The sequence below is a fragment of the Rhinopithecus roxellana genome, chromosome 6 (assembly GCF_007565055.1).
Source record: "Rhinopithecus roxellana isolate Shanxi Qingling chromosome 6, ASM756505v1, whole genome shotgun sequence".
NCBI classification, from domain to species: Eukaryota; Metazoa; Chordata; class Mammalia; order Primates; family Cercopithecidae; genus Rhinopithecus; species Rhinopithecus roxellana.
In genome coordinates this window covers 37,175,873-37,247,961 of record NC_044554.1, presented here as the reverse complement: position 1 = coordinate 37,247,961, position 72,089 = coordinate 37,175,873, and the positions used below count along the sequence as shown (strand labels likewise).

The window sequence follows — 72,089 nt, the reverse complement described above, 5'->3', positions numbered from 1 at the left end:
ATAGCTCTTATTATTTTGAGGTACGTTCCATCAATACCGAAATTATTGAGAGATTTTAGCATGAAGGGCTGTTGAATTTTGTCAAAGGCCTTTTCTGCACCTATTGAGATAATCGTGTGGTTTTTGTCTTTGGTTCTGTTTATATGCTGGATTACATTTATTGATTTGCATATGTTGAACCAGCCTTGCATTCCAGGGATGAAGCCCACTTGATCAAGGTGGATAAGTGTTTTCACGTGCTGCTGGATTTGGTTTGCCAGTATTTTATTAAGGATTTTTGCATCAATGTTCATCAGGGATATTGGTCTAAAATTCTCTTTTTTTGTTGTGTCTCTGTCAGGCTTTGGTATCAGGATGATGTTGGCCTCGTAAAAAGAGTTATGGAGGATTCCCTCTTTTTCTATTGATTGGAATAGTTTCAGAAGGAATGGTACCAACTCGTCCTTGTACCTCTGGTAGAATTCAGCTGTGAATCCATCTGGTCCTGGACTTTTTTTGGTTGGTAAGCTATTAATTATTGCCTCAATTTCAGAGTCAGCTATTGGTCTATTCAGGGATTCAACTTCTTCCTGGTTTAGTCTTGGGAGAGTGTAAGTGTCCAGTAAATTATGCATTTCTTCTAAGTTTTCTAGTTTATTTATGTGGAGGTGTTTATAGTATTCTCTGATGGTAGTTTGTATTTCTGAGGGATCGGTGGTGATATCTCCTTTATCATTTTTTATTGCATCTATTTCATTTTTCTCTCTTTTCTTCTTTATTAGTCTTGCTAGTGGTCAATCAATTTTGTTTAACTTTTCAAAAAACCAGCTCCTGCATTCATTGATTTTGTGAAAGTTTTTTTGTGTCTCTATCTCCTTCAGTTCTGCTCTGATCTTAGTTATTTCTTTCCTTCTGCTTGCTTTTGAACGTGTTTACTCTTGTTTCTCTAGTTCTTTTAATTGTGATGTTAGGGTGTCAATTTTAGATCTTTCCTGCTTTAGCTTGTGGGTATTTAGTGCTATAAATTTCCCTCTACACACTGCTTTAAATGTGTCCCAGAGATTCTGGTATGTTGTATCTTTGTTCTCATTGGTTTCAAAGATAAATCATCTTTATTTCTGCCTTCATTTCGTTATGTACCCAGTAGTCATTCAGGATCAGGTTGTTCAGTTTCCATGTAGTTGAGCGGTTTTGATTGAGTTTCTTAGTCCTGAGTTCTAATTTGATTGCACTGTGTTCTGAGAGACACTTTGTCATAATTTCTGTTCTTTTACATTTGCTGAGGTGTGCTTTACTTCCCACTATGTGGTCAATTTTGAAATAAGTGCGATGTGGTGCTGAGAAGAATGTATATTCTGTTGATTTGGGGTGGAGAGTTCTGTAGATGTCCATTAGGTCCACTTGGTGCAGAGCTGAGTTCAACTCCTGGATATGCTTGTTAACTTTCTGTCTTGTTGATCTGTCTAATGTTGACAGTGGGGTGTTAAAGTCTCCCAATATTATTGTGTGGGAGTCTAAGTCTCTTTGTAAGTCTCTAAGGACTTGCTTCATGAATCTGGGTGCTCCTGTATTGGGTGCATGCATATATATTTAGGATAGTTAGCTCTTCCTGATGAATTGATCCCTTTACCGTTATGTAATGGCCTTCTTTGTCTCATTTGATCTTCGATGGTTTAAAGTCTGTTTTATCAGAGACTAGGATTGCAACCCCTGCTTTTTTTTTGTTTTCCATTTGCTTGGTAGATCTTCCTCCATCCATTTATTTTGAGCCTATGTGTGTCTCTGCATGTGAGATGGGTCTCCTGAATACAGCAAACTGATGGGTCTTGACTCTTTATCCAGTTTGCCAGTCTGTGTCTTTTAATTGGACCCTTTAGTCCATTTACATTTAAGGTTAATATTGTTATGTGTGAACTTGATCCTGTCATTATGTTATTAGATGGTTATTTTGCTCATTAGTTGATGCAGTTTCTTCCTAGCATCGATGGACCTTACATTTTGACATGTTTTTGCAAAGGCTGGTATTGGTTTTTCCTTTCCATGTTTAGTGCTTCCTTCAGGATCTCTTGTAGGGCAGGCATGGTGGTGACAACATCTCTAAGCATTTGCTTGTCTTTAAAGGATTTTATTTCTCCTTCACTTATGAAACTTAGTTTGGCTGGATATGAAATTCTGGGTTGAAAATTCTTTTCTTTAAGAATGTTGACTATTGGCCGCCACTCTGTCCTGGCTTGTAGAGTTTCTGCTGAGAGATCTGCCGTTAGTCTGATGGGCTTCCCTTTGTGGGTAACCCAATCTTTCTCTCTGGCTGCCCTTAACATTTTTCCTTCATTTCAACTTTGGTGAATCTGACAATTATGTGTCTTGGAGTTGCTCTTCTCAAGGAGTGTCTTTGTGGCATTCTCTGTATTTCCTGAATTTGAATACTGGCCTGCCTTACTAGATTGGAGAAGTTCTCCTGGATGATATTCTGCAGAGTTTTTTCCAACTTGGTTCCATTTTCCCCGTCACTTTTAGGCACACCAATCATAGATTTGGTCTTTGCACATAATCCCATATTTCTTGGAGGCTTTGTTCATTTCTTTTTACTCTTTTTTCTCTACACTTCTTGCTTCATTTAATTCATTTGATCTTCAATCGCTGATACTCTTTCTCCCAGTTGATCGAGTTGGTTACTGAAGTTTGTGCATTTGTCACGTAGTTCTCATGTTATGGTTTTCATCTCTATCAGTTCTTTTAAGGACTTCTCTACATTGGTTATTCTAGTTAGCCATTTGTCAAATCTTTTTTCAAGGTTTTTAGTTTCTTTGCACTGGTTACATAGTTCCTCCTTTAGCTCTGAGAAGTTTGATCAACTGAAGCCTTCTTCTCTTGACTTGTCAAAGTCCTTCTCCTCCAGCTTTGTTCATTGCTGGCAATGAGCTGCATTCCTTTGGAAGGGGAGATGTGCTCTGATTTTTTGAATTTCTAGCTTTTCTGCACTGCTTTTCCCCCATCTTTGTGGTTTGTTTTTTTTTTTTTTTTTTTCCGAGACAGAGTCTCACTCTGTCGCCCAGGCTGGAGTGCAGTGGCAGATCGTGGCTCACGGCAAGCTCCGTCTCTTGGGTTCACGCCATTCTCTTGTCTCAGCCTCCCAAGTAACTGGGACTACAGGTGCCTGCCACCACGTCCGGCTAATTTTTTGTTTGTTTTCAGTAGAGACGGGGTTTCACCGTGTTAGCCAGGATGGTCTCGATCTCCTGACCTCGTGATCCACCCACCTCGGCCTCCCAAAGTGCTGGGATTACAGGCTTGAGCCACCGCGCCCGGCCCCATCTTTGTGGTTTTATCTGCTTTTGGTCTTTGATGATGGTGACATAGTGATGGTGTTTTGGTGTGGGTGTCCTTTCTGTTTGTTAGTTTTCCTTCTAACAGTCAGGACCGTCAGCTGTAGGTCTGTTGGAGTTTGCCTGAGGTCCACTCCAGACCCAGCAGCAGAGGCTGCTGAAGATTGAATATTGCTGAATGGTGAGTGTTGCTGTCTGATTCTTGTTCTGGAAGCTTTGTCTCAGGAATGTACCCCACTGTGTGAGGTGTTGGTCTGCACCTAGTGGGGGATGTCTCCCAGTTAGGCTACTCAGGGGTCAGGGATCCACTTGAGCAGGCAGTCTCCCCATTCTCAGATCTCAACCTCTGTGCTGGGAGATCCACTGCTCTCTTTGAAGCTGTCAGACAGGGGCATTTACCTCTGCCCAGGTTTCTGCTCCTTTTTGTTTAGTTACGCCCTGTCCCCAGAGCAGGAGTCTACAGAGGCAGGCCAGCCTCCTTGAGCTGTGGTGGGCTCCACCCAATTGGAGTTCTGGGACGCTTTGTTTACCTGCTTAAGCCTCAGCAATTGTGGGCGCCCCTCCCCCAGCATGGCTGCCTTGCAGTTAGATCTCAGACTGCTGTGCTAGCAATGAGGGAGGCTCCCTGTGTGTGGGACCCTCTGGGCCAGGTGTGGGATATAATCTCCTGGTGTGCAGTTTGCTAAGACCCTTAGTAAAGCACACTATTAGGGTGGGAGTTACCTGATTTTCCAGGTGTTGTGTGTCTCAATTTCCTTTGGGTAGGAAAAGGAATTCCCTTCCCCCTTGCGCTTCCCAGGTGAGGCATGCCTCACCCTGCTTGAGCTCTGGCTGGTTGGGCTGCGCCTGTGGACCAGGACCAGCACCAACTGTCCCACACGCCCCAGTGAGATGAACCCAGTATCTCAGTTGAAAATGCAGAAATCACCCATCTTCTGTGTCCCTCACACTGAGAGCTGGAGGCTGGAGCTGTTCCTATTCTGCCATGTTGAGCGGGCCCTCAGGACACACTTCTTTAGTACGCATTTAGTTTTCACTTTTTGCATTCCTTCATTTAGTTTTCACTACCCAGAACTGTGACACATGTATAAAAATGAATCATGGGAGCGCACAGCTGAAGACCAACAGGGGAAGTAGCGGGAGCCGGTGCAGACGCGAACGACTCTGTCTGACAGCTTTGGGGAGAGCCGCGGATCTCCCAACGCGGAGGTTGAGATCTGAGAACGGACAGACTGCCTGCTCAGGTGTATCCCTGACCCATGAGTAGCCTAGCTGGGAGAAATCCCCCACTAGGGGCAGTCTGACACCCCACACCTCACAGGGTGGAGTACACCCCTGAGAGGACACTTCCAAAGGAAGAATCAGACAGGTACACTCGCTGTTCAGCAATATTCTATCTTCGGCAACCTCTGCTGCTGATACCCAGGCAAACAGGGTCTGGAGTGGACCTCAAGCAATCTCCAACAGACCAACAGACAGTCCTTCTGACTGTCAGAAGGAAAACTATCAAACAGGAAGGACACCTATACCAAAACCCCATCAGTTCGTCACCACCATCAAAGACCAGAGACAGATAAAACCACAAAGATGGGGAAGAAGCAGGGCAGAAAAGCTGGAAATTCAAAAAATAAGAGCGCATCTCCCCCTGCAAAGGAGCGCAGCCCATCACCAGCAACGGATCAAAGCTGGTCAGAGAATGACTTGGACGAGAGGAGAGAAGAAGGCTTCAGTCCATCAAACTTATCAGAGCTAAAGGAGGAATTACGTACCCAGCGCAAAGAAACTAAAAATCTTGAAAAAAGAGTGGAAGAATTGACAGCTAGACTCATTAATGCAGAGAAGATCATAAACGAAATGACAGAGATGAAAACCATGACACGAGAAATACGTGACAAATGCACAAGCTTCAGTAACCGACTCGATCAACTGGAAGAAAGAGTATCAGCGATTGAAGATCAAATGAATGAAATGAAGCGAGAAGAGAAACCAAAAGAAAAAAGAAGAAAAAGAAATGAGCAAAGCCTGCAAGAAGTATGGGATTATGTAAAAAGACCAAATCTACGTCTGATTGGGGTGCCTGAAAGTGAGGGGGAAAATGGAACCAAGTTGGAAAACACTCTTCAGGATATCATCCAGGAGAACTTCCCCAACCTAGTAGGGCAGGCCAACATTCAAATTCAGGAAATACAGAGAACGCCACAAAGATACTCCTCCAGAAGAGCAACTCCAAGACACATAATTGCCAGATTCACCAAAGTTGAAATGAAGGAAAAAATCTTAAGGGCAGCCAGAGAGAAAGGTCGGGTCACCCACAAAGGGAAACCCATCAGACTAACAGCAGATCTCTCGGCAGAAACTCTACAAGCCAGAAGAGAGTGGGGGCCAATATTCAACGTTCTTAAAGAAAAGAATTTTAAACCCAGAATTTCATATCCAGCCAAACTAAGTTTCATAAGTGAAGGAGAAATAAAATCCTTTACAGATAAGCAAATGCTTAGAGATTTTGTCACCACCAGGCCTGCCTTACAAGAGACCCTGAAGGAAGCCCTAAACATGGAAAGGAACAACCGGTACCAGCCATCGCAAAAACTTGGCAAAATGTAAAGACCATCGAGGCTAGGAAGAAACTGCATCAACTAACGAGCAAAATAACCAGTTAATATCATAATGGCAGGATCAAGTTCACACATAACAATATTAACCTTAAATGTTAATGGACTAAATGCTCCAATTAAAAGACACAGACTGGCAAACTGGATAAAGAGTCAAGACCCATCAGTCTGCTGTATTCAGGAGACCCATCTCACATGCAGAGACATACATAGGCTCAAAATAAAGGGATGGAGGAAGATCTACCAAGCAAATGGAGAACAAAAAAAAGCAGGGGTTGCAATCCTAGTCTCTGATAAAACAGACTTTAAACCATCAAAGATCAAAAGAGACAAAGAAGGCCATTACATAATGGTAAAGGGATCAATTCAACAGGAAGAGCTAACTCTCCTAAATATATATGCACCCAATACAGGAGCACCCAGATTCATAAAGCAAGTCCTTAGAGACTTACAAAGAGACTTAGACTCCCATACAATAATAATGGGGGACTTCAACACTCCGCTGTCAACATTAGACAGATCAACGAGACAGAAAGTTAACAAGGATATCCAGGAATTGAACTCATCTCTGCACCAAGCGGACCTAATAGACATCTATAGAACTCTCCACCCCAAATCAACAGAATATACATTCTTCTCAGCACCACATCGCACTTATTCCAAAATTGACCACATAATTGGAAGTAAAGTACTCCTCAGCAAATGTAAAAGAACAGAAATTATAACAAACTGTCTCTCAGACCACAGTGCAATCAAACTAGAACTCAGGACTAAGAAACTCAATCAAAACCGCTCAACTACATGGAAACTGAACAACCTGCTCCTGAATGACTACTGGGTACATAACGAAATGAAAGCGGAAATAAAGATGTTCTTTGAAACCAATGAGAACAAAGATACAACATACCAGAATCTCTGGGACACATTTAAAGCAGTGTGTAGAGGGAAATTTATAGCACTAAATGCCCACAAGAGAAAGCAGGAAAGATCTAAAATTGACACTCTAACATCACAATTAAAAGAACTAGAGAGGCAAGAGCAATCACATTCAAAAGCTAGCAGAAGGCAAGAAATAACTAAGATCAGAGCAGAACTGAAGGAGATAGAGACACAAAAAACCCTCCAAAAAATCAATGAATCCAGGAGTTGGTTTTTTGAAAAGATCAACAAAATTGACAGACCGCTAGCAAGGCTAATAAAGAAAAAAAGAGAGAGGAATCAAATAGATGCAATAAAAAATGATAAAGGGGATATCACCACTGACCCCACAGAAATACAAACTACCATCAGAGAATACTATAAACGCCTCTACGCAAATCAACTAGAAAATCTAGAAGAAATGGATAATTTCCTGGACACTTACACTCTCCCAAGGCTAAACCAGGAAGAAGTTGAATCCCTGAATAGACCAATAGCAGGCTCTGAAATTGAGGCAACAATTAATAGCCTACCCACCAAAAAAAGTCCAGGACCAGATGGATTCACAGCTGAATTCTACCAGAGGTACAAGGAGGAGCTGGTACCATTCCTTCTGAAACTATTCCAATCAATAGAAAAAGAGGGAATCCTCCCTAACTCATTTTATGAGGCCAACATCATCCTGATACCAAAGCCTGGCAGAGACACAACAAAAAAAGAGAATTTTAGACCAATATCCCTGATGAACATTGATGCAAAAATCCTCAATAAAATACTGGCAAACCGGATTCAGCAGCACATCAAAAAGCTTATCCACCATGATCAAGTGGGCTTCATCCCTGGGATGCAAGGCTGGTTCAACATTCGCAAATCAATAAACGTAATCCAGCATATAAACAGAACCAAAGACAAGAACCACATGATTGTCTCAATAGATGCAGAAAAGGCTTTTGACAAAATTCAACAGCCCTTCATGCTAAAAACGCTCAAGAAATTCGGTATTGATGGAACGTACCTCAAAATAATAAGAGCTATTTATGACAAACCCACAGCTAATATCATACTGAATGGGCAAAAACTGGAAAAATTCCCTTTGAAAACTGGCACAAGACAGGGATGCCCTCTCTCACCACTCCTATTCAACATAGTGTTGGAAGTTCTGGCTAGGGCAATCAGGCAAGAGAAAGAAATCAAGGGTATCCAGTTAGGAAAAGAAGAAGTCAAATTGTCCCTGTTTGCAGATGACATGATTGTATATTTAGAAAACCCCATCGTCTCAGCCCAAAATCTCCTTAAGCTGATAAGCAACTTCAGCAAAGTCTCAGGATACAAAATTAATGTGCAAAAATCACAAGCATTCTTATACACCAGCAACAGACAAGCAGAGAGCCAAATCAGGAATGAACTTCCATTCACAATTGCTTCAAAGAGAATAAAATACCTAGGAATCCAGCTTACAAGGGATGTAAAGGACCTCTTCAAGGAGAACTACAAACCACTGCTCAGTGAAATCAAAGAGGACACAAACAAATGGAAGAACATACCATGCTCATGGATAGGAAGAATCAATATCGTGAAAATGGCCATACTCCCCAAGGTTATTTATAGATTCAATGCCATCCCCATCAAGCTACCAATGACTTTCTTCACAGAATTGGAAAACACTGCTTTAAAGTTCATATGGAACCAAAAAAGAGCCCGCATTGCCAAGACAATCCTAAGTCAAAAGGACAAAGCTGGAGGCGTCACGCTACCTGACTTCAAACTATACTACAAGGCTACAGTAACCAAAACAGCATGGTACTGGTACCAAAACAGAGATATAGACCAATGGAACAGAACAGAGTCCTCAGAAATAATACCGCACATCTACAGCCATCTGATCTTTGACAAACCTGAGAGAAACAAGAAATGGGGAAAGGATTCCCTATTTAATAAATGGTGCTGGGAAAATTGGCTAGCCATAAGTAGAAAGCTGAAACTGGATCCTTTCCTTACCCCTTATACGAAGATTAATTCAAGATGGATTAGAGACTTAAATGTTAGACCTAATACCATAAAAACCCTAGAAGAAAATCTAGGTAGTACCATTCAGGACATAGGCATGGGCAAGGACTTCATGTCTAAAACACCAAAAGCAACGGCAGCAAAAGCAAAAATTGACAAATGGGATCTCATTAAACTAAAGAGCTTTTGCACAGCAAAAGAAACTACCATCAGAGTGAACAGGCAACCTACAGAATGGGAGAAAATTTTTGCAACCTACTCATCTGACAAAGGGCTAATATCCAGAATCTACAAAGAACTCAAACAAATATACGAGAAAAAAACAAACAACCCCATCAAAAAGTGGGGAAAGGATATGAACAGACATTTCTCAAAAGAAGATATTCATACAGCCAACAGACACATGAAAAAATGCTCATCATCACTGGCCATCAGAGAAATGCAAATCAAAACCACAATGAGATACCATCTCACACCAGTTAGAATGGCAATCATTAAGAAGTCAGGAAACAACAGGTGTTGGAGAGGATGTGGAGAAATAGGAACACTTTTACACTGTTGGTGGGATTGTAAACTAGTTCAACCATTATGGAAAACAGTATGGCAATTCCTCAAGGATCTAGAACTAGATGTACCATATGACCCAGCCATCCCACTACTGGGTATATACCCAAAGGATTATAAATTAGTCTACTACAAAGACACATGTACACGTATGTTTATTGCGGCACTATTCACAATAGCAAAGACTTGGAATCAACCCAAATGTCCATCTGTGACAGACTGGATTAAGAAAATGTGGCACATATACACCATGGAATACTATGCAGCCATAAAAAAGGATGAGTTTGCGTCCTTTGTAGGGACATGGATGCAGCTGGAAACCATCATTCTTAGCAAACTATCACAAGAAGAGAAAACCAAACACCGCATGTTCTCACTCATAGGTGGGAACTGAACAATGAGATCACTTGGACTCGGGAAGGGGAACATCACACACTGGGGTCTATCATGGGGAGGGGGGAGGGGGGAGGAGGGAGGGATTGCATTGGGGAGTTATACATGATATAAATGATGAATTGATGGGTGCTGACGAGTTGATGGGTGCAGCACACCAACATGGCATAAGTATACATATGTAACAAACCTGCACGTTATGCACATGTACCCTAGAACTTAAAGTATAATAAAAAAAAAAAAAAAAAAAAAAAAAAAAAAAAAAAAAAAATGAATCATGGGTGTTTGTAGAACGGAACTTAAGTAGATTTTGTGCTAATGGAAAAAGCAATCACCAGAAGTATTTTGGAAAAAAAAAATAAGGCATTGAATGGCTGTCATATCACATCACTCTGATATCATGCTGAGTATCACATTCATGCATGCAACGTTTCATGTATCCTATAAAAATTATATAAGACACATAGCAGAAGATGTTCTTTTCAGATAGTTTTGTGGTAGCAAAACCAAACAAACAAACCTCCCTATTAGCAATTAGTATAATAGGATTAAACGTAACTTTATTAAGGTCATCTACTAAAATCTTCTTAATGCGAAGTATATTGAAAGTCTTGGGAGTGCGCAGGGCTGGCCCCGCGGTGGGGTCACGCGGGGACTCATGCGGGTGGTCTAGGGGACCCAGGCCGGGAGCCCATGGCCCGGGCCGCGACGGCCGAGCGGGGCTGCGTGTCTCCCGCCTAGCCCGCGCGCAGCACGGATGGGCTGCCGCGCGCCTTCCTGCAGAGCCTGCTCACCCTGTTAGACATCCTGGACCACCGGCGGCGCGGCTGCGTGCACCTGCGAGAGATCCAGTCCTGCTGGCAGGGTGCCAAAGCGCGAGGGCTGCCTAGCGGGGTGCTGAAAGGCCTGAGTCAGGTGGCCCCAGCCAGCTGCTACCTGACCTTCCAGCGCTTGGTTGCCGGCCTGCGCACCTAGCTGCTGAAAGCCGATTGCCGCACCCGGGACCCCACGCGCGCCCGGGCCGGGCCCGGAGACCAGCCGCCGCAGCGCCTGCTGTTTGCACCGGCTGACGATCTGCTGACGGTCCTGGAGAGGAAGCCCCTGTCCCTGGGCGTTCGCGCCCCTCTGACAGGTCCCAGAGGCCCGGCCCGCAGCCTGGAGCAGCTGTACGCCCCCGCCAAGGCGCAGCCCTGCCCAGCCGAGCGCGAGCGGTCCCAGAGCCCGTCGCTGGAACCGAGCCAGCGCGCGGACGCAGGTGCAGCGGCCTGCAGGACCTTGGAGGCGGATTCAGGGGATGCCCGGATGCCCCCCCGTGCCCGAGGGGAACGTCGGAGGCACACCATCACCAGCGGCGTGGACTGCGGCCTGCTGACCAGATGTAGGAGCTGGAGCAGGAGAGGGAGATGCTGCCGCAGGGATTGGAGATGATGGTGCCGGGCCGCAATTGGCACCAGCAGCAGCTGCAACGACTGCAGGAGTGCCAGTGCCGCCTGGGCCAGAGCAGAGCCAGCGCCGACATTGGGGCTGTGGGGAGCCCTCGCCCACTGGGACGGCTACTGCCCAAGGTAGAGGAGGTGGCCCGGTGGTCGGGGGAGCTGCTGGCTGCAGCCTGGGCCAGCCAGGCCCTGCCCACGTCCTCCTCCGGTCCGTCTGCTCTGCCCTGACGTCCACCTTGTCTCCGGGATGGCAGCAGCAGATCATCCTCATGCTGAAGGAGCGGAACCGACTCCTCACCCAGGAGGTGACCGAGAAGAGTGAGCGCATCACGCAGCTGGAGCAGGAGAAGTAGGTGCTCATTAAGCAGCTGTTTGAGGCCGGTGCCCTGAGCCAGCAGGACGCGAAGTCTCTGTACTCCACCTTCATCTTGCAGGTGTGGACTGAGTGGGCCCCCAGTGCCGGCCTGGCACTCAGCCCTTCGAGGGCGGGCACCTTGTCGCACCCAACCTCTCTGGCTGGAGACCCCCAGCAGGCCCAGGCAGTCCAGGAGTCGGCGCCTTCCTGTCCGCCTTGCCATCCTGGTTCCCCAGGCCTGTCCCCGGCTGACCCGGACACCGAGCCCTTGACTTGGTTTTGGCCTCAGGTGCTGACATGGGCTGGGGCTCTCTTGAGTCCGCATAGTCCGCAGCTACTACTGCCGCTGTCAGTGGACAGTGGGGGACCCCTCCACGAGTTACCAGATCTCTGGCTGCCCTGGCTTCCAGCGATGCTGCCTGCCCTGGGGTCCCATCGCCAGGGAAAAGAACTGCTCGCGCCAGGCTGCACTTCCGACAAAGGCCTGCAGTGGGCGCCAGGCGGCTCGGTTGCGGCGCCGACGCTGCGCCCGAGACCTGCGGGTCCAAGGGCAGCTTCCCCCGACCTCAATCAGGGCACCAGGACAAAGCGGCTGTCGCCCGGGCGGGAACAGATGGAGGGGGTGGGGATGACCTCTAAGCAGGGGATGCCCGCCTGGCACGGGAGCCCCGGGGATGGCGATCGGATTTCAGGTCTTGGCCAAGCCTGAGAGACTGGCTGCAGCGGATCCCGGAGCCAGGTAGACTAGAGCTTGGCCTGCGTGTGCCTCCTGCAGACCCCAGGGTGATGGCCTTCCTCATTCTGGCCAGGCGATGGCCTTCCTCATCCTGTGGGACTCAACGTGGCTGCCCCACTTTGAGTCCCACAAAACAACCTGTGAGCCTGGCTCCCCAGGAGGGCCCTGTCCCCAGGAGGGGGATCAACCTGGGCCTCCAGACAGTTCCCAGGCACGTCATAGGGAGAGTCTGTCACCCCCCACTCAGGATTCCCAGAGTCTGGTGTCCTACACATCCCCCTTTCCTCCCACTCCCAGCCTGAACCCAGGTTTCTTTGGGGAGAGGCCACTTCCCTCAGCCAAGGAAAAGGAGAACCCCCACGGTACAGGAGGAGGCTGGGGCAGGTCACCTTGGGTGTCACTCCCTGCCCCCCTGCCCAGGCCCACTCCCGCTGGTTCTGGGATACGCACTGGTGGGGGCCCCATGCTCAGCCCAGCTTGGAGGGCCCCAGTGCCACCAGAGCCAGGGGCATGGCAACGTCATGGGTGGATTCTGAAGCCCAGGGCCCCTAATGTAGGGTCAGTGTGTGTGGGGCACAGAGCCCCCGATGCAGGGTCAGTGTGTGTTGGGCGCAGGGACCCTGATGAGGAGTCAGTGTATGGGGGGTGCACGGACCCCGATGCAGGGTCAGTGTGTGGGGGGCGCAGGGACCCCTCGTGCCCAGAGCACTTTGGTGCACTGTTCCACAAGGCACCCCTGTCTCAGAGGTGGGGTCCTGGCAGGCAGGGCAGCAACTCCCTTCTGGAACCCAGCTCCACGCTAACCTGCCCACAGGAACCCCACAGAGCCGCATTCCCTGCTGCACCCAGGCTGCAGGGGTGTTCTAGGACAGGCCCAAGACAGCCCAGCGTGCAGCTGCCCTCCTACCCTGAGGATGGGAGTGGGCTTTCCAGAGACATAAGGATGCCAGGCCTGGACATCCTGGGTGGGAAAAGGAGCGGGTCCTGAAGGCCTGTGCCCCACAGCCCCAGCACCGGGTGGACTGCAGTGCAGTGGGTGGGCCAGCGGCAGCCGGGGAGAAGGCCCCCCATCAGCAGGCTGGGGTCTGCCCACCAGGGCCTCCCCACTTCTGCCTTTGAGGGTGCCTGCCATGCCCTGGGGGATCCTGGCCTCTTTACAGGACTGGAAGCAGAAGACAGAATAGTGTCTGTCCTGGGGTAACTTCATCGAGAGACCGCCCATGTAGAGCTGGACCCCGCAGCTAAAGAGGAAATGTGAGACAGGCTGGCACCTCTGGAAAAACTGTCTCTCAGCCTTGGTGTACCATGCAAGGTGAAAAAAATATAGGTCCTCCAAGTTTACAGTTTGCAATCAAGCTAGTGCGTGGCCCTGCAGACTAGGAGGGGAGAATTTAAAGTGGCTCCCGACTGGCACGGTCTAGGTGGCTGGCAGAGGCACATGCAGACCCTCCCTGGAGCCCGCCCTAGTGATGCTGGGTGGGTCAGTCTCCTTCCACGATATGAGCAGCATCCCTGGCCTCTATCCACGAGGTGCCAGTAGCGTGCACAGGTACATACAAGTGCGTGCACACACAGTTGTGACACTCAGAACTGTCTCAGGATGTCAAAATGTGTCCCTGTGGGCAGAATTGTCCTTGGTTGAGAATCTGCCCGAGAGGAAACAACCACAGGCGGCCTCAGGATTTTGTGTTGATCGAGTTCCAAGGAAAATGACTATCTCCACCGACCGCGGTGGCTCACGCCTGGAATCCCAGCACTTGAGGCCAGGAGTTTGAGAGCAGCCTGGGCAACATAGTGAGAAACTGCATCTCTACAGGAAAAGAAGGAAGGAAGGAAGGAAGGAAGGAAGGAAGGAAGGAAGGAAGGAAGGAAGGAAGGAAGGAAGGAAGGAAGGAAGGAAGGAAGGAAGGAAGGAAGGAAGGAGGGAGGGAGGGAGGGAGGGAGGGAGGGAGGGAGGGACGGAGGGAGGGAAGGAAGAAAGAAAAGAAAGAGAGAGAAAGAGAAAGAAAGAAAAGAAAAGAAAATGAGATCTCCCGTTTTAAAATTCATAAACATCACAAGACAACAATACACTATGAGACCCAGCAGAAACAACCCGTACACTGTAGATACAGATACTGGAATTATCAGAGAGAATATAAAAGAAAAGTGTTTTATATATCTAAAGAAATAAAAGAGATTTCTGGAAACATGAAAAAAAAAAAATCTTGTTTTATCACGTGATCATTCAAACCATCCTTAAGTATTATAAATACACTACAGCATTTCCAAACTTAAGCCCAAAGTGGTATAAATACACCACTCTGAATTAGTGCAGATTTGTAGTGTCTTAAAATGTAAAGATTTGCATAAATGCATAAAACAATTTGTTGTTGTACGAATTTATTAAAATTAAAAATAGTCAAACAAAATTCAAATTCTAATATGATTACATAATTTATTTATTATTATTATACTTTAAGTTCTAGGGTACATGTGCACAGCATGCAGATTTGTTACATATGTATACATGTGCCATGTTGGTGTGCTGCACCTGTTAACTTGTCATTTACATTAGGTATATCTCCTAATACTATCCCTCCCCGCGCCCCCAACCCTACGACAGGCCCCAGTGTGTGGCATTCCCCACCCTGTGTCCAAGTGTTCTCGTTGTTCAATTCCCACCCATGAGTGAGAACACACGGTGTTTGGTTTTCTTTTCTTTTCTATTTTTTTTAACTTTATTAAAATACTGAGTTTTATTTCACATGTATATTTTTGTCTCCCCACCATTTCCATGTCTGACCACTGCTACTACTATGTCCTATCATAACATTGCATACTTAAAACCAAGCAAAGGGTGGAGTTCCATCTGTAAAAACTAAACAGGCATTTTGGACAACACATTCTTGGCAATGGAACCTGGACAATATTTATCAAACACGGTAGGGAAAGTTCTCACTCTGCATTATAAAAAGGACAGCCAGATATCAACTGTTACAGAAATAAAATAAGATGGAAAATTTTTAACAAATTGTTTAAACTATTTTCTTAAAGAGACTTCCTCCACTGCCAGAGATCTTGAATAGCCTCTTGGTCAGTCATCCGGAAGCAATTCTTCACATAATTGATGAACTTGGCTTCCACTTTGGGAAGAGAACCACCTTTTTCTATACTTGCTTGCATTTTTGCTTTAATGTCTTCTACAGAACTAGGTCCTTTTGGTGTTTTAGGAGTTTTTTCCTGTTTTTTGAAGGAGTCTTGTCCTTTTGATCTTGGTGTGATGATGGTTTTTGAGTCTTTTCCATTCTGATTTGACTTTTGTGCATTTTTGGTTGGAGTATCTCATATAGATTTCTTCACTGGTGCTTTTTCTTCAGCTTCCTCATCATCAAAATCATCATCATCATCATCATCTTCATCATCATCATCATCTTCATCAGCAGCAAGTTTTACTTTTTTCTGTGGAACCTTGCTACCACCTCCAGGGGCAGATCGCTTTCCAGATATACTTAAGAGTTTCATGTCCTCCTCCTCTTCATCTTCTGACTCTGAATCTTCCTCCACAGCTACTAAGTGCTGTCCACTAATATGCACTGGTCCTGAACCACACTTCAACCTTAAGACCACTGGTGGTGTTATTTCAAAGCCCCCAAGGGAAACCGTTGGCTGTACAGACATTTTCAAAGTTGCCAGTGTTACTTTAATTGGACTGCCTTCGTAATTCATTGCCTCTGCTTCAACAATGTGCAATTCATTCTTTGCACCAGCCCCTAAACTGACCGTTCTTAAAGATAACTGGTGCTCTTTTTCATAAAAGTGGATAATCTTTGTCGGCCTTTAGTTCACAACTGAAAAGATAGTTCTGGGGCCTCAGGGGGCTCATGTCCATGTCCATCGAATCTTCCATCAGGTGGCGGCAAGTACTTAGGTGGGAGAGAAGGCGGACGGAGATAAAGGAACGCTGCTCCAGAGAACAGCCGTGCAGGACAGAATCACACCAGGGATGGTGTTTGGTTTTCTGTCCTTGCTATAGTTTGCTCAGAATGATGGTTTCTAGCTTGATTACATAATTTCAAGTTTTCTTCCACCAATCTGTACATTTATATATTCATAATATTAATATTTCATCTAGAAATACCTACTGACTAGTTATAATTCAGTGAGATGTAAGAACAAATTGTGAGAGAATTACAGACATCATCTCACCTGAGTCTTGATCACTAACTGGTAAGGAAGCTGAGAAACAGACGCTTACCTGGCTGAGTCTTGGAGTGAGTCTGTGTATGAATTGTGGTCCCTGAACCATGGTTATAAGGAAGGGATACTGTGAGTTCATCTCCCTCACGCCCATAATTGCCATGTCACCTGTAGAAGCAGGATGGCCCTAGCCCTGGGATTGTTAGAAAAGGGAGCCACCAAGGCAAAAACTAAATGTACCTAATTCCTGAAAAACAGCAGAGTCGCCACAGCTGGGTTCTGAAGTTTATAATGAGTGCACTCATTTTCTTAGGTAATCTTGCACAGGTGAATTGCCTCCTCTCAGTCCTTGTCAACAAAACAGATGTTAAAGAATAACTCTAACTTCAAATTGTCTTTACATTTTCCTGTCAGATTACCAAACGTTTCCTTACTGAAAAAAAAAAATACACATACATACAATGGGATGAATGAATATCACAATGTTGCATACAAGAAACCAGATTAAAAAGCATGCATAGTATTTAATTCCATTCACAAAAAAAAAATCAAAAAGCAAACAAAACTGAGTTTCTGGCTTCAGGTAAGAGTGAAATATCTTGTTTAACAAGACTCTCACAGGAAAAATAATACATTTTTGATAAAATATGACATGTAATTATATAGATATATAATTTATATGTAATACATATGGTATAATACATGGGTGGGTAAGAAGTGAATAAGAATTTCAGCTTTGTCCACTGTAGGGGAGATAGGGTTTGGGATTGGAGTTGAGTTCAAATTAAGTTCTTCTAGAAAAATAATAATACTCCTCAAGAAACACAACAGCATTCAGGGTCTCTATAATTGTTATTTATAGTTTCCCGCACATAATTTTAAAATTCATGAGATGTGTGAAAAAAGCAGGATAATGTAATTCATATACAAGACTAAAACTAAAACAGGCATTAGACGCTATCTCCAAGATGTTCAAGGTGTTGTAATAAGATGACAAGAATTGGAAAGCAGCTATTATAAATATGGTCATGGAGGTAAAGAAAAATATTCTCATAATGATTGAGCAGATGTGGGATCTCAGCAGAGAAATGGAAATTATAAAAGAACCAAATAGAAAGATGATAATAAAAAAGTACTGTTGAGAGGATCAGCTGATTAGAAACAGAAGAAATAAACTTGAAGATGGAGCCCTAGAAATTAACCAATCTGAAGACAACGTTTCAGATGAATGATTGAGAAAAATGAAAAGAGCCTTACAGATCTGTGAGATGACTCAGTCCTACTAGACAAGGCCTGCCTTTCCAAGTATCGAGTCCACAGTGCAGCTGACCTACTCCTGCCTGAGCATTTCAGCTGTGCCTGCATTCTTCTGAGAGCCTGGCTCCAGAGGCCAATGGTCCACCCTGGGGCTCCTGCCACAGTCACTACTGCCACTGCTCTTGCTGCCACAAGGCCAAGGAGGAAGTGTGGAGACCAGGCACTTTCATGCACCCCAACAGTGGAATCCACCCTGTTTTTGAGGAAGGGAGGTGGCAAGTGGGCCACAACGTTTCACGGCTGCCAGCGTCTACTGCACCCACTGAGGGGGTTGCCTATCCTCCCCAGTAACAGGCCCATCACATAGCCACACTGCCCTTGCCTAGGTGTTTTGGTTTCAGCTGCGCACTCTTCTGAGGCATTGCAACTGCAAAAAACCAGCCCAGTGCAGAGCTGCCTGTGTGGAATTCCCTCCCCAGCTGCTGGCAGAGCAGTTGACTCTGATGGAAGGGGTGAGCAGCTCTGCTCCTTAGGGCAGGGCAGGGCAGGGTCAGGCCATGCCTCTGGCACCAGCTGTCTCAGACCAGCCATTCCCTGACTAGAGTCTAGTGATCTGGGTCTTATCCCAGCTCCACATTTCACCAACTGTGCGACTTGGATTAGTTTCTTCACCCACCAGCCTTCCCTGTCCACATGCAGACAGTGGGTATGGGACACAAACAGTGCCAACTGCAAAGGGTGACTGGGCACATCAAATGAGATGGGACAGATAGGAAGAAAAGTGGAGGCCTGGCCCATTTGTTAGTGGAGGTGCTCAAAGCAAGCAGGTCTATAGGTCACCCACCCATCTGCCCAGAAGCCTCACCTGCCTCAGCACTTATTAGGCACCTGATGTATAGAGATTCTATGGCAGACACCCAACAGAGCCCTTAGTTGTGGCTGCCACATGATTCTCCCATCTTGCTCCCGAAGTGCGGGGATTATAGGCATAAGCCATCACCCAAACTTAAATTTTTGTTTCATTTTTGTTGTTTTTGTATGCTTTAATTACTTTCTCTTTTTCTTCTGTGTATCTACTACAGTTTTTTTTTCCTGGTGGATGTCATAAGACTTATGTAAAACATCTTGTATCTTAACAATCTTGTTTAGGATGATGACAATTTAACTTCTATGCATAGAAAAACTTTACAAATTTTCTCCCTTTCATAGATTTTATACTATATATGTCAAACTTTACAACTTTTTATGTTGTGTGTCCATTAGCAAATTATTGTAGTTATTTCATTTTTAATATTCTTATAGATTTTATACTAAAGTTCAAAGTGACTTGTGCAAAACCACTACAGTGTTAGAGTGTTCTAAATTTCACTAAGTATTTACCATTTTCAGTAACATTTATACTTTAATATTTTTCATATTATTTACATTCGATCATATCAATATGAAGACTGCCTTTTAGCATTTCTTGCAAGACAGGTTGAGGTGTGATAAATTCCCTCACCTTCTTTTTTGTCTCGAAATGTTGGAATGTCTTGACCTCTATTATTTCTAAAGAACAGCCTTGTTGGTTAAAGTCTTCTTAATTGTCAGTTTTTTTCCTTCTTTCAGCATTTTGAATAGATGTTCTCCCAGTTTTCTTGCAAAGTTTCTGCTGAAAAATCCACTGATACCATTATAAAGATTTCCTTCTATGTGAAGAATTTATCTCGTGCTGCTTTCAAGATTTGTGCTTTATCTTTGTGTTTTGACGATCATAATATGTCCAAGGGCAAACTTTATTAGGTTCTTCTTGCTGTAGGTATTTTGAGCTTCAGAAAGCTGGATGTTCATATTCTTTTCTAGATTTGGAAAGTTTTAAGATGAAGGGGTAGCCTGCCCCTCCACACCCGTGGGTGTTTCTCATCAGGTGGGACAAGAGATTGAGAAAAGAAATAGACAGAGATAAAGTATAGAGAAAGAAAAGAGGGCCCAGGGGACCGGCACTCAGCATAGACCCACGCCAGCACCGGTCTCTAAGTTCCCTCAGTATCTATTGATCATTATCTCTACCATCTCGGAGAGGGGAATGTGGCAGGACAATAGGGTAATAGTGGGGAGAGGGTCAGCAGGAAAACATGTGAACAAAGGTCTCTGTGTCATAAATAAGTTTAAGGAAAGGTGCTGTGCCTTGATGTGCATGCACACAAGCATCTGGGTGCAATAAAGAGCAATATTGCTGCCAGCATGTCTCACCTCCAGCCTTAAGGTGGTTTTCTCCTATCTCAGTAAATAGAACATACAATCGGATTTTACACCAAGACATTCTATTCCCAGGATGAGCAGGAGACAGATGCCTTCCTCTTGTCTCAACTGCAAAGAGGCCTTCCTCTTTCACTTATCCTCCTCAGCACAGACCCTTTATGGTGTCGGGCTGGGGGATGGTCAGGTCTTTCCCTTCCCACGAGGCCATATCTCAGGCTATCACATGACGAGAAACCTTGGACAATACCTGGTTTTCCTAGGCAGAGGTCCCTGTGGCCTTCTGCAGTGTATTGTGTCTCTGGGTACTTGAGATGAGAGAATGGCGATGACTTTTACCAAGCATACTGCCTTCAAGCACTGTTTTTAACAAAGCACATCCTGCGCAGCCCTAAATCCATTAAACCTTGAGTCAACACAGCACATGTCTCTGTGGCACAGGGTTGGGGCTAGGGTTACAGATTAACAGCATCTCAAGGCAGAAGAATTTCTCTTAGTACAGAACAAAATGGAGTCTCTTATGTCTACTTTTTTCTACATAGGCACAGTAACAGTCTGATCTCTCTTTCCTTTCCCCACATGAGAAATTATATATTTAAATTCCTTTTCCTCTTTCTCCCTTTTTCTGAAATTTCTGAAATGTGTACATTTGTTCACTTTATGGTTGGTTATTTTTAAATAGCCTGTCTTTGAGTTTGCTGAATTTTTCTTCTTTAGGATTGAGTCTCCTGTTAAACAATTCTATTATATTTTTTCAGTTCTGCTACTGTTTATTTCAGTTCCAATTTCTGTATAATTTTTTTGACTTGCTCAGTCTCTTGATTTAGTGGCACACATAGAGTGAATGAATTAGCTCTTAGTTGTGGCAAAATTAGTAAGACTGATCTTGCTTATAGAAATAGGATCTTAATACTTCAGTCTCAGAACACTTTAAAACCCAAGCCACAGTTTTTCTTTCAAGGATATGGAAAGCATTCCTCATTCAAATCTGATTATGCTTTTATAAAATATGTACCTCATTTTTATTAGTCATTATCTTCATGCTGGATTCTAATATTCTTTTTGATGTCGATGTGTTCAATGATATAAACTTATATAGAGAAAATTCCTTCCTTCTCAATTTATGAACAAAAATTTTAAAAGCAACATTTTTGATGTGGTAGGAAGACATTTATATGACATACACAGCTACTGCCTTAAACTGGCAAAAATAACAAAGGAAAAAATTGTTATTTATCCTTTAAATAATGAGTCTCTATTTGCTATAAATCTATAAATATTTTAAATATATTTCCTTCTACTGCAATAAAAATTAAGATAACCTTCTGTTTAACAGCTTATGAAGATGCTAATTTTATAAGGAAATAAAAAAGATTGACTTGCCTCCTGAATGTCCAGTGATAAACTGAACCCTAATTTCCCTCCCTCAAGAACATAAAAATGATGTAAAGTGTATCAAGTATGTAACAAGTTAATATTAAAAATGATTCTTCATATGGTCTTTTGTAATCAATGTAAAAAGAATGTAAAAATGTGTTTTTGCTTGAAGATTTAGTGACTGTCCAAGGAATCACAATTTTTGAGCTTTTATATCCAGAGAACTATACTATGTGAAAATACTATAATGCCTCATATAAAAAAGCACAGCGATAAAATTCCCCATGTGGCTGGGCATGGTGGCTCAAGCCTGTAATCCTAGCACTTTGGGAGGCCGAGAGAGGTGGATCACCTGAGGTCAGGAGTTTGAGATCAATCTGACCAACACGGTGAAACCCCGTCTCTACTAAAAATACAAATATTAGCCAGGCGTGGTGGCAGGTGCCTGTAATCCCAGCTACTTGGGAGGCTGAGGCAGGAAGATCGCTTGAACCTGGGAGGTGGAGCTTACAGTGAGCCGAAATTGCACCACTGCACTCCAGCCTGGGCGACAGAGCCAGACTCCGTTTCAAACAAACAAACAAACAAATTATCTCATTGTTTTGACTTTAGATTATTCTCTATATTAAACATTCTTGTTAAATGTAAAGTTTGAAAAATTTAGTGCCTTTGTACTTTATCGTGGAAATTCTCTGATGTTTATTTAGACTTGATTTTTGAATACTTCTTCACATTTATTGCATTTGAAAAATTTCCCTATGGAAGAATTCTCTGTGAATTCTGGTTATTTCTAAGGTTTATATTTTAGATCAAACTCTTTCTACGTCCATTACATGTATAGTATTTCTCTAGTATGAATTATCTGATCTTGAGGAAAGTGTGAACTATAGTAAAAGGCAAAAGAGCACACAGCACATAGAAAGCAAATCTGTTTTATTCAATAAGATAAATTAATAATCTGTTTTCTATTTTAAAGAAAGTGTGAGGGATTTTTTTCTAGCTAGTCATCATCCTTTATTTATTTTTATTTATTTTTATGAGATGAAATTTCACTTTTTTTTGCCCAGGCTGGGGTTCAATGGCATAATCTCAGCTCACCGCAATCTCTGCCTCCCGGATTCAAGTGATTCTCCTGCCTCAGCCTCCCAGGTAGCTGGGATTACAGGCATGCACCACCATACCTGGTTAATTTTGTATTTTTAGTAGATAAAGTGTTTCTCCATGTTGGTCAGGCTGGTCTCGAACTCCCGACCTTAGGTAATCCACCCATCTTGGCCTCCCAAAGTGCTGGGATTATAGACATGAGCCACCGTGCTCGGCTGTCATCATCCTTTATATAGGCAGATTAGGGATCCCTGGGTGCTGGAAAAGGGGTGTCATGCCCACTTAGATATCCAAGAAGGTTCTGGTTGGGATTCTTTCATTTAACACAGAAATACTAAGCCGTTAACTTTGTGTGGTTACTTTTCGAGAACTTTAGCATAATTTAATGACTACAGCATATAGATCTCCGGGCCTCAATTCTATTCAATGAGTTAGACACTCCTTCAAAGTAGACAGACATTATAGCAGGTCATGTCCACAGAATGTGGGATAAGATGCCCAATGGCCTCTTCTACGTAGGGAGGCACTCTCTGGGATTCTGACCAAGATGACAGATCCTAGGACTAACTATAAGGTGGGTGGAATTTGAGTTTATAGTAAGTGCCTCCTGTCCCCCAAATATATGGGGGAAATAGAAAGACCATGGTTGGGAAGAGACTAAAAGAACCCTGGGCCTCATGCATCTTACGATTTCCATGAGAAGGCTGGGGTCTGGGTGTTCTGCAGAGTAAAAGGAGTCAAAGAGAGCTGCAGATGGGCCTCAGGCCTCCTACCAAGGAAAGAGGAGACTGGAGCTCCCAGCCAGCCCTTTACAGACCCATCTCCATTACAGTCACATCCCAGTTCTGCCTGTCCCCCTCTATCCCACATCTGGGGGCCCAGAACTGGAGTTATGATAAGCAGCCTGCTTCTCATAACCCTCCTTCTGCGGGTGTCATATACAGACCTGGCAGGGAGTGTGCCTGCCAGTAGTCGAGGGCACTAGTTAAAGACGCTAAGGTCCCCTCCCCACCGTGGGCACCTTGGCCTGCGTAATTGTGCTCTGCTTGGCTGCAGCCGCTGTGGCCGACACCTCCCCAGAGCTCCTGGAGAGTGAGGCAAAGAAAGACTCAGCCAGCACAAGGCAAAGGTTCAGAGGGTTGAGGCTTCAAGGACGCGGAATGGGTGCCTGGGTGGAAAGTGGTCTACAGGTGTGAGTGGCACCGTGGGGCCAGTGCCTGGTTTTGCTGCCCCCGCTTCCTGAAGATCGCAGCTGGAGCCACCTGGGCACAGCATTTGATGTGGCACCTGCAGTGGCAGAAGTGACACCCAACCGTGAGGACGCTGCAGGGAGTCGGCACGGAGATGTCTGTCCCCTCTGTCCCAAGGCCCCAGTTCCTGGCCAGCTTTGGCCAAAGTGAGAGGCTGGACTTTGGAGGGTGGGTATGAGTGCATGAGCTCATGTCCAGCCCCCAGTGCTGGGCACGACAAGGTGACACCCTCTGACATCACCACTGCCCCCACCCTGCTTTCATACCTGGTGGGCTAATAGGGGTGCCCAATGCAAGGAGAAGGGCAGTGGGCAGATGTCCCAGGGCTGTGGGGCCGCTGGCTGTCAGGGTCAGGAAGATTGTGGTGGGTCTTCTAGAAGGGTTTGTGGGGCCAGCAGGGGGAAGGGTGCGCTGACCCCAACCTGCAGGGGTTCCACGGTCCCAGAGGTGCAGCACCTACAGTCCCCAGCCGAGCTGGGCTAAGCGCTATGCATGCCACCTGCTCTTTACATGAGCCCCGGGCTCCATGCAGTAAGAAGAGAGCAGTGGCCTGGTGGGTGGCTGCCAGGCACCTGCCCCCTTGGGACAGCCAATTCCTAGGGGGACTGAGGCATCCTCATCCCTAGCCTGGCAGCTTTGCAGGAAGGCTCTTGTCTGGTAAGTGGAAGGGGAGGATTTGGGAAGGCCAATGGCACAGCCAACCTGAGTGATTTCCAAGTGAATGAGCTGGGAGTCCATCTGCCTCTGGCTGAGGGTTGGGGTGGTGTCTGCCTGGACCTTGGGGGCTCCAGGCTGCCAGCTGCCTGTCCAGGCTCTGATTGCCTCCTCCAGACCTCAGATTCCTCAGCTGTCTGAGAGGACTGATAGGGCATGATATGGTAGGAGTGTTTCAGGATTGGTCCAGATGATCCCCTGTAATGTCTTATCACTCCCTCCTCTCCCCTCCACTTTTCTGCATCCCAACTCTTTTTTATTTTTTATATTATTATTATTATTATTTGCCTATTCCGAATTTGTCATGAGACTTTGTGGAATGTCTCCGGTGGGGATGTAGGAAAGGTGAAACCCTTAACCTTGGCTTCAGAGTTCCTTCCAGGCACCCCCACTCCTCTTAGACTTCTTTAAAGCACAGACCTGGCACCATGTCCTGTACCTCAGAGAGCTGCAGAGAACTTCATGTGTTTCCAAAACCAGAACACTTTGATGCTGACTCCAGATCCTTATCTCACCCCAAAACCCAAATGCCTCGGGGCAGACAGCTTCAGACAGGAGTGAATTTGATGCTTATTCTCTGGGATTGACCCAAGGCTTACATAATGGAGCATGTCTGCCCCTGTGTTTTGCGGGAGTCAACAGTAGTGACCCAGGACTCTGAGCACCATTTCCCACTCAGAGTACAGGGAACACAGCCCTCTCCAGCAGGCCGGCCTGGCTGTGGCCTGATGGACATCAGTCCCAAGGCAAGAGACCCAAGGCAAGGGATGTCTCTTGCCCCCAACTTTCACAATGCAGCCATTTAACTGGGTGTGGCGGCCTCTGTGGGTCCTCCAGCCTTCAGAGTGGGATTGTTACCATGTGCCACCAAGGGAAGCTGAAGCACAGGGCCAGTGGGTGGCAAAGTGAGAGGCTCTGTGATTGGGAACTACCACCTTAGACCCAGCATGGCCCGTTCAGGACATAACGCCTCTTGGGATCCAACCATGGGCTCTTCTTTCCATGGAGCACTTTAGTTGTGGTCAGCACTCTGTGGGGTTGGGGATGGAGGCACCAGGAGGAGCAAGTGTTCTGGGATCCACAGGGGGAAGGAGGGGATATTCCCCCTTTGCCTCACCCTGGGCACAAAAGGTTTGTTCTCTGATGTGTGCAGGCGTCAGTGTCTGTGTGGGTTTGGGTGGGATTGCCTCATTTCTTGACCAATGAAGAACCATTCCTAGGTCTCCTGAGAGGCTTATGGGCACTACGTGTACCTGGGAGCTGAGTGGAGTATATGAGAGCTCTGCAGGACTCTCCCCTGCTGCCTCCTCTCCAGTGGGAGCCAGGTCATGTGCCCTTAGTGCCCACTCATGCCCAGGCCCATGCTGCCCTTCACTCAGCAGGCCTTTCTCTGACTCCCCTAGCTCAGCTCTTTCTGGGTCTCTTCAGGCCCTTGTGGGCCGTGGGATAGAATCACAGAAGCTGACAACTCTGCTGCCTGCCTCGGCCTGAAGTCAGAGTCCCTTGTGGGCAGGGTGGGTGGCAGGTCAGGGCTCAGCTTTTGGCTGAGTACAGGGTCCTTTTTCCATGCCACACTGATTGCCTCATTTCTTGACTGGGCAGGGCTGGCTTGGGGGCTGCTCTGTGGCCCCCCTAGTCTGTGACTGCACCTGATTGAAGGCAGTATTTGTGCAGATGGCTTCACCTGTTGTCACTATCCAGACACTAGAACCAACTGACTTTTGCTCTTGGGCTGGGGTCTTGGGCTGAGGCTGTCATGATCAGGATGTTCTCTGCCATTTGGGGGCTTCGGGCAGCTCCCAGTGCTGAGTAGTCCCCAAAAAACAAGATAGCCAGGACTGAAGGCTGGAATTCAGGACAGGAATACACCTGACTCTGGGGCTTCCAGAAATCTGGCCCTGAGTTGTGGCCCCTGCAAAAGACAGGCTCCTCTGAGTTCACGCCACTGCACTCCAGCCTGGGCGATAGAGCGAGACTCCGTCTTGATGAATAAACAAATAAATAAGACAGGCTCCTGTGGATATTTCAGGGGACAAATTTGGATCCTTCTGGCTGGCAGGATTCTGATGATCACTGGACAGGTGGGGCTGGCTTAGGTAGGTCAGACACAATTGGGCCTGGCAGAGGAGCCAGGGAATGGTGTGGCCAAAATGGACAGCTGGACTTTTGAATCTAGGCCATAAATAGGCAGAATAACAAGAGATGGTGCAACTAGCTCAGGCAGGTCTAGGTCAGGGCGCCTGCCATGTAGGAATATACACCCCTTTCCCAGACCCCAATCCTAGACCAGCTGCCTGTACTGGGCATTGTCTGGTCTTGACAGAAAGGCCTGGGGGTGATGATCAGGTGGTGTGTCCATGGGTCTCAGGCCTCAGTGGCTCCTAAGGAACTGGGCATTCACTGGACAGAGGGAGGGGCCCAGGGACTGGGCAAGGGACAAGTGCATCTGCCTATGGAATGTGTTCCCACCCCAGCTTCTCAGCCTTCACTGGGAGATGCCAGGGCTCCCCGCCTGCTCTGTTTCCAGCTCTGACCCACTCACCTGATGACTCTGATGGCTTCCTCACCCCAGCCTGGGTCCTGCCCTGTTAGATGGGGGTCGCAGGCTTCCTGCAGACAGAAGCCAACCATCAGCCCTACCTTGTGGGCCCACCTGGAACTCTTTACCCCACTGACTAATGAGACCCAGCTGGCCAGACCTGGTGTCCTATTTGTGTATTGCCCTTTTTCCCAGTGTATTTTCTGTAATGACTGCTGTGTGGAGCTTCCATATAAGCTACAGAATACAGAATGTCCTCTACCACACAGAGCCCTCACCACTGTCCCACTAGGGCTGATCGTGCCTTGCTCAACTTGATGTAAATGGCTGCTGCTGGCCGGGTGCTGTGACTCACAGCTGTAATCCTAGAACTTTGGGAGGCCAAGTGGATCACCTGAGGTCAGGAGTTCGAGACTAGCCTGGCCAACATGGTGAAACCCTGCCTCTACTAAAATTACAAAAATTAGCCAGGCGTGGTGGAGCACCCCCATAATCCCAGTTACTGGGGAGGCTGAAGCAGGAGAATTGCTTAAACCCAGCAGGTGCAGGTTGCAGTGAGCCAAGATCATGCTACATCACTCTAGCCTGGGTGACAAAGCAAGACTCTGTCTCAAAAAATAAAATAAAATAAAAAAAATATATATATATTTTTATATATAATATAAATATATAATATATATTTTATATATATATATATTTTTTTTTTTTTACAAATGGCTGCTACAGTGTGCACTGTTGAATGCCATCCATCCACATGGCTGCCTGACCCTGAGTCTCCTTCCTTTTTGTTGCTGAGGTCTGAGATCTTTTCTGTTCCCCTGCTCTTCACCTGAACTGCTCTTGAAGCCAAGATATGGGGTGGTGCCGACAGGGACCCCTCCTGGGGTCAATCTCAGCTGAGAGGGGCTGGCCTCGCCCCTCCTGTCATCTCCTCCTCTGAGCTTCATTTCTGCCAGAGGTCATCAAAGTACAGCCAGTCCCCACCTGCTCTTCTGCCTCCCATGAGCCAAGGATGAATTTTACATTTCCAAATGGTCAAACAAAACAAACCAAAAGAAGAATCATACTTTGTGGCATTTTGAAATTGGAGTTTTCAGTGCCCATAAGTAAAGTTCTGTGAGATTGCGGCCACATGCCTTCATTCACAGGTTGTCTGCGGGAGGCTACTGTCATGCTACAGCTGCAGATTTGAGTCATTGAAATCGACATGGGTTGGGAAAGCTGCAAATATTGACCCCTAGCCATTTTGAGGAAGAGTTTTTAGACCTTGGTTTGAGAATTGTCTGGTGGGATCCTGGCTCTGGGTCAGAGTCTTCCCCACTCAGGGCTGCTTTGACCTTCACTGGGGTGTCTGTAAAGTGGGGGTGCCATGTGCCTATTGTGGGGGAGTTAAGCCCCAGAGCGTCAGATATTGGGGTGCCTGCCTCATGGTCACCCACCTCACCTGCAGAGGTCCTGGGACCTAATCCAACCAGCAGGAGCACTTGGTGTTTGGTAACAGAGACACCATGGAGCTAAGTTCCCACCTGCATCGAGGTTGTCCCCTGGGGCTCACTCCCTCGGTCAAGGATGGCATAGGACTGATGTCCTGAATCCCATTCTGGTGGAGCCTCAGACACTACAGGTGCTGAATGAGCTGCTGGCCTGCTGGGATGGGGGTGGCAGCTGGCAGAAATGGTTGTAGCTGCAGGACATTAAGGCAGCTGTGAGGCTACTGGGAGTCACACCTCAGGTCTCACTCTCAGTACTTGCCCAGCTGGAATATTTGTGCCCCAGTGATTACTATGCAACAGGACCTGGCACTGATCAGGGAGCTATGGCCACAGGCTCTCTGTGCTGGCCACAAAAAAGAGTGTTCTTCCCTCTGCTAATTGGCTGGGTCCTCTTCTCTCATTCTCACTTAGCCACTTCATTGCCTGAAAGCAGACCCAAAGTTTCTCCTTGGACTGAAAACAGTCATTTTTTTCAGCCACCTGGAGTGGCTACGTCTCCTGGAGAACTTTGATTTTCTAGACACAGAGGGAAGGACAGGATACTGACAGGGCCTGGGTGGAAGATGCTGAAGGGGCCTTGTGGGGAAGGGAGGGAGCAGGGGTCCAGCCTCTCGGGGCCTTTCTCTTAAGAAGCTCCCTCCTCTCCTCCAATCCCATGCCACTCCAATCCCATGCCACTCCAATCTGTTCTCAGAGTTAGATAGATGAAGCAGCCTTCCTCCAAAGATTGGTCCTGATTTCAGTCCCCTATTCACACCCTTTATTGAGATGGGTCTCCTCTTTCTCTGTGTATCAAACCCTCCCAAAAAATCTAAGATGAAGAGAATGGAGCCAGGCAGTGTGCTGCCCAGGGAATCCTATAACCCCTGGCCTGTGGATAAACCCCATCCCCACTCCCTCTCATGCTGTACTACCACCAGTGACACCAGGGTCAGGTTTGGTATCAGGATGATGAAGGCCTCATTAAGTCCCTCTTTGTCACTTGTTTGGAATAGTTTCAGAAGAAATGGTACCAGGTCCTCTTTGTACCTCTGGTAGAATTTGGCTGTGAAAGCATCTGGTCCTGGGTCTTTTTTGGTTAGTAGGCTATTTACTACTGCCTTAATTTTAGAACTTGTTATTGGTTTATTCAAAGATTCAACTTCTTTCAAAAAACATTTCAAAAACAACAGACGAAACTAGCATTTAATAACAGAACAAAAGATCAGTAATTTTTTTTTTTTTTTTTTTTTTGAGCTGGAGTCTCACTCTGTCTCCCAGGCTGGAGTGCAGTGGAGCTATCTCAGCTCAACTGCAACCTCTGCCTCCCACATTCAAGTGATTCTCCTGCCTCAGCCTTCTGAGTAGCTGGAATTGCAGTTGTGTGCCACTACACCTGGCTAAGTTTTGTATTTTTAGTAGAGACAGGGTGTCACCATGTTGGTCAGGCTGGTCTCAAACTCCTGACCTTGTGATCCACCCATGTTGGCCTCCCAAAGTACTTGGAATACAGGCATGAGCCACCGTGCCCAGTCAGGATCAGTAATATTTTAAGCAAAGTCAAAAAAATTACCTCAGTCTTATATTAGTTCACTCCATGCAGTTATCTCCTGTTCTGCTTGATATTCATGAACATTTCACTCTCCAAGAGAGTCCTGAAAGTTTTTTCTTTATTCTAATTCCAAGATTTCCAGGGTTATCAGAAACCTGCATTTAAGATCACCTGTCAATGTCCTATAGCTGATTATAAATTACCTTTCAAAGAGGATTGAAAAAAGACAACAATGTCTGTGGATGATAAAGAAGTCTTAGGACAGCCATTATTAAAGCCACAATTGACAGGGAGATTTTCGTTAGAGGACATTCTGTATTCTGCAGCTTATATGGAAGCTCCACACAGCAGTCATTACGGAAACACACTGGGAGAAAGGGCAATATACAAATAGGACACCAGGTCTGGCCAGTTGGGTCTCACTGGTCAGTGGGGTAAAGAGGCCTAGGTGGGCTCACAAGGTGGGGCTGGTGCTTGGCTTCCATCTGTAGGAAGCCTGGGACCCCCATCTAACAGAGGAGGACCCAGGCTAGGGTGAGGAAGTTATCAGAGTCACTAGGTGAGTGAATTACCAGTTGGTTAACTTTTTGTAAGTGCTGGCATATCCCGGTAAAGAATGGGATTAGGTTAGTAGTCCAATTTAGGGGAGTTAGAGTGTCTCCTAAGGCAGATAAAACAAAAGGTCCCCTTTAATAAAAGGCAGGAACACTTGACAAAACTTGTGTTTGAGGCACAACTTCAAAAGGTTGAGTCTTTCCTAAGATTTAGGGAGTTGGAGGCCCCTCGCAGTAAAGTCCTTCTCGGCTAAGATTAGATTTGGCATTATGGAATGTCAGCCACAATTGTCTTTGTGTTTGTTTGTATGTTTCTTTGTTTGTTTTGAGATGGAGTCTCGCTCTTTTCGCCCAGGCTGGAGTCCAATGCGAGGTCTCAGCTCACTGCAACCTCCACCTCCCAGGTTCAAGCGATTCTCCTGCTCAGCCTCCCAAGTAGCTGGGATTACAAGCACACGCCACCACGCCCAGCTACGTTTTGTACTTTTAGTAGAGATGGGGTTTTCCCATGTTGGTCAGGCTGGGCTCAAACTCCTGACTTCGTGATCCGCCCACTTCAGCCTCCCAAAGTGCTGGGATTACAGGCTTGAGCCACCGCACCCATCCCTGTCTTTGGATTAATCTGCCTTGCACTTTTGCTGATGACTGTGGCTGTCAGAATTAGGCGAGTATAGGATCATGGAACACTTTTTCCTCCCTAAAGTGGGAAACTTGAGAGCTGAAGGGATACATATGTATTTCCCTTTCCTGTCTTTTCTGTTACTCTGGGCCACCATCTTTCCCAGAGACCACATGTTGAAACTTCTGGTCAGAAGTTCCTGAAACAGGCCTGGCAAGGTGGCTCATGCCTGTAATCCCAGCACTTTGGGAGGCCGAGGCACGCGGATCACCTGAGGTCAGAAGTTCAAGACCAGCCTGGCCAACATAGTGAAACCTCATTTCTACTAAAAATACAAAAATTAGCCAGGGTAGTGGTAGGCACCTGTAGTCCCAGCTATTCAGGAGGCTGAGGCAGGGATAACTGCTTGAACCTGGGAGGCAGAGGTTGCAGTGAGCCAAGATCCCACCACTGCACTCCAGCATGGGAGACAGAGCAAGACTCCCTCTCAAAGATACAAAGAAACAAAAAGGAAGGCCTTGAAACAAACAACAACAAAATGGATGAAATTTCCCTCTTGTTTTATGTTCTTGGGAGCTTGACCTTGTAGACATGTGGCAATATGTTCTCTTGGTTTCTACCATCCAGCATACAGAAGTTTTTAAATTTGTGTTCTAGTTAACCCTAAAAATGATCTTGAGCAGTTAAAAACCTTTGCAAGCTCAAAATTGGCTGCTGGAGGCTTCTTCTGGGAGACTCCAATGGAGCCTGCTCAGTGCTGTAGCTCAGTAGCTGGGCTTTGCTGTCTCACAGTGGCAGCCCGAGTTCAGGGTTCAATTTCTGGCTTAGGAAATGAGTCCTTTGTGATTTGATATCTGTGTGAACATTTGTTGATTCTCTTCCCCTCTGTGAATCATCTTGGATTTTCCTTTCTCAGAGATACTTTTAAAGATTCTAGATTTTGTAAAAACTGCTTGCCACCTTTTTGAAAATACCTTATACACTTATGGTTAGGTTCATAACCTTAGTTAAAGCTCATTGGTTTCAGGAGGCAGAAGTTGTAGTGAGCCGAGTTTGGCCACTGCACTCCAGCCTGGGTGGCAGAGGGAGACTCTGTCTCAAAAAACAAAAACAAAAACAAAAACAAAATAGCTTATTGGTTTCACCTGGGAGGTTATGTTAGTAAAGTTCAAAAATCAGAAATATTGACACTTTGGCATGGCTTAAGTCAAGTAATAAGAGAATGAAATAAAGTTTTTGCCAGGCACAGTGGCTCACACCTGTAATGCCAGCCCTTTGGGAGGCCAAGGCGGGCAGATCACCTGAGGTTGAAAGTTTGAGACCAGTCTGACCAATATGGAAAAACCTTGTCTCTACTCAAAATACAAAACTAGCCAGGCATGGTGGTGCGTACCTTTAATCCTAACTACTTGGTTGGCTGAGGCAGGAGAATTGCTTGAACCCGAGAGGTGGAGGTTACAGTGAGCTGAGATCATGCCATTGCACTCCAGCCTGGGCAATACGAACAAAACTCCGTCTCAAAATAAATAAATAACCAAAATTTTTAAAAAGTGCATCATGGTAAAAATTCAGCTTATTTTTACTATTATTATTTTTTTTCTGAGAGAGTCTTGCTCTGTCACTCAGGCTGGAGTACAGTGGAGCAATCTTGGCTTACTGCAACCTCCACATCCTGGGACCAAGCAATGATCCTGCCTCAGCCTCCGGAGTAGCTGGGATTACAGGCGCCCACGACCACACTCTGCTAATTTTTGTATTTTTAGTAGAGATGGGGTTTCACCATGTTGGCCAGGCTGATCTTGAACTCCTGACCTCAAGTGATCTGCCTGCCTCAGCCTCCCAAAGCGCTGGAATTACAGGCGTGAACCACCATGCCTGGCCCAAAAGTTGGCTTAATTAATTGCAGATATTCAAGCTCTAAAAATTGGAACTCCTTGGAAAAAACAGAGGAGGTGCCACAATAGGCATTTTGGGAAAAACATCTGTTTTCCTCATGAAACCCCAGGAACTGGAAGTGGATAGATCCATCTCAAAGTCTAAGGCTCTATTCCATTTTGCATTGCATTGTCTGATGGTTTTTACTTTCTGGACTATCAGAAATTACTTCACATTATGAGAGAACTTAGAAATGTAATAACTAGGTAGGAAATATACATTGAGTGATGGCTAATGGCAGCTATGGGGGGATACTTGGCTTTTTGCAAATTTGAATCAGAGAAGTGTGCTCTTGGCCACCTAGAAGGTATGAAAATGTCCCCTCCCGCTACTGAGAGATAAGATGCCAATGGGAGATGGGCTAATTTTCTTTTTTTGGGATCCAGGTCTAGTATAAAAATAGGAGTTTTAATTTGGAGGGATCTGTTTTGCCTTCCAGCTATGCCTACTTACTAGGCTGTAGAAACTGCTTGGTTTTTGTTTTCCTGGCCCTGTTTCTCCGAGGCATCCACCCTGAAGCCAGAGTGGTAATCCAATTAAAAAACTGACAAAGGAAAAATCTTAAAGGTACTTGATCTTCTTCCATCTATGTATTTATAACTATTGTATGTGCAATAAGCAAGAGCTTTGAATAATTGGTTTAAAAATAATAAGAGCTTAAACCAAATATTTTATCAGAAAAATAGAAACCATGGTGTGTTTTACTAAAGTCATGTTTTAATCTACATGACTTTAGTAATCTTTGGGAAATAAAAACAGTTTTACATGCTAGGTATGTAAAAAAAGTAAAATGTGTTTTTGATAAAAGATTACAAGAAGTCATGGGAATGTGGATTACTTTTGGCCCAAATTATAGAGCTGAAGGTTTAACCAAGTTGTGAAAGGTTTGTCAAAAATTAAATCTTATAAAGGAAATTCTTTGTGTTAACATATTGGCTAAAGGTAAAGGTATATTCAGTTTTTTTACAAATTGAACACTGGAATAAAAGAACAGCTGGTTTTCCTTAGAACACTAATCTGCTTTTTTACAAAAATTGTAAAGTGATATCAAAGGATTATAGGAATCTTACCTTATGATCAAAGTGAATAAGACTAGATAGATTTGCCTGTAAGATTTTTATTAAGAATTAGGTTTGACATCAATAGTGCACTAACACAAGGGTGAGATTTAGCAAACCAGGAACAAGATTTTCATGTAATATTTTAAAAATGAAAGATTTTTGTCTGCTCTTTTGAATAAACTGGATCAAAAGGAAAGGAAGAAAAGATTATTTGGAAAGTGAAGTCTTCCCTCTATTAATGAGTAAAGGTTTTTGCCTGTTTAAATTCTTTTTTTTTTTTAAGGTGGAGTCCTACTCTGTCACCCAGGCTGGAGTGCAGTGGTATGATCTTGGCTCACTGCAACCTCCACCTTCCGGGTTTAAGCAATTCTCTGCCTCAGACTCCTGAGTAGCTGGGATTACAGGCACGTGCCACCATATCCAGCTAATTTTATATTTTCAGTAGAATCAGGGTTTCACTACCTTGGCCAGGGTGGTCTTGAACTCCTGACCTTGTGATCCCCCAGCCTTGGCCTTCCAAACTGGTGGGACTACAGGTGTGAACCACTATGCCCGGCCTTAAACTTTTTGAGTTATCATTTTGGTTAATGAGTGATTTATGACAACCTGGGATTTGATATTTGACAAACTTTAAAAATCAAATTATAAATTATGTATTTTTCTTACCTAATTATCTTTTAGACATTAGATCTCTTAAAGGACAAAAATGACATTTGGCTTACTTGGTATAAAAATCATACAGGAAGAATTGTCGGAAAGCAGGCTGGGCACAGTGGCTCACACCAGAAATCCCAGCACTATGGGAGTCTGAGGAGAGTGGATCACCTGAGGTCAGGAGTAAGAGACCAGCCTGGCCAACATGGTGAAACCCTGTCTCTACTAAAAACACACACACACAAAAATAGTCAGGTGTGGTGGCAGGCACCTGTAATCCCAGCTACTCAGGAGCCTGAGGCAGGAGAATCGCTTGAACCCAAGAGGCGGAGGTTGCAGTGAGTGAGCCGAGATTGCGGCATTGCACTCCAGTCTGGACAACAAGAGTGAAACTATCTCAAAAACAAAACAGAAAGCATTGTCAAAGGACAGGGGCCTTCAATTAGTATAAGATTCAATATAAGATTGAATGTAAGATTGCTTCAATCTTATGTTAGTTTACTGCGTGCATTTACGTCCTGTTATGCTTTAGGCAGGGGCCCAGTCTCTTACGGTCTTTCTCTTAAGAGGCTCCCTCCTCTCCTCCAATCCCATGCTGCCCCAATCTGTTCTCAGAGTTAGATAGATGTAAGCAGCCCTCCTCCAAAGATTGGTTCTTGATTTCAGTACCCTATTCACACCCTTTATTGAGATAGTTCTCCACTTTCTCTGTGTATCAACCTCTCCCAGTAAATCTAAGATGAAAAGAATGGAGCCAGGCAGTGTGCTGCCCAGGGAATCCTATAACCCCGGCCCATGGATAAACTCCATCCCCACCCCTTCTCAGGCTGCACTACCACCAGTGCCACCAGGGTCAGGTTTTGGTATCAGGATGTTGAAGGAGTTAGGAGGAGTCCCTCCTTTTCAATTGTTTGGAATAGTTTCAGAAGAAATGGTACCAGCTCCTTTTTGTACCTCTGGCAGAATTTGGCTGTGAAAACATCTGATTCTGGGCTTTTTTTGGTTAGTAGGCTATTTATTACTGCCTCAATTTTAGAACTTGTTATTGGTTTATTCAAAGATTCAACTTCTTTCAAAAAAATTTCAAAAACAACAGATAAATCTAGAATTTAATAACAGATGTACCATAGTTCTTAAAGTATAATTTTTTTTCTCTCTCCAGTCTCCCATTTTACTAAAGACAAATCATGGTATGACCAAGTTGCTTTGTTATACTTGGCCTGATTATTTGCATAAAATTCAGCAAGAATAATTATTTTTACATAGGTTTTAAAAATTGGATTTGATGAAACCTTGTTCCATGAAATGAATCTCAGATAAGACTTTTTAAAGCTGAGCCCAGCCATGAGTCTATACCCTCAAATATGAGTTGCATAAATTTCTCTTTTGAGATCACAGGATAACTTGGGGCTCAAGAGCCTGCCAGGAAGTGACATTATTTACTTACCACAGGTTAGGAACCCTGTACAGGGACTGTGTAGACAAGGTATAAAGCCAGTTTTCCTAAGGGACATTTATTGGCTCTATAAGTCAATTTTGATTCCTTAAAGGAAAGTATGCCTTTCTAGTCAAAGCCTTGGCAAAATAATTTCTCCAATTGTGTCCTGGTGCAGAAGAAAACATTCTTTTGCACTTATTCAAATTATATTGCCATAAGTTAAGAATACTCACAAATAGTTTCCAAATTCTGGAGAAAACAGGTAGAGAGAAAAAAATGTGCTCCAAATTTTGTTTACAGAAGTGTATTTTACTCAATTGCTAAAAGCTGTGAATAGCTCAAAATAAAAGTTTCCTGGACCCTGAAAAACACAACAAAGTATCAGTAATGTTTTAAGCAAAGTAATAAAAAAAAAGATTACTTCAGTCTTATATTAGTTTACTCTATGCAGTTATGTCCTGTTCTGCTTGATATTCATGCACATTTCAGCTCTCCATGAGAGTCCTGAAAGTTTTTTCTTTATTCTAATGCCAAAATTTCCAAATTCATCAGAAATCTGCATTTAAGAGCACCTGTCAACGTCCTATACCTGATTATAAATCACTTTTCAAAGAGGATTAAAACAAGACAACAATTGTCGATGACAAAGAAGTCTTAGGACAGCCACTATTAAAGCCACAATTGACAGGGAGATTTTGGTTACTTCTGTTGCATACAACAATTTTACATAACAATTATTACTATTAGTAACATACACTAAGTCATATCAGAATTATAGGAGTTTTCCATTTTTTGAAACACATACCAATAACATATTTATACAAATACAAACCAAGGAAAACCAAACACCATTTCATATTTGACAATGCTTTCTTTCTTTTTTTGAGCTAGATTTTCACTCTTATTGTCCAGACTGGAGTGCAATGTCACAATCTCAGTTCGCTGCAACCTCTGCTTCCTGGGTTCAAGTGATTCTCCTGCCTCAGCCTCCTGAGTAGCTGGGATTACAAGTGCCAGCCACCACACCTGGCAATTTTTTTTCTTTTTTGTATTTTTAGTAGAGACAGGATTTCACCATGTTGGCCAGGCTGGTCTCTAACTCCTAACCTCAGGTGATCCACCCTCCTTGGCCTCCCAAAGTGCTGGGATTACAGGTATTAGCCACTGCACCCAGCCTGACAATACTTTCTGACAATTCTTCCTGTATGATTTTTATACTAAATAAGCCAAATGTCATCTTTGTACTTTAGGGGACCTAATATCTAAAAGAATTTAGGCAAGAAAAATAAATAATTTATAATTTGATTTTATAAAGTTTGTCAAATATCAAATCCCAGGTTACCATAAATCACTCATTAACCAAAATGATAACTCAAAAATTTTAAAAAGGCAAAAACCTTTACTCATTAATAGAGGGAAGACTTCACTTTCCAAACAATCTTTTTTTTTCCTTTCCTTTTGCTCCAGTTTATTCAAAAGGGCAGACAAAAATCTTTCATTTTAAAAATATTGCATAAAAATCTTGTTCATGGGAAAAAGCTAAATCTCACCCTTGCATTAGTTGACGTCAAACCTAATTCTTAATAAAGCCTTATAGACAAATCTATCCAGTCTTAATCAGTTTGAACATAAGGTAAGATTCCTATAATCCTTTTATAACACTTTACAATTTTTGTGAAAGAGCAGGTTAGTGCTCTATTCCAGTGTTCAATTTATTAAAAAAAAAAAAACTGAATACCCCTTTTACTTTAACCAATATATTAACACAGAGAATTTATTTTACAAGATTTAATTCTTTACAAACCTTTCACAACTTGGTTAAACCTTCCGTACTATTTTATCTAACTTAAAACAATCCTTTAAACCTTTAATTTAGACCAAAATAATCCACATTCCCATGATATCTTGTAATCTTTTACCAAAAACACATTTTACATTTTTCACATACCTAGCATGTAAAAGTGTTTTTATTTCCCAATGATTACTAAAGTCATGTAAACTAAAATACACCATGGTTTCTATTTTTCTGATAAAATATTTGATTTAAGCTCTTATTATTTTTAAACCAATTAATCAAAGCTCTTTCATATTGTACACAAAACACATATAAATCTATACACAGATTTATATGTGTTTTGTATTTTTAGTAGAGATGGAGTCTCACCATATTGGCCAGGCTGGACTGGTCTTCTTCTGGTGGAAGAAGATCAAGCACCTGTGAGATTTTTTATTTGTCAGTTTCTTAATTGGATTACCATCCTGGCTTCAGGGTGGATCCCTAGGAGAAACAGGGCCAGGAAAGCAAAAACCAAGCAGTTTCTTTTTTTTTTTTTTTTTTTTTTTTTTTTTTTTTTTTTTTTTTGAGACGGAGTCTCGCTCTGCCGCCCAGGCTGGAGTGCAGTGGCGGGATCTCAGCTCACTGCAAGCTCTGCCTCCTGGGTTTACGCCATTCTCCTGCCTCAGCCTCCCGAGTAGCTGGGACTACAGGCGCCCGCCCCCTCGCCCGGCTAGTTTTTTTTTTTTTTTTTTGTATTTTTTAGTAGAGACGGGGTTTCACCGTGTTAGCCAGGATGGTCTCGATCTCCTGACCTCGTGATCCACCCGTCTCAGCTTCCCAAAGTGCTGGGATTACAGGCTTGAGCCACCACGCCCGGCCTAAAAACCAACCAGTTTCTATAGCCTAATAAGTAAGCACAGCTGGAAGGCAAAACAGATCCTCCAAAATTAAGACTCCTATTTTTATACTAGACCCTGGATCCCAAGAAGAGGGAATCAGCTCATCTCCCATTGGCATCGTACCTGTCAGTGGGGGAAGGGAACATTTCCATATCTTGTAGGTGGCCAAGAGCACACTTCACTGATTCAAATGTGCAAAAAACCGAGTATCCCCCCATAGCTGCCATTAGCCATGCCTAAATCTACATTTCCTAACTAGTTATTACATATCTAAATGCTCTCACAATGTGAAGTAATTTCTGATATCCTGGAAAGTAATTTCTGATATCCTGGTTTTTATCCTGGTAAAAACCATCAGATAATGCAATGCAAAATGGAACAGAGCCTTGGACTTAGAGAGGGATCTATCTACTTCCAATTCCTGAGGTTTCCGGAAGAAAACAGACGTTTTTCCCAAAATGCCTATTGTGGCACCTCCTCTGTTTTTTCCAAGGACTTCCAGGCTGTTAGAGCTTGAACATCTGCAATTAATTAAGCCAACTTTTGGGCCAGGCACAGTGGCTCATACCTGTAATCCCAGCACTTTGGGAGGCCGAGGCAGGCGGATCACTTGAGGTCAAGAATTCAAGACCAGCCTGGCCAACATGGTGAAACCCCATCTCTACTAAAAATAGAAAAATTAGCCGAGTGTGGTGGTAGGTGTCTGTAATCCCTGCTACTCAGGAGGCTGAGGCAGGAGAATCGCTTGATCTCAGGAGATGGAGGTTGCAGTGAGCCAAGACTGCACCACTACACTCTAGCCTGAGTTACAGAACAACACTCCATCTCAAAAAAATAAAAATAAAATAAAATAACAATAATAGTTAAGTCAACTTTTAACCATGATGCTCTTTAAAAAAAAAAAATTATTTAATTCTCTTATTACTTGGCTTTAGCCATGCCACACTGCCAATATTTCTGACTTTTGAACTTTACTAACATAACCTCCCAGGCAAAACCAATAAGCTTTTTTGTTTTTGTTTTTTGTTTTGTTTTGTTTTGTTTTTTGAGACAGAGTCTCCCTCTGCCACCCAGGCTGGAGTGCAATGGCCAAACTCAGCTCACTGCAACCTCCACCTCCTGAAACCAATAAGCTTTAACCAAGGTTATCAACCTAACCACACGTGTACAAGGTATTTTCAAAAAGGTGGCAAACAGTTTTTACAAAATCTAGAATCTTCAAAAGTAGCTCAGAGAAAGGAAAATCCAAAATGCTTCTTGGAGGGGAAGAGAACCAACAAATGTTCACACAGATATCAAATCACAAAGGACTCATTTCCTATGCCAGAAATTGAAGCCTGAACTTGGGCTGCCACTGCGAGACAGCAAAGCCCAGCTACTGAGCTACAGCGCTGAGCAGGCTCCATTGGAGTCTCCCAGAAGAAGCCTCCAGCAGCCATTTTTGAGCTTGCAAAGGTTTTTAACTGTTCAAGATCATTTTTAGGGTTAACTGTAACAAAAATTTCTAAATTTCTGTATGCTGGATGGTAGAAACCAAGAAAAAATACTGCTACATGGCTACAAGGTCAAGCTCCCAAGAACATAAAACAAGAGGGAAACTTTATCCGTTATTTTGTTGTTGTTTGTTTCAGGGACTTCTTTTTTGTTTCTTTTTGTTTGCTTGTTTGTTTTTTTTGAGACAGAATCTCTCCTTTCTCCCGGGCTGGAGTGCAGTGGCATGATCTCGGCTCACTGCATCCTCTGCCTCCCTAGTTCAAGCAATTCTCCCTGCCTCAGCCTCCTGAGTAGCTGAAACTACAGGCACCCACCACCACTCTGGCTAATTTTTATATTTTTAGTGGAGACGAGGTTTCACCATGTTGGCCAGACTAGTCTTGAACTCCTGACCTCAGGTGATCCACCTGCCTAAGTCTCCCAAAGTGCTGGGATTATAGGTGTGAGCCTCCATGCCCAGTCTGTTTCAGGGACTTCTGACCAGAAGTTTCAACATGTGATATCTGGACAACATGGTAACCCATAGTAACAGAAAAGATAAGAAAGAGACAAAGAAAGAGACAGAGAAAAAAGCATTGCCTATGGTGGAGCAGGAAAGGTGAAGAACTCAGGAAAGTCAGAGAAGGACCCATGCATTGCAGTGAATCAAAAGTTTAGGTGACCGCTTGTTGGTTGTGAAAGAATCTTTTTTGGCAGTTCCATCTGCTCTCAAGTTTCCCACCTTAGGGAGGAAAAAGCTCCCCATGTTCCACGATCCTGTACTCGCCTAATTCTGTCAGCCACAGCCATTAGCAAAAAGTGCAAGGTAGATTCATCCAAAGACAAGGCCAGGTGCGGTGGCTCATGCGTGTAATCCCAGCACTTTGGGAGGCGGAGGTGGGTGGATCAGCTGAGGTCAGGAGTTTGAGATCAGCCTGGCCAACATTAAATCCTGTCTCTACTAAAAATACAAAAATTATCTGGGTGCAGTGGTGGGCGCCTACAATCCCAGCTGCTCAGGAGGCTGAGGCAGGAGAATCGCTTGAACCTGGGAGGCGGAGGTTGCAGTGAGCCAAGATCTCACCATTGCACTCCAGCCTGGGTGACAGGAGTGAGACTCTGTCTCAAAACAAACGAACAAACAAACAAACAAACAAACATAAAACAAAAAAACCCACAAAGGCAACAGTGGTTAACATTCTATAATGCCAGATCTAATCTTAGCTGAGAGGGACTTTACTGAGAGGGGCCTCTAACCCCCTAAATCTTAGGAAAGACTCTAACTTTTCGAAGTTGCGCCTCAAACACAAGTTTTGTCAAGTGTTCTTGCCTTTTATTAAAAGGGACTTTTTATCTTATCTGTCTTAGGAGAAACTCTAACTCCACTCAATCCCATTCTTTACCTGGGTACGCCACCACGTACAAAGTTAGCCAATTGGTGATTCCGTCTGTTTCCTTTGGGTTGGGGGTTCCCTTAGTATCATCCCTTTGTGATTCACTGAAAAGAAGCTTCCAGAAATTGTCCCAATCCGGAACCAAAGAGTGGGTTCTTGGATCTCGTACAAGAAATAATTTAGAGCCAGGGGTGGTGGCTTCTGCCTGTAACTCCAGCAATTTGGGAGGCAGAGGCAGGAGAATCACTTGAGATCAGGAGTTCGAGACCAGTCTGGCCAACATGGTGAAACCCCATCTTTACTAAAAATACAAAAATTAGCCGGGCATAGTGGTGCGTGCCTGTAATCTCAGCTAATCCAGAGGTTGAGGCAGGAGACTCTCTTGAACCCAGGAGGCAGAGGTTACAGTGAGCCAAGAGGGCGCCACCACACTGCAGCCTGGGTGACAGAGTGGGACTCTGTCTAAAAGAAAAAAAAAAAAAGAAAAGAAAGAATTTTGGGTAAGTCTGCAGTGCAAAGCAAAAACAAATTTATTAGGAAAGTAAAGGAATAAAAGAATAGCTACTCCGTAGGCAGAGCAGCAGTGTGGGCCTCTCAACTAAAGATACTTACAATTATTTCTTGTTTATTTGCTAACCAAGGGGTGGATTATTAATGAGTTTTACAAGAAAGGGGTGGGCAATTCCCAAAATTGAGTGTTTCTCTTCTTTTTAGACCACGTAAGGTAACTTTCTGATGTCGCCATGGCATTCGTTAACTGTCTTGGCGCTGATGGGAATGTCTTTCACATGCTAATGCATTATAATTAGCGTGTAACGATCTGTGAGGACAATCAGAGGTCACTTTCATTCCCATCTTGGTTTTGGTGGATTTTTATGGCTTCTTTACTGCAAACTGTTTTATCAGCAAGGTCTTTGTGAACTGCATCTTGTACCAATCTGCTATTTACCCTGTGACTTAGAATGTCTGACCTCATGGAATAGGAGTCCCGTAGGTTTCAGCCCCATTTTACCCAGCACCTGTTCCAGATGCAGTTGCTCTGGTTCAAATGCCTCTGACATGGCCACAGAGTGCTGGAATGTGGCTGGTCTGAACTGCAATGTGCTGGAAAGGTAAAATACAAGGGTACATTCAAAGATTTAGCTTCAAAAATGTATATGCTTTATTAACCATTATATACTAATCACATAGTAAAGCAATAATATTTTGGATATATTGGACTGATTAAATTGTTACAATCAATTCTACCTGTTATTCCACCTGTTTCTTTTTTATTTTGAGACAGAGTCGCTCTGTCGCCAGACTGGAGTGCTATGGTACGATCGCAGCTCCCTGCATTCTCTGCCTCCCGGGATCAAACAATTCTCCTGTCTCAGCCTCCCTAGCAGCTGGGATTGCAAGTGCCTGTCACCACGTCCAGCTATTTTTTCTATTTTTGGTAGAGCTGGGATTTCGCCTTGTCAGCCAGGCTGGTCTCGAATCCCTGACCTCAGGTCTTTCACCACCTGGGCCTCTCAAAGCACTGGGATTACAGGTGTGAGCCACTGGGCCTGGCCCCACCTTTTTCTTTTTACTTTTTAACATTTGGCTACTAGAAAATTCAAAATTTACATGTAGCTCATATTTTACTGCAGAGGATTGCCTCGTTTTTGAAATCTCAGGCTGCCTGCATGTATTAGTCCATTTTCACACTGCTGTAAACAAATACCTCACACTGCGTAATTTTTTTTAAGTGGTTTAATTGAATCATAGTCCTTCATGACTGAAAAATCCTCAGGAAAATTACAGTCATGACCATGACAGAAGGTGAAGGGAAAGCAAGGCACATCTCACATGGTGGAAAATCAGAGAGAACCGGGAAGCGGGGGAGGAGGGACATGCCACATTTTTAAACCATCAGGTATCTTGAGAGCTCCCTTACTATCACAAGAACAGCATGAGGATAATCCACCCCAGTGATCCAAGCACCTCCTACCCGGTCCCTGCCCTGACAGGTGGGAATTAAATTTTTTTTTTCTTTGAGATGGCGTCTCGTTCTGTCGCCCAGGCTGGAGTGCAATGGTACTATCTCAGCTCACTGCAACCTCCACCTACTGGGTTCAAGCGATTCTCCTTGAACAGGCTACCGAGTAGCTGGGACTACAGGCGCTCGCCGCCACTCCTGGCTAATTTTTGTATTTTTAGTAGAGACAGGGCTTCATCATATTGGCCAGGCCGGTCCGAAACTCCGGAACTGGTGATCCGCCCGCCTCGGCCTCCGGAAGTGCTGGGATTACAGGCTGAGCCACCGCTCAGAGATTGGAATTACAATTTGAGATTAGATTTTGGTGGAGCCACAGAGTCAAACCATATCACTGCAAAGGATCCGCAGCAAGGAAGGTCATAAAATCCGAAATTTTAAAATAATTGTCATTATATTATTTCAATTTATGAATAACTATATTATATATCATTTATAAATGCGTATGACGTTATACACAAGGTTAAATGCAAATATCCTCTGGTGTTGGCCTGGCTCAGATCAGGGAAGAAGCCCTGCCTGTAAAGAGTGCAGCTTAGGCTGTTATTTTTGCTTCATTCAGCCCAGTGTCTGATCAAATATTATGTCACTCAGGGCGTGACGGGTGGGGTCTGAAACCTTATCCAATCACGGACCGTATGTTAGAAACTGTACAATCAGGCATGCAGCTGGAGAGAACAGGACGCCTCCCTAATTTTACCAGTCCTTTTGTGTTTCTCTGTATCCAGAGCTCCAGTTCTCTTCGCTGCTCTGCGTCCTCGCTCCCAGAGGTCAAGCCTCTGTGGCCTTGTGTCCTGCAGGCATCCGCAGATTTATGGCTAAAAGACCGGGATCCCCTGGAAACCCAGAAATGGTGAGTGCTGGGTCTGTCATCGTGAGAGAGGAGTGGGGGCTGGTTGGAACCGGCTGAAAGTGGCTGTAACAGGACCCAAACTTCCTCACAGTCAGCTCCAGAGTCTGAAGACCCAAATCTTCCTTGGCCCAGTTCGGCTGTTAGTCCCCTCAAACCGTAAGATGCTGCCTGGGCCAGCGGCTGGGACCCTGGGAGTTCTGTCTTTCTCCTCTGCAGTGGCTTTGCTCTGGGCTGGAGTCCTCTCTGGGCAGCTCTGCACTCCCAGCGCCTCATCTCACCCAGATTGTACAGGGATGGGAAAGTCATCAGGGGAGAATCCAGACTCAGGGTGCAGGATTTATAATTGGTAAGAGCTGTAGTCCCTGGGGTCCCTAGTTCCTCATTTTTCCTTTTAGAGATGTATGGGAGTCACTGTATAAACATTAGAGAATTTAATCAAAGTGTGATTCAAGAATCATAGAGCGGGCTGGGCGCGGTGACTCGCGCCTGTAATCCCAGTACTTTGGGAGGCCGAGGCGGGCGGATCACGAGGTCAGGAGTTCGAGACCAGCCTGACCAACATGGTGAAACCCCATCTCTACTAAAAATACAAAAATTAGCTATGTGCGATGGCACGCGCCTGTAGTCCCAGCTACTTGGTAGTCTGAGACAGGAGAATCGCTTAAACCTGGGAGGTACAGGTTGCAGTGAGCCGAGATGACATCACTGCACTCCAGCCTGCACATCACAGCAAGACTCTATTTCAAAAAAAAGAATCATAGAGTGCCCAGCTATGGCTTCTGGGTTGTGATCCATGGGAGAGACTTGAAGAAAAGTCTGTTATAAGTTGCATGATGAAGCAAACCAAATTCAATAATTGGCTTGGTACAGTTATTTAGTTTTTTTATTTGTAAGATCCAGGTGAAAATTTATTGGTTATGTCATCAGAGATTCATTGGCAGATTGTGGTTACCTAGGCCCGACTATTTTCTTCAAGATAGTAATTTCCAATAAATGCTTTTTTTTTTGTTTTGTTTTGGAGGGGGAGTCTCGCTCAGTACTCTAGGCTGGAGTACAGTAGTGCAATCTCACCTCTTTACAACCTCTGCCTCCTGGGTTCAAATGATTGTCCTGCCTCAACCTCCCGAGTAGCTGGAATTACAGGTGCGGGCCACCAGGCCCAGCTAATTTTTGTATTTTTAATAGAGACGGGATTTCACCATGTTGTCCAGGTTGGTCTCAAACTTTTGGCCTCAGATGATCTGCGATCTGCCTGCCTCAGCCTCCCAACGGACTTGGGTTACAGGCGTGAGTCACTGCGCCTAATCAAATTTTTTTCTTTTACCTTTTATTTTAGGTTCAGGAGTGTATGTGCAAGTTTGTTATATAGGTAAAGTCATATCATGAAGTTTTAGTGTACAGATTATATTATCACTCAGGTGCTAAGCATAGTACTGAACAGATTTGTTTTCTGATTTTCTTCATCCTCCAACCCTCCACCCTGAACTGAGCTTCAGTGTCTGTTGTTCTCTTGTGTCCACATGTTCTCGTTATTTTGCTCCCACTTACAAGTGAAAACATAAAGTTTTTGATTTTCTGCTCCTGCACTAGTTTTCTAAAAATAAGTCTCCAGCTCCATCGACGTTGCTGTAAAGGACATGATGCTGTTCTTTGTTATAGCTGCATCACATTTCATGGTGTTTACATACCACATTTTCTTTATCCATTCTACCATTGAAGACATACAGGTTTATTTCTGATTTTTGCTATCGTGAATTGTTCTGTAATAAACATATGCATATGTGTGCCTTCATGGTAGAATAACTTACATTTATTGGGTATATTCCCAATTGTGGGACTGGGAATGGTAATTCTGTTTTCAGGTTTTTGAAAAAATGCCAAACTGTTTTTCTCAATGCTTAAATAAATTTATACTCTCACAAGCAGCGTATAAGCATTCCATTTCTCTACAACCTCACAAGCATCAGTTTGGTTTTTTTTGGTTTTGTTTTATTTGAATTATTTCTTTTTTCTTCATTAGTCTAGTGTTTTATCTATCTTATTGTTTTTACACAGAATCAACTTCTGGCTTCATGGACCTTTTTTGAGATGGAGTTTTGCTCTGTCACCCAGGCTGGAGTGCAGTGGCGTGATCTCAGCTCACTGCAACCTCCACTTCCATTTTCAAGTGACTCTCCTGGAATTACAGACATATGCCACCATGCCCAGCCAGTTTTTGTATTTTTAGTAGAGACGGGGTTTCACCATGTTGGCCAGGCTGATCTCCAACTCCTGACCTCTTGATTTGCCCACCTTGGACTGGAATTCCAGGAGTGAGCTGCAGCACATGGCCCGTTGAACTTTTTACAGTTATTTAGTTCTCAACCTTCTTCATTTCAGTTCTGATTTTGGTTATTTCTTGACTTTTGTGAGCCTTGAAGTTGGTTTGCTCTTTTGAAATTCTTTCAGTTGTAACATTAGATTTTTAAATTGAGATCTTTCTAACTTTTTGTTGTGGATGTTTAGTGATAAACATTTTGTTCTTAACACTGCCTTAGCTGTAACCCTGAGATTCTGGTATGTTGTATTTAATCTCTAATTAGTTTCAAAAATTTTATTTCAGCCTTAATTTCATTATTTACAAAATATCCAATTGGAAGCTGATTATTCAATTTTTATGTAATTGTATCATTCCATATGCTTTTTGTATTGAATTATTACTCTATATATTTTCTTTTTAAAATTAATGATAGAGAAACAGAAGAAATAAATCTGTTGTGCTCTTAATCTAAATGCTGAAAATTATTCAACACTTAGTACCAGCTCCTGGGGTGGTATGAAAATTAAATGACAAAATGTGTTATTCCCAGTAGCGTTCTGTGACATGCTCCTGAGCACGTAGTACCTGCTTAATAAACATTTTATTAGTACATGTGTACAGGTTTCCCAGGTGCAGACTTACTCAGACATTGCTGCCTTCTGTTTTCTCTGTAAACTTAAAAAACCCAACAAAAAATATAGTATTTCAGGGTGGAGATTGGTTATCTTTATTTGTACCAGAAGTGTTTGTATTGTGACAAATGTGGCGGGTGTAAGGGACTCTTTGCTGTGCCTGCTTTCTCTTGCTAATGCTAATAATGCGTCTGGGAAAGCACAATCAGCATTTACAGGGGACTTGTTGAAAAAGCCCATTCCTGGACCCTTTTGGATCCTGAAGAATCACTTTGCATAAAGCAGGGCCGAGATTACCAAGTAACTTATACACTTGAGGGATTCAAGATACATTCAGGAGAGTTTAGTTCAACCTTCGCATCAAAGGAAGGCTGCACTGCCTGCCCTGTTTCCGTTTGGTAGGAGGAGGTCAGTGCAGTTCATGCTCCCATTACTGTAAAGAAGATTGCTGGTGTCTGACAGGGGAGGGCAGGGAAAAAGAAACTTATATTTTAATAGTTATGGAGAAGCTCATTGTTCTCCCATTGCTCTTAAATCTTTTCAGTTATAACCAACAAAAATTGGTGAATGTTTTCTTCAAGTCTCGGTCTTTCTGCCCGTGGGTGTGTGTGGTGGTAGCAGGTGAACAGATTGTGCTTTAAAGGCATACTCTTAAGATGCAGGTTTGATATGTCCAGGGCATCTTATCTGAAAATACATTTCAGAGAAAGAGGAGGAAAAGAAAACAATCACTTTTTTTCTCAGGTGAGCATGTCTCAGATGAAGAGCGGTGTCCCCTCTGCCTTTTGGAATGCCATCTGTTTGGAACTTGCAGATTTTTTACTTCTCTGCTTGTGCTGTTGATCCCTAATGAGTTTGTTTTAACTAATTTTTGTGATTTGTATGATAGTCAAGGGGTTCTGAAAAAAATATTTTTTTCTATATTCCTTAGCATTCTATACATTCTCTTCATCTTGGGTTCTTGTATACCATGCAGAATTCTCACTACAAATTTATGACCTGAAATATTTAAAATGTTCCCATTGTAGCTGTTGAACATGAGAAGGTGTGGATACTCAAGATTTCTACTGGGGAAACATAGTTGTCTTTGGATATTAGTGAAAAGTGAAACATGTCATGTTGAGGTTTCATCTGTGTGCTCTATTAATTCCATGCAGAACAGGATTTAGAATATGCTCATTTAAACAGAATGACATTTATTACCCAGAAAGTTCCGAAAAAACTATTAGGAGATACTTGCTTTCCAGGGTGCTAAACAAAGACTACTTAAAATTACTATTAAAAATTACACGACAGGGAAGTTTTCTGCACCTTCAACTTTGCATAAAACTGATGTTTCTTTATAATTAAATTTAGGCCAGGCACGGTGGCTCAGGCTTGTAATCTCAGCACTTTGGGAGGCCGAGGCAGGCAGATCACATGAGGTCAGGAGTTCGAGGCCAGCCTGGCCAACCCGATGAAACCTTGTCTCTGCTAAAAAAATACAAAAATTAGCCTAGCATGGTGCCATGTGCCTATAATCCCAACTACTCAGGAGGTTGAGACAGGAGGATTGCTTGAACTCAGGAGGTGAATGTTGCAGTGACCTGAGATTGCATCATTGCACTCTAGGCTGGGTAACAGAGCAAGACTCTATCTCAGAAAAAGAATATATATATATATATATATATATATATTTTAAATATATATGTATATATTTAAATACATATATATTTAAATTTAGTTACAATTTACTTTTCTGAGAGGTGAGAAATGCCACAGCAGTAATGTTATGTCCTGTGTGCATCAGCACATAGTAAAAATGTGTCCTAATAAAGTTGATAATTTTATTCACTTGGTTCAAGATCTCTATGACTTTTTATTCCACTGTTGAGTTAATTATTATTCTCTTAATTATTAAGTACACTTAGGAAATTTACTGGCTGAAGTGCATAAACCATCACATTTAATCTGGAAGCTGTCCTTTCTTTTTAGATGACTTTTGCATATATTTGTCTTTTAAAAATGAAGGCTTTTATCTTTATTTACAGGTGACAGAAACTGGGGAAAACCCAGACTCTGCTACTTACTGGATGTTTGACAAAATATTCTTATTAGGCTAGAAACATTGGTGAACTTGCTAAAAATTCAGAAATTCAGACTTTATCCCAAACCTCCTGAAATAAAATCTCACAAAATATTTAGTTTATTGCACATATTAAGACTTAAGAGGTACCTTCCAACTCATAATGACTGTTTTATCTGAAAAGTATACACAACTTATTCTGTATGATGTAAATATAGCACTCAAAAAATAGACATGTCCGGCTGGGCGAGGTGGCTCACACCTGCAATCCCAGCACTTTGGGAGGCCGAGGTGAGTGGATCACGTGGAGAAACCCTGTCTCTACTAAAAATACAAAAATTAGCCAGGCATTATGGCCTGTGCCTGTACTCCCAGCTACTCGGGAGACTGAGGCAGGAGAATCTATTGAACCCAAGCGGCAGAGGTTGCACTGAGCCAAGATCATGCCACTGCACTCCCACCTGGGCAACAGAGTGAGACTCAGTCAAAAAAAAGAGGAAAACAAGAAAAAAGAAGGACACGTCCATGTTGATGCCCTTAATTTTATAATTACAGAAAAGTATCAAAGCTACTGTGGAATTGTGGATCTTACGCTCTCCTCTCTTCTCAGAGTTAGAGCATACTTCCATGTTAAAAATTGTCTTACTGAACAATTTTAGTCACTCTTATAAGTGAGAACCACTTCTTTTTACTCTCTTTTTTAACTTGAGTCAAATAAAAATCTCTGCTTACGGCCACATGGTAAGTGTGTGTTCATGAGTGCTTTTTTTGTTTTTGTTTTTGTTTTTTTCAGGGACTGTTGACATACAGAGACATAGCTATAGAATTCTCTCTAGCGGAATGGCAATGCCTGGATCGTGCTCAGCGGAATTTATATAGAGATGTAATGTTAGAGAACTACAGAAACCTAGGCTCCCTGGGTAAGGAAAACTTCAATACACAATTCCTAATATATTGCCTTTCTCTCTTTTCTAAGATGATTTTGGTAATTTCTGCTTTGCATGAATGAATTTTAGCTCTCCAATTTTAAGAAAATCTTGGGGGCCTGGGGGCGGTGGTTCAAGCCTGTAATCCCGGTACTTTGGGAAGCCGAGACGGGTGGATCACGAGGTCAGGAGATCGAGACCATCCTGGCGAACACAGTGAAAACCCGTCTCTACTAAAAAATACAAAAAACTAGCCTGGCGAGGTGGCGGGCACCTGTAGTCCCAGCTATTCGGGAGGCTGAGCCAGGAGAATGGCGTGAACCTGGGAAGTGGAGCTTGCAGTGAGCTGAGATCCAGCCACTACACTCCAGCCTGGGTGACAGAGTGAGACTCCGTCTCAAAAAATAAAATAAAATAAAAGTTTTCCTTCTAAAATTGCAAATCAAAACCACAATGAGATACCATCTCACACCAGTTAGAATGGCAATCATTAAAAAGGAAACAACAGGTGCTGGAGAGGATGTGGAGAAATAGGAACACTTTTACACTGTTGGTGGGACTGTAAACTAGTTCAACCATTATGGAAAACAGTATGGCAATTCCTCAAGGATCTAGAACTAGATGTAACATATGACCCAGCCATCCCACTACTGGGTATATACCCAAAGGATTATAAATCATGCTGCTATAAAGACACATGCACACGTATGTTTATTGCGGCACTATTCACAATAGCAAAGACTTGGAATCAACCCAAATGTCCATCTGTGACAGACTGGATTAAGAAAATGTGGCACATATACACCATGGAATATTATGCAGCCATAAAAAAGGATGAGTTTGCGTCCTTTGTAGGGACATGGATGCAGCTGGAAACCATCATTCTTAGCAAACTATCACAAGACGAGAAAACCAAACATCGCATGTTCTCACTCATAGGTGGGAACAGAACAATGAGATCACTTGGACTCCGGAAGGGGAACATTACACATCGGGCCTATCATGGGGAGGGGAAGGGGGGAGGGATTGCATTGGGAGTTATACCTGATATAAATGACGAATTGATGGGTGCTGATGAGTTGATGGGTGCAGCACACCAACATGGCACAAGTATACATATGTAACAAACCTGCACGTTATGCACATGTACCCTAGAACTTAAAGTATAATAAAAATAAATAAATAAATAAAATAAAATAAAAATAAAAATAAAAATAGAAATAAAAAGAAAATCTTGGGAATTCATTGGTGTAGAACATATTCTTCAAGATGTTTTATCTTGACCTGAACTTTTCCCTTTCCTGAGCTTATGTATCTTTCGCTTAGGTTAGTGGCCATTCCAAAAATGTCATGGCATAAAATAGCGCTGCCCACGCCTTATAATTCAGTTGCCACCAACATTTTTTGATTCAGTAGTACTGAGTAGTGAAATTAAGGACTTACAAATTTAAAATATTTTCTAAATATTTAGAAAGTTCTGTTATGAGTCAATATTAATTTTCTAGAATTTTCTATTATATCCTCTTTACTGAGCATAATACTAGTTTGGTAATTAAAGAATTCAGCAAGATTTATATGACCAGGCTCACACCTGTAATCCCAGCACCGAGGCTGAGGTGGGCAGATCACGAGGTCAGGAGTTCGAGACCAGGCTGGCCAATATGGTGAAACTCTGTCTCTACTAAAAATACAAAAATTAGCTAGACATGGTGATGCGTGCCTGTAGTCCCAGCTACTCGGGAGGCTGAGGGAGAAGAATTGTTTGTACCTGGGAAGTGGAGGTTGCAGTGAGCTGAGATCATGCCACTGCATGCCAGCCTGAGTGACAGAGTGAGACTCCATTTCAAAAAATTAATAAAGAAATAAGATTTATGTTACTTGTTTTTCTTAATAAAACAGGTATTACTGTCCCTAAGCCAGACTTGATCACCTGTCTGGAGCAAAATAAAGAGCCCCAGAATATGAAGAGAAGTGAGATGGTAGCCAAACACCCAGGTAAGTGAGAGCGAATGACGAAGATGACACGGATGAGCTGCCCACAAGTCAAGGAGGTAGCCAGTCTTTAAAATGTGATCTGCAGAGCTGTGTTTTGATGGAAAGAGTTTCTGAGAAGCTCCAGTCCTTTTTTTTTTTTTTTTTTTTGCTCACATTGGGACACCTTCTGCCCCATACTGTTAAATTCTCTATGGATTCTACTTTCACTTCAAAAATCTTTCTTCAAGTTCACAGTGTGAGCCAAAGTTTTCTTTATGGCTTATCAGGGACTGCACAAACCCACTACTTCGCCATTGCTTTTGGGGACACACTAATATCTGCATATTTTTGAGAAACTCTATGTTAAACCATTCAAAAAATTTTTTTGCATCATGTCTAAAATGTGTGAGAATAGTAATTTCTGTTTCATTGATGGTTGTCCATTTTTCTGTACATGCCATTCTGTTTTTATTACTATAGCCTTGAAATATACTTTAAAATTTTTTACAAATTTTTTATTTTTAAATTTTTATATATTTATTTATTTATTTAGAGGGTGGGTTATGATACTTGCTGTAGGGCGATATGCAAGCAGAGTACCTCATGTCCTCATTTTACTGTGTTGCATATTTTAGATATAGAGTCATAAATGGTATTGTTGTATTATATAATAATTTCATTTTTAATTATTTGAAGAACATTCATGATATTTTTTATGATGGCTGCATCTTTTTTCTCATCAACAACTTACATAGGTTTCAATTTCTTTACATCATCAACATGGTGTTTTTAAAAAAATTATAGTGGCCATCCTAATTGATGTAAGATAATTTTGTTTTGTATTGTGGTTTTATTTTGCATTTGTCTATAAATTATTAGTTTTGTGCAACCTTTCAAATACTTCTTCCCATTTGTATATCTTTTTATTAAAATTTAGCTTAATCATTTGTCCATTTCTTTTTTTTTTTTGGGACAGAGTTTTGCTCTTGTTGCCTAAGCTGGAGTGCAACGGGGCAATTTTGGCTCACAGCAACCTCTGCCTCCCAGTTTCAAATGATTCTCCTGCCTCAGTCTCCTGAGTAGCTGAGATCAGGGATATGCCACCATGCCCAGCTAATTTTGTATTTTTAGTAGAGGTGGGTTTCACCATGTTGGTCAGACTGGTCTTGAATTACTGACCTCAGGTGATCTGCCCACCTCAGCCTCCCAAAGTTCTGGGATTACATGAGTGAGCCACTGTACCCGGTTCATTTGTACATTTCTAAATCAGGTGATTCAATTATTGTTGTCTACTTCTAGGAGTTTATGTATTTTCAATCACATGCCTTATCACATGTGATTATCAAATATTGTCATCTATTTCTTGGGTGACACTGTCACTCTATTAAGTGTTTTATTTGATTGCAGAAATTTTGAAGTGTAGCCCAGTTAAATTTTTCTGTTCTTCTCTTTGTTGCTCAGGCATTTGATGGTGTATCTAAGAAAATGGTGCCAAGACCAATGTCATGTCTTTCCACTATATTTTTTCTAAGAGTTTCATTAGTTTTTTTTTTTAGTCTAAGTATTTTGTTTAAAATACTTTTTGTATATGATGCAATTGAAGCATCCAACTTCATTTTTTCAATGTAGATATCTGGTTTTCAACATTAACTGTTGAAGGGATTATATTTTCTCCATTGTCTGCTCATGGCAACCTTATGGCAAATTATTTGGTCATACACAGAAGAGTCCATTGCTGGGCTCCCTGTTTTGATCTATCATGACTTTTATCTGTCTTTGTGTGAATACCACATAGTTTTTGTTATTGCAGCTTTTTATTATGTTTTGAAATTATCAAGTATAAAGCCTCTGTTTTTTATGTGTGTTTCTCTAGATATAGTTCATAATAAAATTAAAAAATTTTAGGTCAGGTGCAGTGGCTCACGCCTGTAATCCCAGCACTTTGGGAGGCCAAGGCAGACAGATCACGAGGTCAGATCGAGACCATCCTAGCTAACATGGTGAAAACCCATCTCTACTAAAAAATACTAAAAATTAGCCAGGCATAGTGGTGGGCACCTATAGTCCCAGCTACTTGGGAGGCTGAGGCAGGAGATTGGCGTGAACCCAGGAGGCAGAGCTTGCAGTGAGCCAAGACTGCACTCCAGCCTGAGCGACAGAGTGAGACTCCATCTCAAAAAAAAAAAAAAAAAAAAATTAAAACAATATCTCAGTAATAAATACACTTTTGGAATTTTGATATAGATTATATTAAATTTGTTCACCACTGTAGGATATATTGACATCTTAACAAATTAAGTTGTCACTTAAATATGTTGAGTCTTGAGCAAAAATATTAAATTAGGTTATATTAAATTATTTGACCCTGTGCAAGAATACGTTGAAGAATGTGTTTATTTCCATATATTTTTTATTTGCGGGTTTTACTTTTTTTCTTTTTAGTTTTATTGAGCTTTGGTTAGAAAACATACACTGTATGATTTTGCTCTTCTTAAACTTTTTTTTTTTTGACACAAGGTTTCTCACTCTGTTGCCCAGACTGTAGTGCAACAGCACAGTTTTGGCTCATCACAGCCTCAACCTCTCGGACTCAAGTAATCATTCCACCTTGGCCTCCTGAGTGGTTTGCACTACAGACCTACCCCACCATGCCCAGCTAGTTTTTAATTATTTGTAGAGACAGGGTCTCACTGTGCCCCAAGGCTGGTATCAAACTTCTTGCCCCAAGTGATCCTTCCACCTTGACCTCCCAAAGTACTGGGATTACACCTGTGAGCCACTGCAGCTGGCTGATCTTTTTAAATTTACGAAGACTTACTTGTTCTAACAGAATGCACCATGTGCAAATAAGAATATTGTGTATCCACTTGTTTTGACTGGAGAGTTCTGTACACATCAGTTTAGCCTATTTGGTTTGTGATATGGTGTAGGTGCCCTCAAAATCTCAAGTTGAAATGTAATCTCCAATGTTGGATGTGGTGCCTAATGAGAGGTGTTTGCATCATGGAGACAAATCCCTCATGAATGACTTGGCACAGTCATAGAGTTCTTATGCTATTAATTCACTTGAGACCTCATTGCTTAAAGGAACCTGGTTCCTCCAACTCAAACTCACATCATCTTTCACCATGTGACGTGTTTGTTTCTTTTTTGCCTTCCACTATAATTGTACGCTTCCTCATATCATCACCAGAAGCAGATGCTGGCATATACTTCTTGTACAGTCTACTGAACTGTGAACCAAAGAAATCTTTTTCATTATAAATTACCTAGTCTCAGGTTATTTTCCATAACAATGTAAAATGAATTCATACACAGTATAATGTTCTTCAGGTTTTCTGTTTTTTAATTGATTTTTATTTAAATTTTTTTATTATTGAAAGTGAGGGCAAAAACTGGAAGCATTCCCTTTGAAAACTGGCACAAGACAGGGATGCCCTCTCTCACCACTCCTATTCAATATAGTGTTGGCATTTCTGGCTAGGGCAATCAGGCAAGAGAAAGAAATAAAGGTATTCAATTAGGAAAAGAAGAAGTCAAATTGTCCCTGTTTGCAGATGACATGATTGTATATTTAGAAAACCCCATCGTCTCAGCCCAAAATCTCCTTAAGCTGATAAGCAACTTCAGCAAAGTCTCAGGATACAAAATCAATGTGCAAAAATCACAAGCATTCCTATACACCAGTAACAGACAAACAGAGAGCCAAATCATGAATGCACTCCCATTCTCAATAGCTTCAAAGAGAATAAAATACCTAGGAATCCCACTTACAAGGGATGTAAAGGACCTCTTCAAGGAGAACTACAAACCACTGCTCAGTGAAATAGAAGAGGACACAAACAAATGGAAGAACATACCATGCTCATGGATATGAAGAATCAATATTGTGAAAATGGTCATACTGCCCAAGGTAATTTATAGATTCAATGCCATCCCCATTAAGCTACCAATGACTTTCTTCACAGAATTGGAAAAAACTGCTTTAGAGTTCATATGGAACCAAAAAAGAGCCCGCATTGCCAAGACAATCCTAAGCCAAAAGAACAAAGCTGGAGGCATCATGCTACCTGATTTCAAACTATACTACAAGGCTACAGTAACCAAAACAGCATGGTACTGGTACCAAAACAGAGATATAGACCAATGAAACACAACAGAGCCCTCAAGAAATAATCTGATCTTTGACAAACCTGACAAAAACAAGAAATGGGGAAAGGATTCCCTATTTAATAAATGGTCCTGGGAAAATTGGCTAGCCATAAGTAGAAAGCTGAAACTGGATCCTTTCCTTACTCCTTATACGAAAATTAATTCAAGATGGATTAGAGACTTAAATGTTAGACCTAAAACCATAAAAACCCTAGAAGAAAACCTAGGTAATACCATTCAGGACATAGGCATGTGCAAGGACTTCATGTCTAAAACACCAAAAGCAATGGCAACAAAAGCCAAAATTGACAAATGGGATCTAATTAAACTAAAGAGCTTCTGCACAGCAAAAGAAACTACCATCAGAGTGAACAGGCAACCTACAGAATGGGAGAAAATTTTTGCAATCTACTCATCTGACAAAGGGCTGATATCCAGAACCTACAAAGAACTCAAACAAATTTACAAGAAAAAAACAACTGCATCAAAAAGTGGGCAAAAGATATGAACAGACACTTCTCAAAAGAAGACATTCATACAGCCAACAGACACATGAAAAAATGCTCATCATCACTGACCATCAGAGAAATGCAAATCAAAACCACAATGAGATACCATCTCACACCAGTTAGAATGGCAATCATTAAAAAATCAGGAAACAACAGGTGCTGGAGAGGATGTGGAGAAATAGGAACACTTTAACACTGTTGGTGGGACTGTAAACTAGTTCAACCATTGTGGAAAACAGTGTGGCGATTCCTCAAGGATCTAGAACTAGAAATACCATTTGACCCAGCCATCCCATTACTGGGGATATACCCAAAGGATTATAAATCATGCTGCTATAAAGACAAATGCACACGTATGTTTATTGCGGCACTATTCACAATAGCAAAGACTTAGAATCAACCCAAATGTCCATCAGTGACAGACTGGATTAAGAAAATGTGGCACATATACACCATGGAATACTATGCAGCCATATAAAAGGATGAGTTCGTGTCCTTTGTAGGGACATGGATGCAGCTGGAAACCATCATTCTCAGCAAACTATTGCAAGAGCAGAAAACCAAATACGGCATGTTCTCACTCATAGGTGGGAATTGAACAATGAGATCACTTGGATACAGGAAGGGGAACATCACACACTGGGGCCTATTGTGGGGAGGGGGAAGAGGGGAGGGATAGCATTAGGAGATATACCTAATGTAAATGAGGAGTTAATAGGTGCAGCACACCAACATGGCACATGCATACATATGTAACAAACCTGCACGTTGTGCACATGTACCCTAGAACTTAAGTATAGTAATAAAAAAAAAGAAAGAAAATGAGGTCTTAATGTTTATAATTTTATGTTGTTATTTTATTTCTTGCTACATTTTTATCAATATTTGCTTTATGTATTTTGAGGCCCTGATGTTACAGATGCATATACATATAGATAGACATAATAGTTATAGATTCCTAGTAAATGGACTCATTTTACCATTATGTAATATCAGACTTTGTCTCATGCTAGTAATGGACTCATTTTATTTTGTGTGTCCATAAGGAGTTTTTCTTTGTGCTACATTGGAGATTTTATAAAACCTCTTAATGTTACAATGGTATATTTTAAACTGGCAAAAAAAAAAATGACTTCAGTTGCATAGAAAAATTTGTCCTCATTATATCTACCTATACTTCTTATTGATGTTGATAATTATATCTTTTTATGTTTTATGATTATTTTTATGCTTACATCTTTCAAATGTTAAAGAATAACCAAAAATGTTTTCTGTACCATCACAATAATGCCACAGAAGTTTATTTTTTGTGTATGCATATGTTTTTCAGAAAGTTATGTATTTTCATATGTTTTTTTTTTCCATTATATTATTTTAAGTGGAAAGACCTCTTTTCAGCATTTTATTTAGGGCACATGCAGTGCTTATATGCTTTTCCGGCATTTGTTTATCCTGGAAGATCTTTATTTTTTCTTTATTTTGTAGTATATTTTTGCTGGTTATATTTTCACTGTGAATATTTTTTTCAGCACTTCGACCATTTTACACAGTTCTTTTCTGACCTGCAAGGTTTCTGTTGACGAATTCACTGGTTGTCTCGGAGAACTAGACTTATAAATAATACCTCACTTTTATCTTGCAGCTCCCAAGATTATCTTCTGGTTTGTGACTTTTGAACTTTGCTTATTTATGTGTTATGGATCTTTTTGTGTATATCCTACTTTATTTAACTTCTTCATTTTTTACATTACTTTTTTCTTACTTTTAAATTATTTCATTTTCTTTTCTACCTCCACAAATGTTTATTTTTATTATTCCAAGCCTTTTATTGACATTCTCATTTATCTGATGTCTGGTTTTCCATTTTTTCTCATTGAACAAAATATGGATTTTCTTAAATTTTAAAAATTAAAATATACATCTTTATTTTCATAGTTGCTGTTTGAAAATTTTTATTTTTTTATTGGACCACATTGCCCAAATATTTTGTATACATTGTAATCTTTGGTTGAGATTTAGACATTAACATAAAACTACATTTCACAGTCTTCATAATGCAGCTCTTTCTTGGCATAGCCTGAGACCAATTGTCTTGAGTAGAGATTCTGGGAGTCTCCCAAACTTGTTCTCAGGATGTTGTCTTGTCTGCAATTTTGTATTTATTTTTCAGTTAAAAGACTTCTTCATATTTCTCCTTACTGGTCAGTAACTACTTTCTACACTGTCCATGGTAGGGCAGTCTTTCTGCTGTTGTAACACTTTTGATCTTAGAAGACTTAAAGTTGTCATTAAAGGCACGATGTTCTTCTACTGGGGATGAGGAAGGGCTGTGTTGGGTAAATGTACCTGACTTTTCTTTTCACTCTATATGGTTCTTGACATTGTGCTCACATTGTGCACACACTTACTTTATTTATAAATTTCCAACAAAGGTATTTGGTCACTATGATTTTGTTACATTTATGTCTATGAAGGAATTATGACCTTTGGTATTTTGATATACCATTTTGCTAATGTACCTTGAATACTTTTATATATTTGATTTGTGCAGTGTATTTATCTGAGTCTAGTAAGTGAAGTAACTTGTGATTTTTATGTCTTTCAGTTACGTGTTCTCATTTCAACCAAGACCTTCAGCCTGAGCAGGTCATAAAAGATTCAGTCCTAAAAGTAGTATCAAGAACATATGGAAAATGTGGACATGAGAATTTACAATTAAAAAAATGTTGTCAAAAAGGGGATGAGTGTGAGGTGCACAAAGGAGGTTATAATGAAGTTAACCAACATTTGTCAAATACCCAAAACAAAATATTTCAGACTCATAAATGTGTCAAAGTCTTTGATAAATTTTCAAATTCCAATAGACTTAATACAAGATATACTGGAAAGAAACATTTGAAATGTGAAAAATATGGCAAATCATTTTGCATGCTCTCACACCTAAATCAACATCAGATAATTCATACTACGGAGAAGTCCTACAAATGTGAAGAATGTGACAAATCCTTTAACCACTCCTCAAACTGTACTACACATAAAATAATTCTTACTGGAGAGAAACCCTACAGATGTGAGGAATGTGGCAAGGCCTTTAGCTGGTCCTCAAACCTTACTAGACATAAGAGAATTCACACCGGAGAGAAACCCTACACATGTGAAGAATGTGGCCAAGCCTTTAGGCGCTCCTCAACACTTACTAACCACAAGAGAATTCATACTGGAGAGAGACCCTACACATGTGAAGAATGTGGCAAAGCCTTTAGTGTATCCACAGCCCTCACTTACCATAAGAGAGTTCATACTGGAGAGAAACCCTACACATGTGAAGAATGTGGCAAAGCGTTTAACTGCTCTTCGACCCTTAAGACACATAAGGTAATTCATACTGGAGAGAAACCCTACACGTGTGAAGAATGTGGCAAAGCCTTTAGCTGCTCCTCAACCGTTAAGGCACATAAGAGAATTCATACTGGAGAGAAACCATACAAATGTGAAGAATGTGACAAAGCTTTTAAGTGGCATTCAAGTCTTGCTAAACATAAGATAATTCATACTGGAGAGAAACTCTACAAATGTGAATAATGTGGCAAAGTCCATCCCTCAGGCCTTATAATACATAAAATAATTTATACTCAAAAAAAAAGCACTACAAGTGTAGCAATGTGGCCAAGCTTTTATCTAGGTCCAAACCTTAATTGTACATAAGGGAATTCAAGTTGTGAAAAATCTTATAAATGTATAAAAATGTACCAAAGCCTTTAACCAACCCTCAAACCATAATGAATCTAAGATAATTTATTTAAAAACAGATGGAGTCTCACTTTGTCACCCAGGCTGGAGTGCAGTGGCATGATCTCAGTTCACTGCAACCTCCACCTCCTGGGTCCAAGTGATTCTTCTGCCTCAGCCTGCCAAGTAGCAGGGACTACAGGCACTTGCCACTACGCCTGGCTAATTTCTATATTTTTAGTAGAGATGGGGTTTCACCATGTTGGCCAGACTCGTATTGAACTCCTGACCTCAGGTGATCCACTCACCTTGGCATCCCAAAGTGCTGGGGTTATAGGCGGGGATCACCACACCTAGCCTGCCAGTGGTTTAAACTGCAAATAAGTTGAAGAATTTTGTTCTCATAAATCAAATTTGTATTCTTTTTTACCCTATTTAGATTTTTTAAAAAAATTTGTGGGTAGATAGTGTGCATACACATGCTGAGACCAGCTCAGCTGAGGAGACCCTAACCCAGTGGTACTAGAGGAATTAAAGACACAAACACAGAAATATAGAGGTGTGAAGTGGGAAATCACAGATCTCACAGCCTTCAGAGCTGAGAGCCTCACGTATTTATTAACAGCAAGCCAGTCATTAGCATTGTTTCTATAGATATTAAATTAACTAAAAGTATCCCTTATAGGAAATGAAGGGATCGACCAAATTAAAGGAATACGTTGGGCTAGTTAACTGCAGCAGGAGCATGTCCTTAAGGTACAGATCGCTCATGCTATTGTTTGTGGCTTAAGAATGCCTTTAAGCTGTTTTCTGCTCTGGGTGAGCCAGGTGTTCTTTGCCCTCATTCTGGTAAACCCACAACCTTCCAGCATGGGCTTTATGGCCATCATGAACATGTCACAGTGCTGCAGATATTTTATGGCCAGTTTTGGGGCCAGTTTATGGCCAGATTTTATGGGGCTTGTTCCCAACATACACACTTACAGCATATGTGAGACATTTTAATGCAGGCATGCACTATTTAATTATCACAACAGAGTAAATGAGGTATTCCTCACCTCAAGCATTTATCGAGCAATCCCATTATACAGTTTTAGTTATTTCAATATGTGCAATTGAATTATTATTAACCACAGGGTCATTTTATGACCATAAAAATTACATAAGTATAATTAATATCGATACATTTCTGAGTCTTTATTAAATTTTTTTAAAACTTGTTTTATATGTATTTTTGTACATGTGGCCTCTCTGCTAACAAACAAAAAAGACTTTTAGTTTTTATTTACATAGAGTTAGACATACAAATATATTTCTCTAAAGATATATCAGCCAGGCACAGTGGCTCATGCTGTAATCTCAGCACTTTGGGAGGCCGAGTGGGGCAGATAATTTGAGGTCAGGAGTTCAAGACCAGCCTGGTCAAAATGGTGAAACCCCATCTTTCCTAAAAATACAAAAAATTAGCTGGGCGTGGTGGTGTGTGCCTGTATTTCCAGCTACTAGGGAGGCTGAGGCAGGAGAATCACTTGATCCTGGGAGGCAGAGGTTGCAGTGAGCCGAGATGCCACCACTGCACTCCAGGCTGGATGACAGAGCAGGACACCATTTAAAAAAAAAAAAAGATATACTTTATGTGTAAGAAAGTTATGTAGCAAGTGAGTGTGTTTGTGTGTGACTCTGTATGCATTTTCAGAACAGAAGAACAATATTGAAACAAAAAAGATTATTTTAATAAGGTGGATAATTAACAACAAACCTGGAAACCTCAGAGATCCTCAAAAACATAAATCTATATTTTGTGCTTGGTATTGAATTCATTACTGTAAAATCATATCCCACCCAAATCTTATCTCAAATTGTAATCCCCACGTGTCAAGGGAGGGACTTGGTGGGAGGTGATTGGAACATGGGGGTAATTTTCCCCCATGCTGTTCTCGTGATTGTAAGTAAGTTCTCAAAAGATCTAATGGTTTTATAAGTGGTTGTGTTTTCTGCGCTCTCTCTCTCCTGCTGCCTAGTGAAGAAGGTTTTTTTTTTTTTTTGAGACGGAGTCTCGCTTTGTCACCCAGGCTGGAGTGCAGTGGCGCGATCTCGGCTCACTGCAAGATCCGCCTCCCGGGTTTATGCCATTCTCCTGCCTCAGCCTCCCGAGTAGCTGGGACTACAGGCGCCCGCCACCTCGCCCAGCTAGTTTTTTTTTTTTTGTATTTTTTAGTAGAGACGGGGTTTCACCGTGTTAGCCAGGATAGTCTCGATCTCCTGACCTCGTGATCCACCCGTCTCGGCCCCCCAAAGTGCTGGGATTACAGGCTTGAGCCACTGTGCCCGGCCGTGAAGAAGGTATTTGCTTCTCCTTTACCTTCCACCGTAATTGCAAGTTTCCTGAGACCTCCCAGCCATGCAGAACTGTGAGTACATTAAACATCCTTTCTGTATAAATTACCCATTCTCTAATATTATCTTTATAGTGGTGTGAAAACAGACTAATACAGAAAATTAATACTGGGAGTTTGGGGCACAGCTATAAAGATAATTGAAAATGTGGAAGTGACTTTGGAAATGGGTAATAGGCAGAGGTTGAAACAGTTTAGAGAGCTCAGAAAAAGATAGAAAAATGTGGGAAAATTTGGAACTTCCTAGAGACTTGTTGAATGCTTTTCATCAAAATGTTAATAGTGATATAGATGATAATGTCCAGGCTGAGGTCATCTCAGATTTAAACTTAGGTTTAAAGTGGAAGCAGAACATAAAAGTTTGGAAAGTTTGCAGCCTGATCATGAGGTGGAATATAAAACCCCATTTTTGGAAAGAAATTCAAGCCACTGCAGAAATTTGCAAAACTAAAGAAAAGCCGAATATTGACAGCTAAGACAATGGGGAAAATGTCTTCAGGTCATATCAAAGATCTGAGGCAGGTCCTTCCATCACAGGCCAGGAGCCCTAGGAGGAAACAATGGTTTCATGTTCAAGGCCCAGGGCCCCATTACTCTATGAAGCCTTGGGACTTGGTGCCCTGCATCCCAGCCCCTCCAGATCCAGCTGTGGCTAAAAGGGGCCAAGGTACAGCTTGGGTTATTTCTTCAGAAAGGGCAATCCTCAAGCCTTGGTGGCTTCCATGTGGTGTTGGGCATGCGAGTGCACATAAGACAAGTGTTCAGCTCCAGGAACCTTTGCCTAGATTTCAGAGGATGTACAAAAATGCCTGGATGTTCAGGCAGAAGTCTTCTACAGGGGCAGAGCCCTCATGGAGAACCTGTAATAGGGCAATGCAGAAGGGAAATGTGCGGTTGGAGCCCTCATGCAGAGTCCCCACTGAAGTTGCCTGCTAGAGTTGTGAGAAGTCTTCTATACTCCAGACCCCAGAATGACAGATCCACCATGAGCTTGCACTGTGCACCTGGAAAAGCCACAGGCACTCAATTCCAGTCCATGAAGGAGCTGCCCAAAGCCATGAGGGTCCACCCTTTGCATCACATGCCCCACATGTGAGACATGGAGTCAAATGAGAACATCTCAGAGCTTTAAGACTTAATAACTGCCCTGTTGGAATTCAAATTTGCATGGGGCCTGTAGCTCTTTGGTTTTGGCCATTTTCTCCTGTTTGAAATGGCAGAATTTGTCTAATGCCTGTGACCCCATTGTATCTTGGACGTTTTTAACTTGCTTTTGATTTACAGGCTCATAGGTACTTGCCTTGCCTCAGATGAGACTTTGGAGTTAGACTTTTAGGTTATTGCTAATTAAGTTAAGACTTTGGGGGATTCTTGGGAAAGCATGTTTGGTAAAAAGGGCATAAAATTTGGAAGGGGCCATGGGTGGAATGATACTCATGGTGTTCTCATGATAATGAATGAGTTCTCATGAGATCGGATGGTTTTTTAAGTGATCCTTATTCCTGGTCTTCTTCACCTAGTGAAAAAGATACCTGCTTCTCCTTCACCTTCTGCCATTATGGTAAGGTTCTCAGCCATGCTGAACTGTGAGTCAAATTAACCTCTTTTCTTTAAAATTTACCTAGTCTTGGGTGTGTCCTTATAGTAGTGTGAGAATGGACTAACAGACACAGTTACTTAATAACAAAGGTATCATTATTATCTTTAATTTACAAAGAAAGAAATCTATTCAGGTGAGTAGGCAAAATTCTCAGGTGATCCTCAGGTTCCCACTTCAGTGCACACCTGCTGTGTAATCCTTTTCTCTTTAGTGTGACAAAATGTGTGACTGTGTTGGGACATTATTCATGTAATTATGTTACTAATGTATTGGCTTCCTGTTTATCATAACAGAGATTATCTTGATTAGACTAAACTTAATCAGAGGTATTTTTAAGAGAAAGAGCACATCATGGAAAACCACCCCTGCTTCCCTGAAATTAATCAAACTTCTTGGTAAGCGATGCTGTAAGCTGTTTATTGTGGTCACATGGCAAGGGATATATTTGTATATTGTCTCCATTTCTGCCTTCAACATGTTGCTTTCAGTAGAGAGAATAGGGGGATCACATGGCAGAGGAAAAAGAAGGGATCTCATTAATGCAAGAAATAATCACCCCTCATCTGGGACAGCCTAAGAAAAACAGAGACCAGAACATGACCACATCAATGGGAAACAAAGGCAACTTGGTTGAAAGGGTTCACTGGCATTATGAAGCAATGTCTACACAGCCGAAGTAAATGATCAGCCTCTGGGATAGTCTACCAACACAGCTGAATTCATTCTCATTCTGATTAAGTTAGCCTTCTGCACCATTCTGGTAACTCGGTTTTACATAATTCATGACAAAAATACCATCAGGGTGCGGTGGCTCACGCCTGTTATCCCAGCACTTTGGGAGGCGAGGCAAGTGGTTCACCTGAAATTGTGAGTTCGAGACCAGACTTACCAACATGGAAAAACCCCATCTCTACTAAAAATACAAAATTAGCAAGGCATGGTGGCACATGCCTGTAATCCCAGCTAGTCAAGAGGCTGAGGCAGGAGAATTGCTGGGAGAACCCGGGAGGCAGAGGTTGCGATGAGCTGAGATCATGCCATTGCACTCCATCTTGGGCAACGAGAGTGAAGCTCCATCTCCCTCCCACCAAAAAAAAAAGGAAAAGAAAAATACCATGTAGACCAGTGAGTACTATCCCAGAATTGAACTTATCATGAAAAAGCATAGCCAATTCTTTAATTTCAACATTGGAAAATGTTGAAAAAATAATGAATTCATTAATAATAATCTGACTTTCTAATTTTAGAGTATTCTATTCTGTAATACAATATTGAACTTTGATCACCTTAGCATGAATATTTCTTGAATACATATATTTTTATGTAGTTTCTCTTTTAGATTAAGACACTTAGAGCAAACAATTAGAGAAAACATTTGAAATAAAATAAAATTCATCAGATCCACTTCTTTAAATGGCTTGGCTCTTTGAAAGACGCAAAGACAAGATTTTGGCTTAGCCCAATTATTAAGTCCTTGACCTTTTGAAATCTAATATCCTGGCTAAAAAATTAGGAGGGAATATTTTTTAGGTGGCTACCTAGAGTGTCCAAGGCAATATGAGAAGAATTTTAAAAATTAAGCAAGAAAATGCATACTACATACACACATTACTCTTCTCTGCTTTGCTTTAACATTGAAAGATTGGAAATTGCAAATCTAGTCCCTCAATTTAGGGAAAACTAACAAAAGATTCATGCTTCAGCTGTGCAAGTTATTGTATGAAACTTATAGGTAACAGATGACTTTAGCTGCAAAAAAACAAAATAGTATGACTAGATTCAGGAACTATCCAGCCATGCAAATGATAGATCAATTAGGTTAAGATCCTAACAGGTGCATGTAGAAAGCATTTATGTGCAATATTGTGACCTTCCCCCAAACACCTTTTTCTGTCTCCTTACAGAGATACCAATTTTTCCTGAATGACTCAGGGCGAATACTGGGAACTGAGAATGCTCAGTGTTCAAAGTTGATTACCCAGAACAGAGTTAACACATTTCTTTGATATTATGAAGACATTTTATGACTCTTACTCTGCCTCAGAAAGGCATTTTTTTTTTTTTTCTTGAGATGGAGTTTCCCTCTTGTTGCCCAGGCTGGAGTTCAATGGCACTATCTTGGCTCTACTCAACTCTGCCTCCTGGGTTCAAGCCAGTCTCCTGCCTCAGCCTCCCCAGTAGTATATGAAAGAGATCTGTTTCATATAATGTAAATATACTTAAAAGTACTAAACATATAGCCTAAGTATATAACTTTAAAATGTTTAAGATGGTAATTATATGTTTTTAATCACAAATATTTACATCTTTCAAAAAATAGTTACATTTATAAAAAATTACTTCAAATAACAATTGTTTTTCTCACACAATAACATATATTCACACAATAAATAGATGATAATTTTAGACTGTCTTTCTGACTACTCATCCAACAATAAAACACTGACAACCACCCGAGAAAAGAAATAAACAAGATAATTAATAAACAAAATGGGACAATATTTACACAGGCAAATATCACATAAGTAACTTTTATAGGCAATAGAAATGTCTGACTTGTGGAGCTGGGCACGGTGGCTCACGCCTGGAATCCCAGCACTTTGGGAGGTCAAGGAGGGCAGATCACGAGGTCAGGCATTCGAGACCAGCCTGGCCAGCATGATGAAACCCCATCTTTACTAAAAATACAAAAAATTAGTTGGGCGTGGTGGTGCGCGTCTGTAGTCCCAGCTACTCAGGAGGCTGAGGCAGAATTTCTTGAACCAGGGAGGCAGAGTTTGCAGTGAGCCTGGCACCTGCCACTACACTCCAGCCTGGGCGACAGAGTGAGACTCCATCTCAAAAGAAAGAAAAAAGAAATATCTAACTTATACCTGTTTTTAAAAATTTTCCCCAAGTGAAACCCAGTGATTTATATTTGAGTTAAATACCACATTTTTTTTTTTTTTTTAGATGGAAGTTCACTCTTGTTGCCCAGGCTGGAGAGCAATGGCATGATCTTGGCTCACCGCAACTTCCGCCTCCCAGGTTCAAATGATTCTCCTGCCTCATTCTTCCAAGTAGCTGGGATTACAGGCATGTGCCACCATGCCTGGCTAATTTTGTATTTTTAGTAAAGACGGGGTTTCTCCATGTTTGTCAGGCTGGTCTCGAACTCCTGACCTCAGGTGATCCACCTGCCTCGACCTCCCAAAGTGCTGGAGTTACAGGTGTGAGCCACCTCGCCGGGCCCTCTTAAACATCACATTTTTATAAATAATTCAGAGTGAAAAATTACCATCCAAATCATAAATGTAAGGTTAAAAACAAAATACAATTAAATAATCAAAAGGAACCTATATGAAAAAACCATGAAGTAAAATGGAGTTAAAAACAAAAATAAAACATGTTGAAATACTGAATATTAATACAGATGTATCAGAATATAATTTTTTAAGTAACTACAATTTTCAAATGTGACTATGAACTTATGAAAATCTGGCATTTTTAATTATTGACATGCAATGTATAGCAGTAAAATTTCACACAAAAGAATTAGAAGAATTAGTAAAAGTCTAATGAAAATAGAACCTTTTTTTTTTTTTTTTGAGACAGAGTTTTGCTCTGTTGACCAAGCTGGAGGGCAGTGGCATTATCTCGGCTCACTGCATCCTCTGCCTCCCGGGTTTAAGTGATTCTCCTGCCTCAGCCTCCCGAGTAGCTGGGACTACAGGCGCATGCCACCCTGGGACTACAGGTGCATGCCACCATGCCCAGCTAATTTTTGTATTTTTAGTAGAGATGGGGTTTCGCCATGTTGGCCAGGATGGTTTCAACCTCGTGACCTCGTGATCCGTCTGCCTCAGCCTCCCAAAGTGCTGGAATTATAGGCGTGAGCCACCGTGCCCAGCTGAAAATGGAACCTTTTAATTAATAAGTATTTAAAAGATACTATGTAAAGTTATTTCTGTTATTAATGTATTCTTGCTATTACACAAATTATAAGATCTATAATACAGCCATATGAACACAAGAAAAAATATGGTGAAGCAAAAACAATGTTTTTTATAATACTGTGAGATTAATTATATATAAAATAAATATTGGAATTAAATTGTATCATTATTTAGGTATAGGTGGAGAAAAATGAATAAAATACTAATGATGCCTGTAATGGTGGTGCATGAATTACTTTTAACTCTTTTAACTCAGGGATAAAAGATACGAGGCAAAAGTATTAAAAATATGGATAGCTTAAACAATTTATTATGAGATACACTATATAAAAGTAGTGTAATAAAAATCATGTATTGAAGAGAGTAACATTTTTGAGTCTTTCTATACATCAAAGTTGAATTGTTGTTATCATAAGCTAGACTCTCCTGAATGGGCCCTGCTCTCAAAGAGGATTTTCACCCATCGCTGGGCCAGTCATATAGGTGATGTGTCTCTCCTCTGTTGCCTGTACCCTGCCCAAGTAAGAATTGTGTTGTATCACTTACCCAGCACCCAGGTGATATGACTCTCATGTCTGGTTCCTGACCACAGGTGAAATTGTGACATATGCATGGTCACAGCTCAAAGGTGAGATGATGACTCTCATACTTGGATCCAGCTTAGAGAACAGATTTTGACTCTGGTATCTAGACTTGGGACAACAGTCTGGGTCTCCTACTTAAATAAAGGACATAGTGTATTACGATGCTGAGGCATATTGTATGAAACCCACATGTTATACAATAACAGGACCCAGAACAAAGGTGAGATTGTGACTGTCATATGCACATCCAGCTGATAGAATTGTCACCCTCACACATAGACAGTGCTCACTGGTGAGGTCCTAAATCTCACATGCAAACTCAATCCAGACTTGGAATTGTGACTATCATATATAGATGCAGCTACAGGTGAGATAGTGACTGATTTTTGAACCCAGCTAACAGGAACAGCAATGGAACTCATACCTGGACCCAGTCCATAGCAGAAATTCACAATCCAGGACATTTTCCAGCTAAAGGTATAAGAGTCAACACCTCTTGTGGGTTGAGTTCAACTATGCAAGTCAATCACAACAGTGAACTAAATCAGTACATGAGAGCCCAAATCTCACCAACAGACTGTGTTTTGATAGGGGAAGCACAGCCCCCAGGTGTTCTAAATCCTGGACTTGGTGTTATCATCTCATCTGTTGATTGGATTGATGTATAAGATTCACAGTTCCAACTCCATTGGCTCTTGGTGTGTGATTCAGAACCTCAACAGTGGGTTCTGTTAATGTGGAAGGATGATAATCCTTACTTTTGCCTGAGTTTGCATACAACGGCCACAATTTTCCCTGTGTGCTGGGCTCTGTTATGACACTCTTTATAGCACTTGAGGGCTTCATACAATGTGCATGGAAATCATAGTTCTCTGTGACTATACTACAATTTGAAGACCCAGGACCTTAGTTTTTGCCTTAAGACTAACATTGACAAGAGTCAATATATCTCCAAGTATGAATCATCATTCCACCTGTATGTTGTGCCCATGTGTATTTCCCAGTTCCAACTGTGGAGACAGACCAGGCAGAAGGGTTGCATCACCTGGGTGCTGGCCAGAGATATGTCACAATTGCCACTTTGGGCAGGATCAAAATCTCCTGAGTGCAGAGACAATTCAGGAGGGTCATATCACCTATGTGCTCGGCCAGCAATATGTCACAATGCCCCCTGTGGGCAAGGCCAAGCAGGACAGTTACATTACCTAGAAGCTGGAGCCAGTGCTATGTCACAATGCCTCTTGGGGGCAGGGATCAGGCAAGAAAGAAGAGTCACATCACTTAGCTGATGGGTCTAGAGATATTTCACAATGTTCACAATGCCTTCTGTAATAAGAACCCAGGAAAAATAGTTATATCATTTGCGTTGGAGTCACTTCACTTTGATGATTGGCCCAGAGATATATTGCAATTTCTCCTGAGAGCAGGGCTCATGCAGAAGAGGAACACCTGGATGCTTGGCCCAGTGGCATTACCATCCCTTATGTAGAAAAGGCACAGGTAGCAAAAGAGAGTCACATTACCTAGGTGATGGGTTTCAGCTGTATATCACAATTGTTTTGGTTAGCAGAGCACAGCCAACAGAGGAGAGTCATATTCCAAACTGGTGAGCTCAGTGACACGTCAAAATCCTTAATGGAGGCAGAACATAAGCAAGAAAGTAGAGCCACATCATATAGGTGATGGGCCCAGAGACATGTCACTATGTCCCCTGTGGGCAGAGCTCAGGTCGGAGAGTCACATTCACCTAGGGGCCTGGTTGAGATATATTTCAGAATCTGAACTCCCAATTGTTAGCTAGGCTTCCACAGGACAGAAAAATCAATCAGCTGCTGGGTAAAAGTATATGTTACACCTGCAGGAAGGTCTGTGAATAAGATTCATAATCCCACACATTTCAGGGTTCAGCTGTAAGATCAACACCTCTGTGAGTTGTGTCCAAGCGTGAGAGACAGAATCTCAATGGTGGACAAGATCCATGAAGGAGAGCCTCCGCTCCACCTGTGAACAGCGTCTCAGTAGGGTAGCCACATGCTCGCAGTTTTGCTGAATCTTCGTTTGAGAGTCACTCTCCTAACTGTGGACCAGATCCACATAGAAGAGTCACAATGTCACCTTTCAAATTCCTTCAGATGTAAAATTCAGAACTAACTGTGGACCAGATCCACATAGAAGAGTCACAATGTCACCTTTCAACTTCCTTCAGATGTAAAATTCAGCAGGGTAACAATCTCACCTGTGTGCTAGGCCCTGTTATTACACTCTTTGTACCACAGAGAGTTCCATAGGGTATGTGTGAGTCTGCTTGGAAACTTTAGTGGTGATATAATCCCATGATACTGCCCATGGCCTTAATTAGGCCCAGGCACAAGAGTCAATACTTCTCTTACTGGCTGGGTTCAAGTATGAAAGTTATCACCTTGCCTGTAAGCTGGGTTCAGAAATGAGTCACCATCTTATTTGTGACTGGATCTACACACAATAGGCACAATTCCAACTCTAGACTCTGCCTACAAGTGAGATTCAGGATCTCACCATTGGTCTCTGTCCGTGTGTGAGGGTGACAATCCTGTCAGCTGGGTGTGCATAGGAGAGGAGTAATC

At 42.4% G+C, this 72,089-nt stretch overlaps 1 protein-coding gene and 2 pseudogenes across 2 annotated transcripts; 2 read left to right on the top strand and 1 right to left on the bottom strand.

Moving 5' to 3' along the window:
* Nucleotides 1-10,492: 10,492 nt before the first annotated feature.
* Nucleotides 10,493-12,299, top strand: LOC104661438 (annotated as a pseudogene).
* Nucleotides 12,300-15,216: 2,917 nt separating this feature from the next.
* LOC104661434 lies at nt 15,217-16,306 on the bottom strand (annotated as a pseudogene). The gene has a single exon (XR_004058015.1). The product of XR_004058015.1 is annotated as a nucleophosmin pseudogene (transcript).
* A 28,340-nt stretch (nt 16,307-44,646) lies between these two features.
* On the top strand, nt 44,647-60,824 carry LOC104661440 (putative zinc finger protein 735). The gene is made up of 4 exons (XM_010362055.2): nt 44,647-44,685; nt 50,475-50,601; nt 52,507-52,602; nt 59,848-60,824. The coding sequence occupies exons 1-4, from the start codon at nt 44,647-44,649 to the stop codon at nt 60,822-60,824; spliced, it is 1,239 nt and encodes a 412-aa protein (XP_010360357.2).
* Nucleotides 60,825-72,089: the final 11,265 nt, after the last annotated feature.

Excerpts from the sequence above, each read along its gene's own strand:
- LOC104661440 (XM_010362055.2), top strand. The coding sequence starts at position 44,647 with ATGGCTAAAAGACCGGGATCCCCTGGAAACCCAGAAATG. Across the intron at positions 44,686-50,474 it reads CCCCTGGAAACCCAGAAATG|GGACTGTTGACATACAGAGA; the intron begins GTGAGTGCTGGG and ends TGTTTTTTTCAG. Across the intron at positions 50,602-52,506 it reads CAGAAACCTAGGCTCCCTGG|GTATTACTGTCCCTAAGCCA; the intron begins GTAAGGAAAACT and ends TTAATAAAACAG.